The sequence below is a fragment of the Podarcis pityusensis genome (genome assembly GCF_964106645.2).
Source record: "Podarcis pityusensis genome assembly, chromosome: 9".
Classification (NCBI taxonomy): Eukaryota; Metazoa; Chordata; class Lepidosauria; order Squamata; family Lacertidae; genus Podarcis; species Podarcis pityusensis.
The window spans coordinates 75,309,312-75,367,617 of record NC_138034.1 but is presented as its reverse complement, the minus strand read 5'-3'; the positions used below and the strand labels follow the sequence as shown (position 1 = coordinate 75,367,617).

The 58,306-nt window shown below is 46.4% G+C and overlaps 3 protein-coding genes across 9 annotated transcripts in view; all 3 read left to right on the top strand.

Moving 5' to 3' along the window:
* Window positions 1-5,520: 5,520 nt before the first annotated feature.
* Window positions 5,521-17,016, top strand: LOC308485708 (C-type lectin domain family 4 member F-like). 3 transcript variants are annotated; one of them, XM_081021649.1, is made up of 8 exons: window positions 5,521-5,666; window positions 5,763-5,888; window positions 7,129-7,341; window positions 10,271-10,378; window positions 12,490-12,576; window positions 14,103-14,263; window positions 15,606-15,709; window positions 16,710-17,016. In XM_081021649.1, exons 3-8 carry the CDS (start codon window positions 7,131-7,133, stop codon window positions 16,873-16,875), a joined length of 837 nt encoding a protein of 278 aa, XP_080877775.1. In that variant the 5' UTR covers window positions 5,521-5,666; window positions 5,763-5,888; window positions 7,129-7,130; the 3' UTR covers window positions 16,876-17,016. The 3 variants fall into 3 exon arrangements, with proteins under 3 accessions (XP_080877775.1, XP_080877776.1, XP_080877777.1); XM_081021650.1 differs by lacking the exon at window positions 5,763-5,888; XM_081021651.1 differs by lacking the exons at window positions 5,763-5,888; window positions 7,129-7,341.
* A 5,541-nt stretch (window positions 17,017-22,557) lies between these two features.
* Window positions 22,558-44,180, top strand: LOC308485380 (uncharacterized protein). Of its 3 annotated transcripts, none has more exons than XM_081021238.1 (7): window positions 22,558-22,688; window positions 25,119-25,256; window positions 27,425-27,532; window positions 29,586-29,672; window positions 40,162-40,322; window positions 42,810-42,913; window positions 43,641-44,180. In XM_081021238.1, exons 2-7 carry the CDS (start codon window positions 25,121-25,123, stop codon window positions 43,804-43,806), a joined length of 762 nt encoding a protein of 253 aa, XP_080877364.1. In that variant the 5' UTR covers window positions 22,558-22,688; window positions 25,119-25,120; the 3' UTR covers window positions 43,807-44,180. The 3 variants fall into 3 exon arrangements, with proteins under 3 accessions (XP_080877364.1, XP_080877362.1, XP_080877363.1); XM_081021236.1 differs by having other exon boundaries at window positions 40,159-40,322; XM_081021237.1 differs by lacking the exon at window positions 22,558-22,688 and adding an exon at window positions 22,695-22,903 and having other exon boundaries at window positions 40,159-40,322.
* A 12,581-nt stretch (window positions 44,181-56,761) lies between these two features.
* The window catches only part of LOC308485365 (uncharacterized protein), a 14,968-nt gene continuing 13,423 nt past the window's right edge, over window positions 56,762-58,306 (top strand). The window contains exon 1 of one of the 3 annotated variants that reach the window (XM_081021203.1): window positions 56,762-56,950. The gene's annotated coding sequence lies outside the window, so the exon portion shown is untranslated. Of the gene's footprint in view, window positions 57,009-58,306 lie in introns of all 3 variants that reach the window. The other 2 variants (XM_081021202.1, XM_081021201.1) reach the window with 2 other exon arrangements.

Sequence of the window (58,306 nt, the reverse complement as noted above, 5' to 3'; positions counted from 1 at the left end):
TGGCCATTAGGGCTGGGTGATATTGTTGGGAAACAAGCCTCCTCGGGATAAGCTGGCAACTCTCCCGGGCTCCCGGCTTGGTCTCCGGTGACCTCCCTGGCTGCAATCCCCGCAGGATCCAGGCTAGGTCTCAATAGGCGACACCTCCCAGCGTGGGAGATGCACACCCCCTCCCTCCTGCTTCCCTGGCAGGGAAAGGAGAAAGTCAGAAACGTCTATTTACATGCTTTTATTTCTGACTTTGCAGCACTACAGAAAACATGTCCATTCACTTCAAAATCCAGCAAACAAGAGAGAGAGACTTCCTGTACATTACACACTGAGCAAATTCCGGTGAACTGCCCTGTGAACTGACTGTAACCTTGTTTCCCACAGTCAGCCCCATCATGTGATGTAAACAAGCTGGCTGTCTGCAGCTGCGATGATCTCATATTCTGACAGCAGAGATCATCCAAAACTGGTTTGAAGTCCATATTGTGGCATTGGTTTTTGGCCTGGCATTATATCGCGAATCATGACGTGTGTGCCATGCAAAAATCACAACGTGGGAAAAACTGTGAAGCCAGCCAATGTTTCTCTCAGTTCCTGCAGCCCCTGTGAACTCTGCTGGCTCAGCTCTCCCTGCCTTCTGCAGCAGGGCAGCAAATCCCTAGAACTGACACAGGCAAAAATCACAATGCAGGAAAAACTGTGAAGCCAGGCAATGCCTCTACATTGCTCTATCCTTACTCCAGAAGCTGTGATATATCGGTATACTGCAATGCTTAGCTGGTGATATACCACGATGATGAAAACCAGATATTGCCCAGTCTGGCTTTGTCTGCCAGGAATAATAAAACGCAAGTTTCTTCATTCTTTCATCCAGCACTCGTACCAGACTCCTTATGTCTGCACAGTATATAAATACCAAACTTCAGCAGAACGCACAATAAAAATAATTTCTGGGGCCCACCTCAAGACAATGTGCTGGCAGCGTCCATTGCGAAGTGACCATTTTAAACCTGTACAAAGTCACCTCCTAGGAAGTGACCCCGAGATTCCTAATAATTTGTCCCCAGAGAGGAGCACTTTGGAACGGCAGAGGGTTCTATTTCATTCTATTTCTGCAGCTAGTTCCACAGGATTGCTTCCCTTTCCAATGCTTTGCTGAGCTAATCAGTGTACAGGATCCAGCATGAAATTCAATTGCCTACCAGGAAATGGCACGAATAGATGTGCTCAAAGTATTGATCTGAGGGACACCTGGTCAAGTAGACTTCTGGCTCCCCAAGAATACTTATCCCTTCTGTATCTATCATGGATGCTTTAGCAGAGATTCCCACATTGTACAGGATTGGACCAGAGGACCCTTGGGGTTCCAACTCTACAATTCTATGATTCTATATGGCTTATAGCAAAAGTACATTCTCAACTCCCTTTTATTTCACCAGCTTAATTGCTTTTGCTGCTCACATTACAGTTCTAACATTTTCCGCATGCCACTCTAATCTCAGAGCAGTGGAAGATCCCAGGGGTTCTAGGCTCTCATCCAGGGTCCAGATTCCTTAGAATGAGCAACAGCTGAGACTTCAGTGTCTTTATGTAACGTGGTTTATTTACACATATACACAGTCTGAGCCTAGGATGGAGGGGCTCACAGCATCAGCACCCCAAAAGATCTTGCTGTTGGGATATTCCGTTCCACCTTAAGGATGTATGGAATTGTTGTATGTCACATGTCTGTTTACACTCCAGCACAGCTTGCTGGGAACTTCCGTTTGTGTATAGCTTTTGCTTTTTGCTGCTTCCTTTGGACACGAAGGAGATCGGACATGTTTCCTTTTGTCCTGATGTATGCTGAATCAAAGGGAGGCGGGTGGCGCTGTGGGTTAAACCAGAGAGCCTAGGACTTGCCGATCAGAAGTTCGGCGGTTCGAATCCCTGTGACAGGGTGAGCTCCTGTTGCTCGGTCCCTGCTCCTGCCCACCTAGCAGTTCGAAAGCACACCAGTGCAAGTAGATAAATAGGTACCGCTCCGGCGGGAAGGTAAACGGCATTTCCGTGCGCTGCTCTGGTTCACCAGAACTGGCTTAGTCCTGCTGGCCACATGATCTGGAAGCTGTATGCCGGATCCCTTGGCCAATAAAGCGAGATGAGTGCCACAACCCCAGAATCGGCCACGACTGGACCTAATGGTCAGGGGTCCCTTTACCTTACCTATGCTGAATAAACTGCTTGTAAATATGCTCACACAGCCTCTCCAGCCACTTCTGTTGTGTAGCGTTTACTCTGCTGAGTAGCGTGCCCTTGCTTCTGAAGTTCAGGTCGCTGATGCTGCACCATGGACTGGAGATCGCCCGGCACACCGGCCGATGGGCTGGAGCCAGCTGGGGGCTTGCCAATTGCCCCCGTTTCCTTGGATGCATGCCAACTTGCTTCCCCCCTAGTCACAGCCTTGGAATCCCACAGAAAGCAAGCATGGCTCTCACACCCTGGCTTCTGCCTGCAGCCTTCTTCCAGCTCTCTCACAACCCCTGCACTCACTGTTGCCCTTCTCACTACTTGCCAGGGGAGGGAGGGGGCTCACCCATTTGTCCTCTGGCACAGAGCAACTTCCTTTGTTATACTAATGACGGCACTTAGGGCCATAATCTCAACGAGAAACCTGCCCGGCTCGTTCAACAGTGGGATCCTCTATTAGGTTTTAACCCTTGCTGGATCCAGGACCCCGGGGACTGGGAGGAACTCAGGCACCATACAGGACACCCCTCCCCAACTCACAACAATATTAATATGCTGTTGTCGTTATGGTGGCAATTTTAGGCAAAATTCCATGATTCCTATTGGGGCAGAACTGTAGCTGACCACTTGCAACTTCTGGATTTAGACCATGGGAAGTTCCACAAAGACTGCAAGGTAGCAATCCATTCTAGAAGTTACCAGTTCCAGGTTCATTATATTTATTTATTTATTTATTGTTTGTTTGTTTCATAAATATACCACAAAGTTTTACAGTGAAGCAAAATATACAAGAAGTTAGCCACAACAAGTGCAGTGACTCTCCAGTCACCTTTGAAGGTGTGCTCTTCTGTTGTCCCCCAAGACAGATGGGATGCCAGCAGTAAAATACTTAAAAAGTTCAAGCTACCATGGCCAAGCTATCTTGGTCCATAAGTTCCCTAGGAACTGAAGCTGGAAGAAGGCACTCCCAGCTACTGATAGTTGGTTAGAATATGGTGTTGACAAAGCCAAGGTTGCAGGTTCGATTCTCATAAGGGGCGGCTGCATATTCCTGTTAGATTTCTGTTATGCCACTGTGCAGTTTTTGGAGTCACAAGACTCTATTGACATTCCAGACATTCCAGACTGCTGGAAGTCGCACGGGAGATGGGAGACGGATGTTGATGTTACTGGTTTCCTGTTCATTTGTTCCATTTGTTCACTGTCTCTTACAGCTCACAGAGAGCAGATGTATATTCTTGTCTATCCTCCGTAGTTAGGAATAAACGTAGCAATGGAGCACATTTCTCGGTTCCTTCTGCTGTTTGGATACTCTGCGTAACGGGGGAGCGTGCCTGAGCCTCATCAAAGGCTTAGGTCATTAATCATTGTTGGAGGAGAACCTGGATGGATTCCGAAGATACAATGAGGAGGAGAGCCATTACAGCTCGGTCGTATGGAACCTCTGACAATTCCTGCATTGGGCTAGATGATTCTCAGGGCCCCGTCCTACTCTACAATTCTATGATTCATTGTCCCTCAAGTGACAGAGATGTTAGTTTCTGTTATCACTGTGCAGCTGCGTGGAGTCACAGGACTCTGTTTACATTCCAGAGACCTTGCAGTCTCACGAAAGGGAGACGGGATGTGACGTTAGTGGTTTCCTGTTTCCTTTGTTCCTTTGTTCCTTTGCTCTCTGCTTTCATAGAGAGAGGATGTCTTTTTTGTTCTGCGTAGTTTAGAAATAAAACTCTTTACAATGTAGCCCAAACCTCTCGTCTCTTCCACATGCTGCTGGGAACTCTGCTGATTGAAGAATGTGCCTTGGAGCCTTGTCAAAGACTCGGCTCGGAGGAAGGTGAGGCCTTATCAGCTTGTTTGAACGGAGATTCCAACAAGGGATGGATCTAGAAGTATCTGCAGACTACATGCTTCTCTCTTCTGAAGCAGTTCAACCCTGCCCAAAAAAGGTTACTAACCTATCTCTGCGGGATGCAGCCAAGGAATCGGGGGCAATTGGTGGGCCCCCAGCAGGCCCCAGCCCACCGGCCGGTGTGCCGAGCGATCTCCAGTCCTTGGATCAGCATGAAACTGTGGCGTGAGCTTCAGAAGCCTCCAGAAGCTGGGCACGCACACTCAGCAGAGTAAATAACGCTGCGCAACAGAAGTGGCAGGAGTTGGCTGTGTGAGCATATTTGCAAGCAGTTTATTCAGCGTACAGCAGGACAAAAGGAAACATGTCTTCTCTCCTTCGTGTCCAAAAGCAAGCAGCATAAGCAAAAGCTCTACACAAATGGAAGTTCCCAGCAAGCTGTGCTGGAGTGTAAACAAGCATGTGACACACAACAGTCATGCCTGTACTTAGGGTGGAACGGAATATCCTAACAATCTCCAGGATACAGGAGCCATTCACCCACAGAGCCAGGATTTAAAACCAGTTTGTTGAATATGAATATGTAAGGAAAGAAAAATAGATTATGGATGCAATTGTAAAGAGAAAAGATGTTGTAAGATCTGTAAAGTTTTTAAATGGCAATAAAAATTGTTATGTAGTGTAGTTTCACCCTGGGCCAACAGGGGGATACTGTATATAGTTTTCACTCAGGTCTGTAGATAGTTTTCACTCAGGTCCGCGGCAGTTATTTTAGGCGGGAACTCTGGGCTGTTGTGGTTACAATGTTGACAGCCGGCTGCCTATAAATACAGGCCGGCTGAGCTGTTCGCAGTGAGTTCTATTCCAGCTTACCATAATAAAGAGCTACTTGAAGAAATCGCTGTGCCGGCTGCTATGTCAACCCACCACCTAACAAAAATCATTTTAAAAAATTAAAACCAGTTGATTGACCTCCATCCGGTCCACCACTGCACTCAGGTATCAATGCAGAACCAACCAACTTCACTTCCACATCCAATTCAGATGGCACAAAGAAAGAGCAGTGTGTCATCAGCGTACAGATGAAACTTTGCTTCAGATCCCCCAATGACTGTTCCCCAACTGTCTCATACAGCCCAAAACCTGATTTCAGCTCAAAATATTTCCGGGGACTAGGAAGATGGGAGACGGCTAGTCTCACCAAGCAGGTGAGGAGCTTGTTGATACCATTGCCCATGATGGGTGGGGATGGTCTTGCTCCACTTTCTTTGACATGGGATGCCAGAGACTGCTGCCTCACCCTGCCTCCCCACCCCCAAATGCCATCACAATTCACCTTACCTTTCAGATACAGGTGAGATTGTGAATGGTGGGAGGGGAGAGCAGGCAGCCAATCAGCAAGCAGCTGGAATCCCGGGGCTGTTGCATGCACCACATTGAGAAAACAAAGGAAGTTAGTAAGGTAGGAGGAGGGAGTGGTGATGGGCAATGCGGATGAGAAGTATTGCAGGAATCAATTGCATCAAACTCGGAGGAAGAGCAAGTGATAGCCTTTAATGGTAACCTGGCAGGGAATCCTAAAATAAAGGAGAAGGTACAGTATGTGGCCCCCCAATGCTGTAATCCCAGAGTATTTCACTTCAGCCTCCAGTTACTAGAGTTGAGACGGTTTCTTTCTGGCCCTTTGCAGAGAGAACAATTTCATCGGATAACTTTTTAAATTGCTAAAAGCAGCTGCTCTTTTTCCAGCCTTCTGCAACTTGAAGATGTTTTCCTCCTAAGATCTGCCTCCCGTGAACCACCCTGAGACCCCCAGGTATAGGGCGGTATATAAATTAAATTAATAATAATAATAATCACCTTTGCATGTGCAACCGGCCGCTGCTTAGTGACCACCCAATGTTGACAGTTCCCACTGCTGACTGGGTGTTGTGCACAGTGCCAATTTCCCCGTTGTTACAGAGCAGTGTCTTTTCCCCGATCCCGTGTTAGCCATGCTGTCAGTGGAAAACCATATCAATCCAAATGTTAAGCGTAAAGAGTTGATCTTCTTTCTTATGACAGCAGCAAGACAAATAGTTGCTTCCAACTGGGGGAGAAAAGCACCACAGACACGTGGACCCAATGTAATGTGGAATATAGCACTTACAGAACGCTGAACTGACCGTCGGAGGGCGATAACAAGAAAAACAAAGAAAGATGGCTTTGTCTTCCTAGGGTCTTGATTTATATCGTTTCGTAACAATGATACAGTAATCTCTCTTCTGTCTGATGGCTCATTCAAACTTCTGTTTCCCCTGCAACTTCTGTTTCCCCTGGGCAAACTGTGGTTTACCTCTGAATCAGAACCAGCAGCAACCAGGTTCCCCAAAGGGTGCCGTTTGTTCCGATTCAGTGTTAAATCGGAAAGCAGCAGGGCAAAGGGAAAACCACTCAGACCTGTATCTAGAAATCAGAGAACAAGCGGAAGCGTGTGCCATGACTTGTAGAAGCCAACTGGCCTAGAAAATGTTAGCCTTGGGCCCACTGTTGGTTGTTGATACCACACCATCCTTTGACCAGTGCGATCAGCAGAGTATGCACTGCTCCAGAACACCAAAGTCTGTAGTCGTCCTTTTACAGAGTTCCTGGTTAAGAAAACTCCTTTCCAACTCAGTCCAGTTTAGAGTATGAAATGAAGTCTCTGGCCTTCTATCTGTCAGCCTTCCTAACAAGGCTAGAGAGGCTAGCAAATAGAAGGCTGGAAAGCCTCTTTCTGTTCTTCCCTTGAGAGATATGCATTTGGGCTGATTTGCCCATTTTTCCAAACTATTGATTTTATACCGCTTAGACCTCACTGTACAGTCTGATGATTACAAGGTTTAACATCGGTACATGCGTTTGTCGCAGAAGGCAACACTTTACATTTGCTATGGGTTTTTTTTTAATTCAAAAAAAGTTTGTAAATAAGTGAATAAACCCCAGATGGGCAAAAGTGAACCTGATGGTAAATCTTTCCCTCGATGAGTCATCTTCACACTCAGTTTTTTTGGTTTAATTTCTTCTTGTCATTCAAGCTATGGCACCTAAACCGAAAGCAAAACCAAAAGCAAAAGCCCCTCCAAAGAAAAAAGCACCCACACCAGGATCGCCATCGCCACCGCCACCGCCACCACCACGAAAACCTATCGTTCTTCTCATGAATGAAACCCGTGTGAAAGTCGTGTGGACTGTCATCACTATCGCTATAATAACCTTAATCGCCGTGGCAATCGGGATGGGTGTTTCCTGTAAGTTCAGCTCCCCCTGATCATGCACCCCCCTGAACAATCCTGAATAAATTGTCCTACTTGGGTTTTCCTGCTGAAGGGGGACTAGATTCTCATTGCAGGGTTTGGGGTTCGATGACCCTTTCATAGCTGTCAACGTTTCCCTTTTTTAAAGGGAAATTCCCTTATTCTGAATAGGATTCCTCGCAAGAAAAGGGAAAAGTTGACAGCTATGGACCCTTTGGGTCCTTTTCAACTCTACAGTCACTATGATTATATAGGCCAGACTGCTACCTAGGGCTGGGCGATGTCTGGTTTCCAACATTGTGATACTGTATATCACTAGCTAAGCATTTCGATATACCAATATATCACAATGTCTGAAATAAAGATGGAGCATTGGCTGGCTTCATGGTTTCCCTGACATTGTGATTTTTGCATAGCACACACGTCATGGTTCGCGATATATGTTAGGACCGTCTTACCCTCGTGTAGAACCCTGGCAGAGACTGGCATGCCTGACTGGCATGTTCTCTCCCTCCTGGTCGATTGTTCGGGAGCTTCAAAAGCTTTCTTCAGCCTGAACATCACAGCGACTGATACCAAGAAGAATCAGCACACTTAGGGATCCGCAGAGAATTCGCAGTTTGCGTAACAGACCTCAGTAGCATAGCATTTTGGCTAATCTACATTTATTTACATATAATACACTCGGAGCATTCTGACTTAGTTCCTTCCTCTTTCTCATCAGACAGCAAAGAGAGGAAGGACAAAGGACAATAGTCCCACTTCACGGAACACAGTAACATTAACATCCTGTCTCCGTCACTTCCCACACTGTGGAATGAAAACATACACCATCATGGGATATATTACAATCCCATGACTGCAAACATGGAGCAAGAATCCTAACAAGGTCAAAAATTATGAAACCGATATCACGATATGGACTTCAAACTGGTTTTGGACAGTATATCAATATATCTCCCAGCCCTAGTGAGCAAGGGAGCGCAGGGTTGGGCCTGAAGGCCACCCCACATCTAGAATGCATCTGTTGGCTGTCCCTTAGTGAATATGAGAAGGGACGGTTGGCAGGGTCCCTGGTCATGTGGCCAGAAGAGCTGGGTGTTCTTCATGCACAAGGGATGAGGCTTTCCCAAGTGGCCCCCTCAAGCCCTTTGCACTTTGAGGGGTTCAAACCCAAGTCCCCACTGCTGGCCTCTACAGCTGATGTTGCATGGAGAGAGTTGCCATATGTCTGGAAGTGAGAGCTGGACCATAAAGAAGGCTGATCGCCGAAGAATTGATGCTTTTGAATTCTGGTGCTGGAGGAGACTCTTGAGAGTCCCATGGGCTGCAAGAAGGTCAAACCTATCCATTCTTCAGGAAATCAGCCCTGAGTGCTCACTGGAAGGACAGATCCTGAAGCTGAGGCTCCAAGACTTTGGCCACCTCCTGAGAAGAGAAGACTCCCTGGAAAAGACCCTGATGCTGGGAAAGATGGAGGGTACAAGGAGAAGGGGACGACAGAGGACAAGATGGTTGGATAGTGTCTTCGAAGCTATCAGCATGAGTTTGACCAAACTGTGGGAGACAGTGGAAGACAGAAGTGCCTGGTGTGCTCTGGTCCATGGGTTCACGAAGAGTCGGACACGACTAAACGACTAAACAACAACAACATGTCTGGAATTTCCTGGACATAGCCAGCAAAACTAAAGGTGATTTGAGATTTTGCAAACAAAACACACCAACCTTTTGTATCCAGATTTCCACTTTTTGAAATATGGCAACCTTATGCATGGATCAACGGCAGATGAGAGCTATGGAGCCATCGCTTTGCAGACTTCAGTGCTAAACAGGTGGACATGGGGAGGGGACAGGGGCAGTGAGTCACAACCGCTGGAGGGGGTGAGTGGCAGACAATGTTTTCCTTCAAGCTGTAGAACTCCTTCACACATGCAACGCACCAAGAGAACTTCATTTAAGACCTCGTGCTGGGTTTAAAACCCAATCAGTAATACAAATATTCTTTGTTGGGTCTAGCGATGGGGGAGAAACTCAGTCCGGGTAACATTTGACACTGAATCTATCTGCACCAACATACAGCCTACCTCAGAAATTAGCACGTCTCTGAATTTTTCGATGCCAGCGTTTATGAAAATGTATAGAACACAGGAAATGTGCATAAAAATGAATGTCGCATTTAAAAGTCAGTACAGTGGTGTCTCGCAAGATGAAATTAATCCGTTTCGCGAGTTTCTTCGTCTTGTGGTTTTTTCGTCTTGCGAAGCACGGCTATTAGTGGCTTAGCGGCTTAGCGGCTATTAGCGGCTTAGTGGCTATTAACGGCTTAGCGGCTTTAAGAAAAAGGAAACAAACTCGCAAGAACTCGCAAGACGTTTCGTCTTGTGAAGCAAGCCCATAGGGAAATTCGTCTTGCGGAACGACTCAAAAAACGGAAAACTCTTTCGTCTAGCGAGTTTTTCGTCTTGCGGGGCACCACTGTACAGGAGAAATTTGTAAGATATTAGGAGAAAAAAATGTGTGTGCATTACTCAAAACAGCATACACAAATGTGCTTATTAGGAGCAATTCACAGGAGAAAGCTGAAGAATTTTCATGAGTCTTTAATAATAATAATAATAATAATTGCAAAATGCTTCAGAGAGATGGAGCGTTGCATTTAAGATTAGAAAAGTGGAGAGTATTGAAATGAAGATGATGTAAATAATAATAATAATAATAATAATAATAATAATAATAATACTCCCATCTGACTGGGTTGCCCCAGCCACTTTGGGCAGGGCAACAGGTCCTCGGCAGGTTATTCTCCTTTGCCTCCTGGAAGTGAAAAGTCCTTTATAGACTCCTAGGTATCAAATGAAGCAGATTGGGGCAGAAATTGGGCACCTGCAAATCTTAGCACTCATCCTTGTCTTTATAACTTTAGATCGCAAGCTGAAAAGAGCACCTAAAGATCCTCGCACAGATCCATTGATCACGCTAAGGAGCACAATGGCTGCCTCACTAAACCGTCCTAAGATCAATTCCGAAAATGGTAAGTTGAAGAGCAAGGATGGTTTGCTCCTGACTGGGTTTTAAAAGGGGATGGGGGCTGCTTCCATTCCACTGAAGCAAATATGAAGGAGCGCCTTGAAGGCATCGCAGATAAGACACAGATATAGACTTTTGGTCAGGCTTTAAGGGAAATGTCACTTCTTCTGTTTACCCCAGGTATGCAAGTAACTTGCAACTTACATGCATTTAACTTGCAAGATTTCAAATTTATGTGCTGGGCAGCCAGTCAGTTGAAATTACATGAATTGAATGCATGTAAGGCATAGCGTTTAAAAACTCTTTTTGCACTGAGTTTTCCTGGCGCAAGAATAGCTTTTAACCTCTCTACTTTGCTTACTGGGCTCTGGGCATCTTCTCCCATGTGCTCTAGAGTCTCTTTTGAGATCTCTCATGGCCCTGTGAGATCTCATGAGAGCCTCCAGAGACAGCAGGAGAGGCTTCTAGAGCCTGATAAGCAAAGTGAAGAGCCTAAGAGTTATCTACCTTGTGTGTGTTCGCAGGGAGTAAGGTCCACAATGTGGGAATGTTCAGGGATGCAGGAGAGGATATATTGTTTGATTATAGCCTTTCCAACTTGTGTAAACAAGTTCACAATTTAGCAGAGTAACATTCCCCTTTTTAAACTTGCAGCGGATGCGTTTGCTCAGGCTCGCTAAAGCCTCTATAATAACTGTTCTGGTATTTCCCCCTTATTCCCTCATAAAAGATAAGACACAACACAGTCTTCTATAAAAGTATAAAAAGAGTTTACTCACATTCTGTTCACAATGGGATCCCAGAAGGCAGACTTAGCTTGGAAAAGTAAGCTAAACTATCTCATAAGGAGACAGTCCCTTTGTCCTCTTTTGGCTGGAGGCCAAGAGAGCATCTTTGGCTAAGCAGATGTTGCTTCTTCAATGCATGTGGTGAAAGAGAGAGATGGCTGCCCTGACGTGTGCTTTTGTCGTTATCTGCGCAGGTGAGGCCACGCCCACCTCTAGTCACATGCAGAGGAAGGCTGGGCTGGGTGGGTTCTGTTATCTATATCTATATCTATATCTATATCTATATCTATATCTATATCTATATCTATATCATCTATATCTATATCTATATCTATATCTATATCTATATCTATATCTATATCTATCTATCTATCATCATCTATCTTTTTAAAAATATATATATTTATTAATTTTTAAACATATAAGTTCCAACAATCATTTAACATAACTTCTTATACAATGTTTTAGACTTCCGTCAACAACCTCTGATGATTTTCTGTTCTTTATCACTTATTCTCCATTTCTTAATTTCTCTTTTACTTTTAATTGTCCTTAACTAATAATTCTTTTCAAAGCCTTCCTTGCAATATTTCACAAAGTCCTCCTTGCAGAACTTCTTGCAGTCCTACTAGCGTAATCTGTTTATCACAATTGCTTTTCAAATAATTCAAATATTTGCTCCAGTCCTCTAAGAATCTCTGATCCCACAGGTTTCGAATCCTTCCTGTTAATTTATCTAATTCTGCATAGCCCATTAATTTCATTTGCCATTCTTCTTTCGTCGGTAATTCTTCTTGCTTCCATTTTTCTGACAATAATATTCTATCATCTATCTATCTATCATCTATCTATCTATCTATCTATCTATCTATATCTATCTATCTATCATCTATCTATCTATCATCTATCTATCTATCTATCTATCTATCTATCTATCTATCATCTATCTATCTATCTATCATCTATCTATCTATCTATCTATCTATCTATCTATCTATCTATCATATCTCTCTCTCTCTCTCTCTCTCTCTCTCTCTCTCTCTCTCTCTCTCATCTATCTATCTCTATCATCTATCTATCTATCTATCTATCTATATCTATCTATCTATCTATCTATCTATCTATCTATCTATCTATCTATCTCTATCATCTATCTATCTATCTATCTATCTATCTATCTATCTATCTATCTATCTATCTAGTTTTGTTCTCACACCAGACTTCCCTGGTTGTAAGGCTAAGATATAAATACTTAACTATAACAAGCAAATGTGTCTGTGGTGGTGAAGGTGAAGAAGAAACCTTCTAACTGTGGGAATGCTTATAGCCATGCAGGTAGCAGAAGAAGTGAAGACATTGCCAGACCATTTAGAAGAGGCTGAAAAGGCCTACAAGAAACGGAAACTGAAGTACCGTAAGTAGCTGCATGCCTGAACTCAGCACTTTTTGAGAATGCAAGGGTGATCAAATGGCAAGAGGCGCATGCTTAAATTGCAGAAAGGACACCCCCCCCCCCGGCTGGCAGGCACAAAGATTAGAGGCCACTTTGGTTGAACGCCAGATGTGGCACAGAGAGGAAGCTATGAAACACATCTGTTGGCTCTTGCGCAAACAGATTGCGCAAACAGGCAGAAGCGCCTGCGTTTGAATATTTGATGGCATTTTATTGAAAGAGAGAAAACTATATACAAAACAGAATCCTTTTCTTTGTCGCTTTTCTCTCTGTTGCATCCACCAACACTACTGTTCACCTCGAACTGCCTGCCATGCAGGAGCGCCATCTTGGCCCCACAAGTGTGGGTGCCCAGGGCCATGGGTGCCATGCACCGAAATTTGTGAGTGCCCAGCCCCTTTGTGGGGAATTTTGTGGGTGCCCGGGCCCCCAGGGCCCCCAGGAGTTGGCACCTTTGCTGCCGCTTACTGTACCAAGGCCAAACTGTATTGACAGCTTCTGAGCTCCAGTGTCCTTGAGCTTAGTCAACAGACCAGGTGCATGGCCCTGACCCGGGCATTTCAATTAACTGTTGCAGAGTGCATAAATTACTGACAATATCAGCATCCATATCTCTGGGCAGATGTATGCAAAACCCTCTCTCTCTCACGCTCAGACCTCTCTCAGCTTCTGCCCTCCGGGGATGGAAGCATGTGTCAGTTTTGGTTTGTCTCAGCTTCTCATTTTTCTGGTCTTCTCAAGATTTCCACATCCACTGGCGATTTGTTTTTTGTTTTGTTTTTTAAAGAAAAGGTTCTCACAAAAACAAACCAGCATTTTGGAGCAAGCTTCTTCCTCATATGCACATAGTCATATGAAATTGTGCTATATATATATATATATATATATATATATATATACTTTGGCAAAATGATTTCAGCTCACAAGATGCATTCTTGTGTGCTACCTCCGCAAGACATAAGCATTTAACACAAACTTCACTTTAGTATATGCATTTTTGCGAAATTCCTTGGTTGGAGAACTGGAATTCAAAATTCAGAAAATTCGGGGAATGGTTGTGTTTCAGGTCATGCATTATTTCAGAAAGTGCTGGCTGGGAGGGTCATGGTTCTGTTGCAAGAGGACCTTGGCTCCACCTCACTGTGGAGCAGAGCTCTAGATTTTAAGCATGTGTTGAAGTGATGGGTTGGTGTTCCTGGGCTCACAGAAAATGGGGAAATCTGAATTCAGTTCTAATGGGACCCAGAAGTGGGTTCTGCAGCAATTCCCAATATTTCTTATATTTGGGGTCCCTCCCTTCCCATAAGGAGCTCAGAGCAGCGTGGATTGGATTATCCAATTTATCGGCACAAGAACCCTTGTAGGTAGGCTAAGCTGCAAGAATTAGCCCACGTCACCCATTGTTCCTCAGGGATGAGCAGGGGTTGAATTCAACTATGTACAGAAGAGAATACATTATCCTCTTCTTCCTACTTATTTCTTCTTAGAATCCTTCTTCCTTAAAGGTGGGAAGTCTTCTGGTAGGTGGGATGCTTTTGGGAGGAATCTCTACTACATTTCAAAAGGAAAAAAGAGCTGGTATGATGCTGAGAATTTCTGCGAGTCCAGAGATGCCCACTTGGCCTCCATCCTGACTGATGAAGAACAGGTTATTTACATCTGCTTCTCTCCTTTCTGTTCTCGCATGCAAATATTGTACGATTTCTTGCCTGCTTCCTATCCACACATCCCAGCTGGATAGCTCGGTTGGTTAGAGTGTGGTGCTAATAACGCCAAGGTTGCAGGTTTGATCCCCGTAAGGGACAGCTGCTTATTCCTGCATTGCAGGGGCTTAGGCTAGAAAATCCGCAGGGTACCTTCCAACTCGATGATTTTGCTACTATTCTGCCTTTGTAGCATCAATGCAATGGCTTGAAAATTCTGTCCCAAATAGTCCCGGGGCTCCATGAAAGCTTACAAGAGGCTCCTCAATTAAATTAGAAATGACAGGCAGGCTTCACTGAAAGGCATTTGTCCCTCCACGTCTGACCTTTCTGGAACAGGAGAACATGGTTCTTTGGCACAATCCCATTGCACATGCAGCGATGGTGAAGCCCAGTAGGCAATGGTAGAATCTCAATGTAAAGTCATTATAGAACACAGCCCAGAATATTTTGCAACCTGCAGAGGCTCCATTACAGTTGTGTAAGCAGTTTCTTGGCTCAGAACCTGGGGCAGAGAATTTTTTAAAATGAAAATTGTTTATGTGGGTTACACTGAACCTGTTGCAGATATTAATGCTGTGCAGTTTGAAGCAACTGGAAGCATAAGAACTGAGGCCTTTGGCAATGAAGCCTTGTCCAGGCCCATAAAAATATTATTCAAAGTTTTACTGGCAGAACTCTTCAAAAACAGAACACAAGCATCAAAGATACAATCAAAATATCTATACATTGTCTTGTGCTGTCCAGCACAGGCTCAACATCTTAGAAAAGGTGAAATGATCCAAGCAGACCGAGAAGCAGAGGTCTGTTTCTCCCCACAGCCTGCATTCCAGCCTCCATTGGCTTTAGGCTGCTTACTCTCCCTTCAGGAGAACTTCATTTGTAGCCTCATTCCATAGAGTTTAGGAGACAAAGGAAGCTTTCAAGATGGCGAATTTGCAACCCAACACCTCTCACATGATCTAAGGTTACAACACTCACATGTTAGCTACCAGAGAACAACGATCAGTTAATTCTCAACTCAGCAAGAGCTCAGAGTGCTCTTGTTGGCTTTAATACAGCCCCATGTTAAACATTTCAGCAATATACCTTTAGCCATTCTTCATCTCTGCGACAATTAAACCAATTATACTGCACAGAACCTAACTTTTCTTACCACACATTTAGGGCTACGTTGGCAAATCTGTGAAGGCTTACCGACATGTGCAACCCTAGGCAGGCTGTTGTCTCTTTCTTGCCTCAATGACCTGACACAATGTCGAGTGAGGTTGTTCCTTCTTTCTACAGAACTTTGTCACTTCCCTGCTCAGTGACCCCACTTGGATTGGCCTTACAGATGAAACGGAGGAAGGCAAATGGGAATGGACAGATGGCTCCCGATTTAAAAAAGAGTAAGTCTGAAATAGGTGGTGTCGAGGAATTGTTCCCAAACACTAGAGGAAAAGTCAAGTCATCTTGCAGAAATTGCCGCAGCATTTCACACAGGAGTGTTTCCTGTGTCAGGGACATTCATGGACCAGGGTGTGTGTATATGTGAAGGCGGGAGGTGCATAATGGAGTAAACCCCTGAACACCTTCTTTCCATGTTCTAAGATATGCACTGTATTATGGTGTTCAGATGGTTCTTTCCCAGGTATAGACGAGCACACTTACTTGCCTGTCAAATGTCCCACACTATTCAGAATCTTAAAAGGTAAAGGTAAAGGGACCCCTGACCATTAGGTCCAATTGTGACTGACTCAGGGGTTGCGGTGCTCATCTCGCTTTACTGGCCGAGGGAGCCGGCGTACAGCTTCCGGGTCATGTGGCCAGCATGACTAAGCCGCTTCTGGCAAACCAGAGCAGTGCACGGAAATGCCGTTTACCTTCCCGCCGGAGTGGTACCTATTTGTCTACTTGCACTTGGGTGTGCTTTCGAACTGCTAAGTTGGCAGGAGCTGGGACTGAGCAACGGGAGCTCACCCCATCACGGGGATTCAAACCGCTGACCTTCTGATCGGCAAGCCCTAGGCTCTGTGGTTTAACCCACAGCGCCACCCACGTCCCTATTCAGAATCTTGCAAGGGTCCAAATACAGTCTGATATAGCCTCTCCTCTTCCTGGGAAAAGGAGACACCCATCCCATAGTTATTTTGAGGTGTGGTTAAGTTTCTGTGTTACGCTTCCCAACTTGCAGGGATTTCTTTTTTAAAATAATAATAATAATAATAATAATAATAATAATAATAATAATGTTGGGGAGCGTCTAAAAATGTGGCCCTCCTGCCTCCCACAATCCAAGGGGGCTGCATCCCATTCTCACCCCACAGGTCTCAGCATGCCTTGCTTCCTCCTCATTGGTAGACCCAGCCTGTCTCTATCTTTCCTGTTTAATGGGAAGTCTTTCCGCAGGTACTGGTCTCACAATGAGCCTCCCCACAGACAGCAAAACAGAGAAATAGAGGAGGACTGTGTCTCCATTGTGCCTGCAAGTAACAACTATAACTGGAACGATGCCTACTGTCATGAACAGCGCAGATGGGTTTGTAAGGAAAACCTGGATATCGAAGAACTGTAAAGTTGGGGGAACCAACGCTTGTGTGAAGACAGAATGCTTTGCATTTCACCATCCAACCCCATGGAAAGCCTTCAGAGCTACAGAATAAACATAAACGTCCGATTCCATCCAGGCACTGTTCCTTTAGCTGCCTGAAACCAAGAGAGATTAGAGTGTGCTTTGTTATTATCTGTTGGCTGTGGGGATCTGTTTCTCAGGTGATGGGTACCTGGAAACTGGCACCTACTGGACCTTGCAGGGCTGCTAGCAAGTCACAGAGCATGACCAGTTGTTCTGGTGCTCTTCTCAGATACAATGGACACTTAACATACCCCTCCAACATTTCTCTGATAAAAATAGAGACAACCCCTCAATATATCTCTGATGAAAATAGGGATGCCCTAAGGAAAAGTGGGACGTTCTGGGGTCAAATCAGAAACTGGGACAGCTTCTGTAAATCCGGGACTGTCTTTGGAAAACAGGGGCACTTGGAGGGTCTCCGTTTAAGCACTGCAGTTGCACTAATACCTAACTAAATTAAGAAATATCTTAGTTTTGTTGGGAAGGGATCCCTGCTGTCACAGTTGCTTCCTTGCTGCTTCTACGGGACCGCCTCTCCTGGTCTGCCCCACAGAGGACCTTAAGGTCCATGAATAACCATAGTTTAGAGGTCCCAGGCCCTAAGGAAGTCAGACTATCCTCCACCAGGGCCAGGGCCTTTTCAGTGATTTCTGACCTGGTGGAATGCTCTGTCCCATGAGACCAGGGCCCTACAGGATTTAACTTCCTTCCACAGGGCCTGTAAGACAGAGCTATTCTGCCTGGCTTTCAATTTGAACTTAGCCTGATCTTTTATTCTCCTTCTTTCCTTCCCTCTCCCCTTTTATGAAGATTACCGTATTTTTCGCCCTATAGGACGCACCGTCCCATAAGGCGCACCTAGTTTTTTTGGGGGGAAATAAAGGGAAAAAAAATTATTTCCCCCCCAGGCACGGAGCTGGGGCGGGGGAAAGCCGAGCTTCCCCCGACCCTAGCCCCCAGAACACGCAACACTCCGCAAGCCGTGGGAGCTGGCGCCGGGCTCCCGCGCCTTGCAGAGAGCTGCGTGAAGTCTGGGCGCGCTAAGCTCAGCGCGCCCAGCCTTTGGCATGCAGGCAACTCTCTGCAAGCCGCGGGAGCCCAGCGCACCGATCCCTCTCGCTCTCCAGGCTTCAGCGAATGCTTGCATTTGCCCCATAGGATGCACACACATTTCCCCTTCATTTTTGGAGGGGGAAAAGTGCGTCCTACGGGGCGAAAAATACGGTACCTGCTCTGAGACCCCACAGCTAATTCTCCCCTGGCCTACTCGCTGCCCCAAGTAGGATCAGTTCAGCTAGCTAGCCCTGGGGATTATCTACAGTGGTGCCTCGCGAGATGAAATTAATCCGTTCTGCGAGTCTCTTCGTCTTGCGGTTTTTTCGTCTTGCGAAGCACGGCTATTAGCGGCTTAGCGGCTATTAGCAGCTTAGCGGCTATTAGCGGCTTAGCGGCTATTAGCGGCTTAGCAGCTATTAACGGCTTAGCGGCTTAGCGGCTATTAACAGCTTAGCGGCTTAGCGGCTTTAAGAAAAAGGAAACAAACTCGCAAGAACTCGCAAGACGTTTCGTCTTGTGAAGCAAGCCATAGGGAAATTCGTCTTGCGGAACGACTCAAAAAACGGAAAACTCTTTCGTCTTGCACGTTTTTCGTCTTGCGAGGCATTCGTCTTGCGAGGTACCACTGTAATTGATTTTTTATTTTGATTGTTATTCATGTTTCTATACTGTATTTTATGCTGCTTTTATAATTAAGTGTTTTAAAGTGTTTTAAATTTGTTGTTAGCCGCCCTGAGCCCAGTTTTTGAACCGGAAAGGGTGGGGTATAAATAAAAAAATTATTATTATTAATATTATTATCCTTTCCCAAAGCTTAGTTAGTGCTTTGCCAGCTTTGGGAAGGAGGTAGGAGGACTCTAGGACCCTACCAGAGACTCGAATCTCCTTCTGAAAGTTGGGCACCTCACTTACGTGGCTTTGGGAAGGCAGCACGAGGGCTGGGTGGGCATTATAGGGTTGCCACTTTCCTCCCAGGTCATGGCTGGCAGGGGCTACTCTGTTGAAGATAGCATGGCATGGCAATATTCAGGCTACCTGCAGTGTTTGCTGCCCGCTCCACGCCTCAACTGCTAGGAAGTGATGGGAGAAGCTACATACATAGAAACATACATAAATAATTTTCCTTGTATGCTTTCCATAGTTCAACCCATGCTCAGAGTGGCTTACAATGTGAAAAAAAAAGTCCACATAATTACAAACACAACAAAATTAGTCATAAACAATAAAAAATACATTACCAGAACACAACCAAATCAAGCAATTTCCACAGAAAAAATAATAAGGTCTAAAATGAAGATACAAAAATTAAATGCCGGCATCCGCCTGTCTCAGGAGACAATGGAGGAGTGTGCCTTTGGGGGGTGAAGTCAAACCGTTGGAGCGTTACAGCTGTGGCCATAGAGACCGATATAGGAGAGACATGTTTTGTTGCAGCTGGGGCAGATGAAGGCCTCCGGTTGTGCTGCTGCAGATGTACCATGGTGTTTCTTCTCTCTGTGCTCCTCCCAGCAGCCATTTGTCCTCTGGTCACTGCACAGCTGACCAGTGAGACACAATGATCTCTCCTACTGGTGGAGGCAAACCATGCTGCTAATATCTTATGCCAATCAGGTTGAGCTTATAACTCGTAACCGCTGCCTTCCGTGTTGTTTTTGCTGTGTTTGCAGCACCCAAGTGACCTCTCTGGGGCCCAAGCCTGGGCAGTTTGTCTGGAGGTCCTGGGCGGCCGAGACGACAAGGCCCCCCTCTCGGCCTCGCTGATGGGGTCCAAAGGAAAGCAGAGCAATTAATCTGGCTCCAGCTTGGCTGCAGGAATTGCTGGAAGGAGGCGTTCAAAGCGCTGTCCAATTGCTGTAGAGACTCCACTCCAGATCTGTGTTGGGTTTACTCCTTAGTCTTTTCTTCTCATGATTATGTCCTGCAAGGCACATATTAATATTGGTATTAATATCAATAATACCAACAGCTCCCTCCACCCAACAGAACCTGCTAAATGGTTCCCTGACCCAAGAGGTGCATTTGACAGAGCTTTATAAAGAATGTGTGGCTCTCCAGCTGTTGCTGAACTGCAGTTTCCATCAACCCTGGTTTTTGGCCATGATGGCTGGGGGTGGTGGGATTGATAGCCCTCCAATATCTGGAAAGGCACAGCCCCCCATCCGTGTCCATAAGGAAGGAAACTGGCCTGATGAGGTAACTGTTAGGTGGGTTTGTAGCTGGTTGACTGACCGAACCAAAAGAGTACTCATTAATGGTTCCTTGTCATCCTGGGAAAAAGTGACAAATCCGCTCCACTTCCCTGTGGGGAGGAGTTGCAGTGGACCGCATGACCACCCACTCCCCTCTGGGGGCGGGGGACTTAGTCCCCCGTTGCCCGGGGGATCCCGGCCACGTCAGAGCCTGGCCAGCCAATCCACTGGCCAGGGGTGTGTGGCCGGGACCATTTAACCAGAGGCGTGAATTGGAGTGCTTCCTCTTTGACTCGCTTCCTCAATCACCCTCCCTCCCTCCCTATTTTGAAGGTTTTAGGCACTGGCCTTGCTATGGACCTCGGTTGGTCCCCGTTAAGGGGCCTGGTGGGAATTTTTCCACTTGGCAAATTGGCACTGGCCATTTGGTTTTCACCTACCTTGTAGCAATTGTCACAACTTTGTTAGGGTTGTGGTTAGGCATTGTTCGACCTTGTGATGGGGGAGGGGAGCTGTGGCCTTCACCTGCCCCTCCAAGCTTAAGGGTATTCCATTAAAGGAATCCGGGTGTGTAGATCTTGTCCGAAGCCCAGTCGGGGGCTAGGGCCATGACATGACCCCAGCAGGAACACCAGGGGGAGCTCGAGTTGGTCTGCATCAACGGGGCTCCCCCTTTTGGTGGTTTACCCTTACTGGACTTCCTGCACATCGGGCAGGAGTCAGATATAGTCGGGTCCATTCAATGCCTAAGCAATACCGCTCACATTCTGTCATCAATAAAGTTGTGGCCAAATTTGCCCAATAACATTAACCTAACATCCGTGTCCTTGTGTGTGTTATTTCTCAACAAGAGGGTGGCTTTGGGGTCTCGACACGCAAGTGGGGTGCCGCAGGGTTTTGTCCTGGGCCCATTGTTCTTCAACGTCTTTATAAATGACTTGGATGAAGGAATTGAGGGGATGCTCATCAGATTGGCAGATGACACCAAACTGGGAGGGACAGCTAATGCCACAGAAGATAGAATCAGAATTCAAGATGACCTTAACAGATTGGAGAACTGGATTCAAGCTAACAAAATAAATTTCAGTAGGGATAGATGTAAGGTTCTGCACTTAGGCAGGACGAACCTGCTTCACAAATCTAAGATGGCAGACACCTGACTTGCCAGTAGTACGTGTGAAAATGATCTAGGTGTCTTAGTAGACTATAAACTTAACTATAAAGTCAACAGTGTGATGCTGCGGCAAAAAAGGAGCCAGTGCTGTTCTAGGCAGCATCAACAGAAGTCTAGTATCCCAATCAAGGGAAGTAATTATTATTGAGGAGAAGTGCGTGGAACAGATCTCGGTGTTTCGATTTCTGGGAATGGAGTTGAGAGATGACCTAACCTGGGGAGAAAACAGCCAAGACCTGATGAAGAGAGCACAGCAGAGGTTATATTTTCTGAGAATCCTCTGGAAAAACAATCTCTCAAAGGACCTGTTGATGGCATTTTAGCATTGTACTGTGGAGAGTGTATTGACTTACGGTCTGTGTGTGTGGTTTGGGAGCTGCACGGCCAGGGAAAAAGCAGGGTTGTAAAGTGGGGTGTAAAGACTGCAGAGAGAATAATTGGGTGCACTCTTCCCACCTTGGATCAAATCTATGCTTCCAGGTGCCATAAGAAAGCTGCATAGATAGCGCAGGATAGTGCGCACCCTGGAAATGATCTCTTTCAGCTTCTGCCTTCTGGAAGAAGGTACAGGGTTATAAAGACTAGGACTAGCTGCCTGAGAAACAGTTTCTATTCAAATGCGATTTTGGTTTTAAATGCAGTGTAAGGAGTCTCTATGGGAGTATATTGTATTTAAAAATGGGGCATCATAGTATTTTTTTAGGGGGCTAACCAGGTTGGGATAGCTGGGATAGCAGGCTTGTTGGTTTTGAATGTCTTATTTGGATATTTTCGATTTCATTGTTTTGTATGGGACAATGACAATAAAGATTATCATATCGTATCGTATCGTATCGTATCGTATCGTATCGTATCGTATCGTATCGTATCGTATCATATTGTATCGTAATAGTCCCACTCTATTTTGCCTTGGTCAGACCACACTTGGAATACTGTGTCCAGTTCTGGGTGCCACAATTTTAGAAGGACGTTGGCAAGCTGGAACATGTGCAGAGGAGGGCAACCAAAATGACAAAGGGTCTGGAAACCAAGCCTGGTGAGGAACAGTTGAAGGAGCTGGGTATGTTTAGGCTGGAAGAGACTGAGAAGAGAAACTTGCTGGTATCTACACCCACAATGGGTGAGGATCCTCTTGCCCTGCTTTGTTTGACACGGGATGCCAAGGTCTGCAGCCTCACCCCCCTCAGTGACATCACAATGCATTTTACCTTTCAGCTACAGGTGTGCTTGTGATTGTGTATGGTGGAAGAGGAGAGCAGGCAGCCAATCAGCAAGCAGCTGGACTCACACAGCTGCTGCTTGCACTATGTTGGGAAGATAGGAAAGTGAGAAAGGTAGGTGGAGAAAGGAGAAATAGGCCTCGCCAAAGACTCCTGAGTAAGCTTAGAAGTCATGGAATGAGAGGAGAGGTCCTCTTGTGGACCAGGAATTGGTTAAGTAGCATAAAGTAGAGAGGAGGAAGAAATGGCCAGCTCCCCGAAGGGAGGAATGGAGAAGGTGAAGGCCCCAAAGGATCAGTGTTGGGATCTATGCTTTCAAACGATCTAGAGTAAGCAGAGAGGTGTATGAAGTATGTTGATGTCAACCAATTGTTCAGGGCCAGTAAAACAAAGAGAAATTGTGACGTGCTCCAAACGGACCTCTCCCAATCGAGTGAATGGGTGGTAAAATTGCAAATGTAATTCAGTGAAAACAAGTTGATAGACACTGGGGTCAAAACCCCTTAGTTTCACAAACAGTGGTACCTTGGGTTACATACGCTTCAGGTTACATACACTTCAGGTTACAGACTCCACTAACCCAGAAATAGTACCTCGGGTTAAGAACTTTGCTTCAGGATGAGAACAGAAATTGTGATCCGGTGGTGCAGCAGAAGCAGGAGGCCCCATTAGCCAAAGTGGTGCTTCAGGTTAAGAACGGACCTCCGGAACGAATTAAGTACTTAACCTGAGGTACCACTGTATGTGCTCATGGGATCTGAACGGGCAGTGGCTGACCGAGAATGAAACCTTGGGGTTGTAGTAGATAGACGGATAAAGATGTCAACTCACTGTGCGGTAGCTGTGTAAAAGACAAATTCCATGCTAGGGATCGTTAGGAAAGGAACTGAAAACAAAACTGCCAGGACTCAGGAGGATCATAATGTCATTATACAAATCCATGGTGCGAAAGGACTTAGAGTACTGGGCACAATTCTGGCCGCCACACCTCAAAAAAGGTGTTGTGGGGTTGGAAAAGGCTCAGAAAAGGGCAACCCAAAATGATCACTGAGTGAAGGTTGCAGCATTTGGGACTTTCTAATTTAGAGAAAAGGTGATTGAGTTGTGACATGATAGAAGTTCATAAAATTTTGCACGGCATGGAGAAAGTGGATAGAAAAAAGTTTTTCCCCTCCCTCTCTCATAATGCTAAAAGTCGTGGGCATTTTATTTTTTTAAAATTTTGTACTGCCCTTCATTGAAGGATCTCAGAGTGGTTCATGGAATAAAATACAAGATAAAACACAATGAAGAATTAAAGCAAATCAACACAACAATCGCCCCTTCTCACAGATACATTTAAAAGGCTGCAGGATATTATTATTATTTTATTTGCATTTCTGATACATTACGATGCAAAAACAAAACAAAACCTGAAAATAATTACATATTACATATTCTATTACATTAAAAAAAATAATACAGTCATTGTTAGACTTCCCTTCCTCTCAATACATGGTTCCTTTTAACTTCCACTTCCTCTCACGTCTTCTTAGTTTCCCCAGTCTTTCTCTGCTCTTCCCATTATCTCTAGTTCTAACTTACACTGCTGAAAATATTACCATCCTGCTAGGCTAATTGTCTGCTTATAATATTTCTTCATATAATCAGTAGATAGTGTCCAGAACTTGTGGGCATTCAATGAAGCTAAATGTTTAAAGATTAAAAGGAAGTTCTTCTTCACATAGTGCATGGTTAAACTATGGAACTCCCTGCCACAGCAGGCAGTGATGGCCACCAATTTGGATGACTTTAAAAGAGGATCAGAGAAATTCATGGAAGAGAGGGCTATTGATGGCCAGGGGCGTCACAAGGGGGGTGCAGGGCATGAGACCAGCCCCGGGTGTCATGCTGGGATGTGTGTGTTAGTTTCTGTTTCTCACTGTGCAGCTACTTGCAGTCACAGGACTGTGTTTACATTCCAGGGATTCCAGACTGTTGGAGTGTCACGGGAAAGGGAGACGGGATGTGACATTACTGGTTTCCTGTTTCCTTTGTTCTTTTGTTTCCTTTGTACAGTTGCTCTCTGCTCTCATAGAGAGAAGATGTATATTCCTTTGCTCTCTGCATAGCGTAGTAATAAAGCATAGCATGTAGCCCATATCTATCTCATCCTTCCGTTGTGTTGTTTTAATGCTCTGCTGGGAGGGCTTGGAGGAAGATGAGCCTTATCAGTTCGGACGAACGGAGCTGAAATCCCAATAGTGTGTGTGACAAAATCCCCTGGGCGGATTGGCGTGGTGGTGCTCACACCCCCAGCGGGTGGATTTTCGCGATTGTCATGAAAATCTGCCCACTGATTGCGCAAATACGCCTGGCGTGCGGTGCTGGCTGCCAGAGATGCACCTCCCGGAGGCCGCGTGCATGCCCTGGGATGTAGAACTTTGCGGGTGCCTGGGCGCCCATGGCCCTGCATAGATGGCGCCTATGTGTTTGAGGCTTGATGGTGAGCTTGTCTCTTGAGCTAGTCTCTTCGTGGGTGTTTCCTTCTGCTTGTCTCTCTAGCCATGGCCCCAAAGAAACCTGCAGCGCCGGAAAAGCCAGAGGAGCCACCAAAACCACCTCCCGGGAAGCTCAAATGGACATTCTATTCCACCTTTGGAACCATCTGCGTTATCAGCTTCTTCACTATGCTTGTTCTCTGTAAGTCCAGCTCGAGCTGCTGTTGTGCAACCTCTGTTGAATAAGCTGCGCTGCCTGCTTTCTCTTGCCACGCACTAGAATCGCCGCAGGAGGATTAAACAAACCAACCTGCGTTTGGCACGCACAAAAACCGTGGACCAGTTTGCCTGTGGCATTGCTTCACTCTGTACGTGCCAACACCAGTTTACTCCCATCTTCGGAATTTGCACGTTTCCAAATGCCACACGGTGCCCCTTCTGCACTTGTAAGAAGCCACTCGTTTAGCGTGGTGGCACCTGAACTTTGGAACTCCTCGCCTATTAATATTAGGCAGGTACCATCTTCTTTGAGGGATGCGGGTGGCGCTGTGGGTTAAATCACAGAGCCTAGGGCTTGCCAATCAGAAGGTCGGTGGTTCGAATCCCCGCGACGGGGTGAGCTCCCGTTGCTCGGTCCCAGCTCCTGCCAACCTAGCAGTTCGAAAGCATGTCAAAGTGCAAGTAGATAAATAGGTACCACTCCGGCAAGAAGGTAAATGGCGTTTCCGTGCGCTGCTCTGGTTCACCAGAAGCGGCTTAGTCATGCTGGCCATGACCCGGAAGCTGTACGCCGGCTCCCTTGGCCAATAAAGCGAGATGAGCGCCACAACCCCAGAGTCGTCCGCGACTGGACCTAATGGTCAGGGGTCCCTTTACCTTTACCATCTTCTTTGAGACACCTGGCAAAAACACAGTGGCGTAGTGTGGGGTGGAGAGAGGTGACATGGCCCCGGGCGCAGAATTCTGAGGGGGTGCAACCTGGCTCCCTCACCAAGGCTGTGTGACTGTTGCCTTCTGGAGCCATGGGGAGGTGAGCTGCACCTAGGCCAGGTCTTTGGGGCTGTGAAGGTGCCTCCTTCTCCTCATGGCTGGTGAATGGACACCTGTCCCTGGGTGGAACTTCCACTGGCCGGAGCCCAGACTTTCCCCAGCTTGTGCCAGTCTTTCCGTAGGGCCTCCATCTCAGCATGTGTCCTTGGGGAGGCAAGTACCTTGCAGTGGGAGCATAGTGGTGAGGGAACTGTGTGTATATTGCTTTTGATCGTTGCTTTATTCATCAAACCTTTTATTGGCATCACATACAACATCCAAAACAAATCAGTACAGAATTACCACTTCCCCAGTGGCACAAAACATTTGCTAAAAGAAAGGAGGCAGAGCAGTCTATCGTCACATCTCTTGGTCTCCAGGGAGATCAGATGTCTGCAGCGTATTTCGACCACAAAAAACCAAATAGAGATATTTAGCCACTAACTTGGTGAGCTCCTGATCATTCCCCAGTAATAGAAAATGTATGACCTCCGACTCTGGTTTCCATTTGGGGATACAGAGTTGATCTAGAAATTGCTGGCGGAGATCAGCACATAGTTTACAACTGAGAACCATATTTGTAAGGGTTTCCACCAGGTGGTCTTCACCTGGGCAAGTTCTTTCTCCTTCCACCCTGCCTGAGAACCTTTCCCAAAGGAGGTTTGATGGATTTGAATTAAACCTGGCCAGCGAAAATGCCCTTCTTTCTTGAGGGTTAAGCAGAAATTCAAGGTAATTGTGGTTAGTTTCATGTGCCCAAGAAAGTTGGAAATAAAGAGGGGGAACATGTTTTCTCTGCTGCTACTGTTAGTTCTTGGCGTTCAATATCCCACAACCTAGTTTTTATTATAGCCTTGGCAGATGGTAGGGACATCGATCACAAAAGTTCCACTGACAACCCAAGTTGCTGTACCTCCTTGTTAAACTGTTGTAGCCCTGGGGAAAGAAAGGGGTCTGACAAGACTTTGCTGAGGAGAGGATCTTTATCTGATGTAAGGCAGATGTTTAACCAGCATAGAAGAAATCTCAACCAGGCGACAGTCTCTACCTTGTGTTGACCTCCCTCCAGACACAAGGCTGCATAGGGTACACAGCGTGAGACAGTAAAAATCTTGAAAAGGGAAGCTGCCTGCACTTGTTCTACCAACTGGGTAAACCCTGGCAGCCAGACTGGAATACCATGGAGCTTTATTGAGATTGCTTCATTCTTATTTTTTATAAGCCAGCCTGAACATTTTGTCATGGGAATTTTGTCATAATAATGTACAGACATTATTAATAAGTAAGCAGATATTAGGCAGCTGGAAATCTAAGCACCCTCCCTTGTTTCAACAACTTTAGATATCAAGTTGATCACAGATTCCGAAAACCCGCTTCTATTACCAATGAAAAAACTGAGGATCAATATGGCAGATGGGCTCAGGAATCCGAAGATCGCTCACACGTCTCGTAAGTGGAACAGAAAGACTGGTTCATTTCTCATTGGTTTAAAAATAGCTGCCCACTTTTAAAATCTCAGAAGAAAGAAAGTAAAATGGAAGAATCTTCTGAAGGTGGAGAGGATATAATCTTAAAGGCACAATCCTCCACATGTGCTGAGACTGTCTGCTGCTTAAAGGTTTCAGGATCCAGTTTTTTTCATTGTCATCCTTAAGGGGCAACATCTTGTACCCGATCCCATGTTAGCCCTGCTTTCAAAAGAAAACAATATCAATGCAAGTGTCAAACATAAAGAGTTAGTCTTCTTTCTTATGACAGCAGTGAGACAAGTAGTTGCTTCCAGCTGAGGGGAAAAGCACCCTCTCCCACCACAGAAACTTGCAACCAGTATGTGTGAAATAGAACAGTTATGGAATGCCAAACTCACCATCAGAGGGTGATAAAAGGAATAACATAGAAGGATAGGTTTGGCTCCCTATGGTCTCAGTTTATATCGTTTAGTAACAATAATACAGTACTTTCCCATCTCAGTCACAGAAGCCACTAGGGAGAAATTATCCTAGCGCTTAAAATTGAAGTGCATGATGTGGATTTAATAGAATAGAATAGGATAGAATAGAATTTATTATTTATACCCTGCCCATCTGGCTGGGTTTCCCCAGCCACTCTGGGCGGCTTCCAACAAAGTATTAAAATATTAAAATACAGTGGTCTAAAAAATGTGTGTGTGTGTATATATATATATATATATATATATATATACACACAGTGGTCTGTTACACATTAAAAGCTTCCCTAAACAGGGCTGCCTTCAGATGTCTTCTAAAAGTCTGGTAGTTGTTCTTCTCTTTGACATCTGGTGGGTGGGCTTTCCACAGGGCAGGCGCCACCACCGAGAAGGCCCTCTGCCTGGTTCCCTGTAACTTGGCTTCTCGCAATGAGGGAGCCGCCAGAAGGCCCTCGGCGCTGGACCTCAGTGTCTGGGCAGAACGATGGGGGTGGAGACGCTCCTTCAGGTATACCGTATTTTTCGCCCTATAGGACGCACCAGCCCATAGGACGCATCTAGGTTTTTTTTGGGGGGGGGAAATAAAGAAAAAAAATTATTCCCCCCCCCCCGCGCTCTGGCCAGCAGGCTGCTATCCGCAGCCTAGGGAGCCCTGCGGGAACTCCCTCGGGCTCCCCAGGCTTGCTGATAGCTTCCTGAAGCCTGGAGAGCGAGAGGGGTCGGTGTGCACCGACCCCTCTTGCTCTCCAAGCTTCAGCGAAAGCCTGCGTTCGCCCCATAGGACGCACACAGATTTCCCCTTCATTTTTGGAGGGGGAAACGTGCGTCCTATAGGGCGAAAAATACTGTAATCAGTAATATAAAAGATTTCCCATGGTGACATGTGGGTCAAGGCTTAACACTTGCATTCATCCTGGAAGGCAGCACTTTATGCTTGGTAATTGTTTAAATATTGTTTATAAAACATTCTATAAAGTTTGTAATTTAAAGAAGAAAAGAACAACTTGCTTGCTCCCCTTATCTAATATTCATTCTGGCTTCTTTGATAATTTTCTTGCTGTTTTCTTGCTGTTGCAGACATTGCTTTCAGCACTTAATGGTTCAGGTAGGTAGCCATGTTGGTCTGACGCAGTTGAAATAAATATTTTTATTAAAAAAATTCTCCAGTAGCACCTTAGAGACCAACTAAGTTTGTTCTGGATATAAGCTTTCGTGTGCATGCACTGAAGTGTATCTGAAGAAGTGTGCATGCACACGAAAGCTTATACCCAGAACAAACTTAGTTTGTCTCTAAGGTGCTACTGGACAATTTTTTAATTTTAGCACTTAATGGTTTTAGTTTTATGGGGGGGGGGGGGAAGGTTGTGCATTGCTGTTGTTTTTCCGGGGGGGGGGGGATATGGTGTTTTGTTTTATACCTGACTTGTTGACTCCCTTGGGCACCCTACATTGTGAGATAGGAAGACAGGTTATTTAAATAAACTAGCAAATGCATCTGTGTATATAGGTTGGTGATAGCAAAAAATAAACTCCTAACTCTAAGAATGTTTTTAGCCATAGCTTTAGCAGAAGAAGTGGCAAAGTTGCCAGCAAAAATAGAACAATCGGAAAAAACCTTCCAAGCACGGAAAGGAAAGTACAGTAAGTATCTAAATGTCTAAATACGAATGAATTGAAAAAGATGTTTAAGATAACTTTTATTAAGAACCCAGAGGCCTTGCTTTTGGGAATTATGGGACTAGTGTTACCTAAATAATATAAAAATGTATTTATGTATGCAACCACGGCCGCTTGAATGATATTTGCCCAAAGATAGAAAGAAGAAAATGTTCTGACTAAAGAGGAATGGAAACAGAAACTACTGGACTATGCAGAAATGGAAAAACTTACTGGAAGAATAAGAAACCAAGATGACAAAGTTTTTTAAAATAAAAAATGGAAATAGTTTATTGAATATATTATAAGATTATTGTAAACAGATCAAGACATTAAAGGATTAATGTAAAAATGTGCAGTGATATAAAACGTACATTGGATACACTGGATAAATAATAAATAGGTTTAATTTGGAAATGCAGTAAAAATATCATAAACATAAGGAACCGCAGAAAGAGGGGGAGGGGTGTCGAAATAGGACACATGTAATAAGTTGCTTTTTAAGGGATTTCGCTTTTGTTTGTTGTAAAATGAAAATTATAATTTAACAAATAAATGTCTAAATCTGACCCATCTTGAAAATACAAGGGCGAGCAAATATATGTGAGTTGAAGTTTGTCTGTCACATGCTCTGATTACAGCATGGGAAATTGGCAGCCCATTAACTGTCACCAAAATCAAAGAATACCTTAAATGAAAGTTAAATGCTGATAATCAGAGTTTACGGTGGGCTCGGGAACCAAACTTGTTATGTAGTGTAGTTTCACCCTGGGCCAACAGGGGGATACTGTATATAGTTTTCACTCAGGTCTGTAGATAGTTTTCACTCAGGTCCGCGGCAGTTATTTTAGGCGGGAACTCTGGGCTGTTGTGGTTACAATGTTGACAGCCGGCTGCCTATAAATACAGGCCGGCTGAGCTGTTCGCAGTGAGTTCTATTCCAGCTTACCATAATAAAGAGCTACTTGAAGAAATCGCTGTGCCGGCTGCTATGTCAACCCACCACCTAACACTGGCGACGAAGGTGGGATTGATGGACATCAGAGCACAGCCAGATGCGGCCAGCCTCTGAACTGAGCTGAATCACTGAGCTGAATCACAGAGCGAAATCACTGAGCGAAATCACTGGGCAGAACCAATTCAGAGCTGACTGTTCTGGCTAGAGCACTGTGTTCCATCCATCGCCCTTCACGCCGGCATCGGAATCATGGCTTCACTTGTGCCTCTACCGCCGTTTGCGCCAGCCTCTGAATCATGGGACTCCTACCTCGCTCGGTTCGACTGCTACCTCCAAGCCAACGAGCTGACAGAAGTATCACAGGAGCGGAAGCGGGGCCTATTCCTCAGCCTCTGTGGGCCTGAGGTGTTTGAGACGGCCCGAGCGTTGGTTGCGCCTGAAGCAGTCCAGGCAACACCATGGGACACGATCCAAGAGAAGCTCCGCAACCACTACGCACCAAAGCCGTCCAAGATTGCTGCCCGCCATGCGTTCTACCACCGGAACCAGGCAGAGGGGGAGTCAATCAACAACTACACCACCGCCCTGCGACAGGCTGCAATGCACTGTGAGTTCCGAGACTTAGACGATGCCCTGATGGATCGAATCGTCTGCGGGGTCCGGGACATCCATCTGCAACGGCGCCTCCTAGCCAAGCCAGACCTCACGCTACAGGAAGCCATTGAGGAGGCTGTGGCCTCAGAAGCTGCTGAACGCTCCGCCCAGGAGATCCGCAAGTCCAGCAGCCCGCGTCTTGCACAGTGGCTGAGCCTCTTCACCGACTCCTTAGCACTAAGACGCCTTGGGCCTGGGGTCATCGGGAGACGGCGGCCTTCAACGCGGTCAAGGCTCTCCTTTCTTCAGACAGTGTGCTGGTACAGTACAGTGAATCCAGGCCGCTGGTCCTTGCCTGCGACGCCTCACCTTTTGGCATCGGTGCTGTCCTTAGTCACCGTTTTCCAGATGGAAGAGAAGCACCGCTCGCCTACTTTTCCAGGACACTATCTCCGACGGAACGGAATTACAGCCAGCTCGACAAGGAGGCATTGGCACTTGTGGCTGGAGTGAAGAGGTTCCATGAATACCTCTATGGCAGGACTTTTGACCTCATCACTGACCACAAGCCACTCCTGGGCCTCCTCGCCGGTGATCGTCCAACTCCACCGGTCCTCTCACCACGCATGCTGCGATGGACTGTTTTCCTGGCTGCCTACCACTACCGGCTCATCCATCGCCCGGGGAAATCGATGGGCCATGCTGACGCCCTCAGCCGTTGCCCTCTTCCAGCATTTGTGGAAGACCCGGCTCCAGCTTCATCGCTCCTTCTGATTGAGGATCTTCCGGCAGCGCCTGTATCGGCTGCCACTGTGGCCTCCGCATCTGCCCAGGATCGCACCATCAGCCGGGTGCTCAACTGGGTGTGGAGGGGGTGGCCACAAGGGCCTTTTGCATCGGAGTTCCAGCCCTTCGCAACCAGACAACATGAACTCTCAGCTCATCGTGGCTGCCTGCTGTGGGGAGACCGCGTCGTGATTCCCCAGGGACTCCGTCAGCGCGTCCTGGAGGCTCTGCACGTTGGCCACCCGGGAATTGTCAAAATGAAGGCGTTGGCTCGGTGTTACGTCTGGTGGCCTAATATGGACGATGCCATCACTGCCTGGGTGTCCGCCTGTCAAGCGTGCCAGGAGTCGAGGCCTGCACCACCGGCAGCTAAGGGACACACCTGGGAGACACCAAAGACACCCTGGTCGAGGGTGCACATCGATCTGGCTGGCCCCTTTCACGGCCGGACCTTTATGGTAGTGGTGGACGCCTATTCCAAATGGCTGGAGGTCGCCCTGATGCCCTCCACCACTACCGAAGCTGTCATCCGGGTGCTGCGAGGCCTGTTTGCAACGCATGGGTGTCCTGATGTCCTTGTCTCTGACAACGGACCGCAGTTCACGTCAGGCACGTTTGAGCGGTATCTTTTGGGACTGGGCATCCGCCATGCCCTAACGGCACCTTTTCATCCATCCAGCAACGGGCAAGCGGAAAGAATGGTGCGCTCGACAAAAGAGGCACTGGCGCGCCTGGACCGGGGAGACTGGCATGAGCGGGTCGCCGAATACTTGTTCGTGCAACACATCACCCCTCATGCGGCCACAGGGAGGAGTCCTGCTGAACTGCTTATGGGCCGCCGCCTCAGGTCACCGCTCGACCGGCTACACCCAGACTTTGCCGTGGCTGAACCCCCAGGCTGTGCCAACGCACCACGGTCATTTGTCCCAGGAAATCAGGTCTTTGCCCGGAACTATGTGGGGGACATCCCTTGGGTGCCAGCCACAGTAGTGGGAGTCACTGGACCTCGCTCGTACCAGGTGGCACTCGAAGGCGGACGCTTGTGGCGACGGCACATAGACCAGCTTAGGCGCAGGGTTGGGGACTTGGACACTACCGAGGTGCCCCCAACTGCGCTTGCGGCTCCAGAAGAGACACGTACAGATGGCGAGGCCCCACCTACACCTCCCTCACAAACTGCCAGCGTGGAGCCGAACCAAGCCGTTTCAGAACAGACTCAGACCACTCCACTTGCGGAGGCTCCACCCACAGCAGCGGATCCAGGGGAGTTGGTTCCAACGCCACCTAGGGTCGCACCACAGCCTCAGCGAGAACTGTGTGGCCCTCCGGACTTGGCTACCAGTCCCCGGCGGTCTGGCAGAGTTTCCAAGCGCCCAACTTATTTAAAGGACTATGTTGTTGGACAGGTATCACTGTTGGTCTAAGTATGGGAAATGTAACCGATATGCTTTTGTGCTTAATTGAACCATTACGCGTAGTGCTGTATATAAGGAAACCATTACGATTGTAACTAACGCCTTATCTCGGTGGGGAGGGGTGTTATGTAGTGTAGTTTCACCCTGGGCCAACAGGGGGATACTGTATATAGTTTTCACTCAGGTCTGTAGATAGTTTTCACTCAGGTCCGCGGCAGTTATTTTAGGCGGGAACTCTGGGCTGTTGTGGTTACAATGTTGACAGCCGGCTGCCTATAAATACAGGCCGGCTGAGCTGTTCGCAGTGAGTTCTATTCCAGCTTACCATAATAAAGAGCTACTTGAAGAAATCGCTGTGCCGGCTGCTATGTCAACCCACCACCTAACAAAACTCTATTGGGGATTAATAACTAGAAGATTTGAAACAGCCCTGTATAGTCTTCAGTCCAGTTCACAGTGATATTTTCTCCCCCATGGGCCTTCTAAGATGCTCAGGAAAGGAACTGTTCCAAGGTCTCATCTGTTTATTTTTTGTTGCAGGGGTTTGTTTGTTTGCTTTGTGTGTGTGTCAGTCTGAATTATGCCAAGTCTCTTCTGATACTTGGGGTGTTGCAGCCAGTGAGGTTAGAATATGACAAGAGGAGTTTGTTGAACGGGTCAGACATTGGCCTTACCTGGCCACATAGGTGTCCTTATCAGCATCCCAAAAGAATGGGCTATGCTGCCAGAGCTACAACTAAGTGATAGTGCCCCCCATTAATGGGTGGGTTTCCCCCTCCCCAATTGTCAGGTGGAGAGAACAACAGGAGCGCAGTGTGTGTGACTGAGGAAAAAGCAGACTAGAAGCTAGAGATGCAGAAGAGGCAAGAGATTTTGCACTAGAATAATAGAACTGTAGAGCTGGAAGGGACCATCAGGGTCATCTAGTCAATGTAGGAATCTTTTGCCCAACGTGGGGCTCAAACCCACAACCCTGAGAGTAAGAGTCTCATGCTCTACAGGCTGAGCCGTCTTAGTACTAATGCTGCGAGCCTCTCAGCCTCATGCTCAGGGGACTCCTGTCTTCCACTGCCTCCCGCAGTTTGGTCAAACTCATGCTGGTAGCTTCAAGAACACTGTCCATCCATCTCGTCCTCTGCCATCCCCTTCTCCTTGTGCCCTCCATCTTTCCCAACATCAGGGTCTTTTCCAGGGAGTCTTCTCTTCTCATGAGGTGGCCAAAGTTTTGGAGCCTCAGCTTCAGGATCTGTCCTTCCAGTGAGCACTCAGGGCTGATTTCCTTCAGAATGGAGAGGTTGGATCTTCTTGCAGTCCATGGGACTCTCAAGAGTCTCCTCCAGCACCAGAATTCAAAAGCATCAATTCTTCGGTGATCAGCCTTCTTTATGGTCCAGCTTTCACTTCCATACATCAGTACTGGGAAAACCATAGCTTTAACTACGGTACATGGACCTTTGTTTTTTGTTTAAAATAATATTTATTAAGAGTTTAAAAGTTACAAAAAAAAAAAGAAAAAGAGTTAAACAAAGCAAAGAAGCAAAAAGAAACAAAAAACAAAAAACAACACAATACAATGCAAGACAAATAAAACAAAACATTTTAACAAAACCATTTTAAACAATTTCAATGTCATATCTTTCATTCGCTTATTTCCACGACTTCCTCACACCTCCCTTTTTGTATTCCACATCAATTAATTATTTCAGCAATTCCTTTCCATCTTCCTCTGTTTTCTATCCTATAATTATCTTAACACATTCTAACCTTATTTTATTCCCTTTAATGCTCAACTAATCTATTTATACTTAATTCCTTATAACATTTCTGCTAAAGCCATATAACTTCATTCCCACTTTGTTCTAACATTCATTAATTTTGCAATATTTCTATAAATAGTCTTTAAACTCCCAGTCTTCTTCCACCAGCTCTTCTCCCTGGTCTCGGATTCTGCCGATTCTCTCAGCCAGCAAAAAGCAGATGATTCACAACAAAATTTAGAGGTCTGGCAGGGCAAGTCCACCTCCTTCTTTAGCATCCGTTAATATCTTAAATTTTACTCGAGGCTTCCTGCCCTGCCATACAGATCTAGAGACATCCCTCTGCCACCTCCTGAAACAATCCCTCCCATCCAAAACTTGCAATGTTTGAAACAAAAGCAACATCCTCGACCTCACCGCAACCCTTGTCCCCACCACAGCAACTCGGTCCAACAATAGCAACTTCCAATTTAGCCCTATTTCCAAATCCCCCTTGTCTTCAAGCCAACGTCTTCACAGTTGCCCTTGAATAAATTCACATTTCTGGCGGTCATACTAACCCCCCAATACCTCTCTTTCTCAACCAGTGTTAGTCCTATCTCCTCCTGAAACTCTATCAAGGTTTCCTTTTCCTCGGGTAGGGCTCTGATCCTCAATTTCATCTGTTTCTCTTTAAGTTCAGTCATATCAGGTATCAGCTCGTATTCATCAAATCGTCCTTGTATGGATGGGACTCTCTCTCTCTCCAGTTGAATTACTTTAACTTCAGCAGCGAGGGTTTTCTCCTTAACTTCATCCGCAGTTTGCCGTATCAGGAGAGATTCCTGTATCAATTTCTGGGTGGTTTCTGTATTGATATTCACCTTTTGTCCCAGGTTATTTAAACTTTCTACCATTAAATCATTTTTAATATTTGCAGCATCCACTTTCATATTTATCACATCCATTTTCTTGTGAAGCTGTTCCAGCGAATCATTTATTTTCACTAGTACAATCACTAAGGCCTCTTCTGGCGACATTCCATCTTCCGCATCTGCCATAACACTCAACAGATTCAAGGTCAACTCACAGTCTCACGGTTTTTATCTTACAACTGGAAATTTCCCAGCCCAGATCTTATGTAGCCGCCAGTTTCAATAACTTCCACTAGAGGGAAACAGTTTCTATTTGTATTGATAAGTAATATCCTCTTAAAGCACAGTTCAAACGACCGCAAACTAATTTCAATTTTCAGTTACTTTCACTGCTGGAAACAGTAGAAACAATGTATCTTCTCTTATGCTAGCTGTCAACACGATCCAAGCACTGTCAATAAATGTCTCACCAAAACGTCGGACCTTCTAGCAGCCCGTTCCCAGGGTCCGAGCGGCGGTGTTTTACCTCTCTTGGTCTCTTCTGCAGGCAAACTCAGTTGACAACTTCCCTCTCCCCTCTTCTCCTGCCTCCAAGGGGGGGATTATATTCTCTACTTATGGAAATTTAGTCTTTTACAAAAGGCTTTCCAAGACTTCAGCTTGCAGCCTCCATTGCTTCAGTCTATTTACAAAAGGGGAAGGCGGACTTCCTGTATTGAACCTTCCCCGTTTCGATGCCAAATTAGACTTTTTTTAAAAAAAATCCAATTTTCCCAATTAAGCTCTACTCACGGGTAGTTACTTTAGAGTCAAATTGTCCACAGGAAAAAATCAGCACTCTCCGACAACAGCTATGCGGCTTCACTCTGTGGAAGAAGCAGATGATTCGAAGCACCGCACCGCTCACCCCACGTCGCTCCGGATCCCCGAAACCGGGTTTCCCCGTGAGTGGGGGAGGCGCAAAGGGTGCCCGCCAAATCCCACGCTCACAGGCTTCTCCCGCCTGTGATTTTTAATGGGTCTCCGCCTTCGCCGTGGTGGCCAGACCCAGATTTCCACGGAGCTGATTCCTCCCGATCAGAGGAATCCAGCCATTGCCGGAGGCGCCTCCCCGGAAGTCCCGGTACATGGACCTTTGTTGTATATATGTGTAAATAAAACTATATGCCATAAAGATAGAGCAGTCTCCCCTAACCTTCGTTCCAGGAGATCCAAACCCTGGGTAACCTCTCCTACTCTTTCACCCTTAAATGGCACCTTACTCCCATCCACCCCATACTGCCCGTTTGTTTCATTCTTCCTTCCTGGTCCTTTCACTTTGTCCTGTAGCAACTTCCCTCTCTTAGCTCATTTATCTCTATCTCCCGTGGTACCTTGGTTTACAAACAGTCTGGTTTGCATACGTTTTGGATTACAAACATGTCAAACCCAGAAGTGCGTGTTAGTTTCTGTGTGTTGCCACTGTGCAGTGCTCTTGGAGTCACAAGACTCTGTTTTGCATTCCAAAGATTCCAGGCTGTTGGAATTCTCACGGAAGACAGGAGACAGATGTGATGTTGCTGGTTTCCTGTTCCTTTGTTGTTCGGTTGCTCTCTGCTCTCACAGAGAGAGGATGTATTTTATTTTCTGTTTGCGTAGTTAGGAATAAAACGCTCTTTAGCCATGTAGCTTATGCTATCTTGGCTCCTTCCCTGTGCTGGATACTCTGCATAAAGGGGAAACATGCTTGAAGCCTCATCAAAGGCTCAAGTCGTTAATCACGTCGAAGGAGCTCGGGTGAACGCAAGTCCGACAGTGCGTGTCCCAGTTTGCAAACTTTTTTTTTAATTACAACCCATTTTTTTTTTTTTTTTGGATTATGAACAAATTTTTTTGGGAGGCCCCATTAGCGAAAGCGTGCCTTGGGTTACAACCTGTTTTGGTTTACAAAAGGACCTCTGGAAAGGATTATGGTTGTAAACCAAGGTACCACTGTATTAATACCACCAGCGCCTACTTTCAGCTCACTTTCTAATTTCCTTCAACACTTCCTCTGGCCTTTTCCCCTCCGATGAGGTAGACCTTCTTTCCATCCTTGAACGTCTCTGTCTCCCAGCCACCTTCACAGCGAGATAGGGAGCTGTTGGTGCTGGCTTGGTCCAGACAATGAGTGGAGCAGGTGAGTGATGAGGCACTGGGCAGACTTTGGCAGAGAGGTCCACCTAAGAGTGGTCCAAGTTCTACTGGTGGGCCCCAGCCCACAGTTTGAGAAGCCTTGTCCTAAGAGCACCAGGGAGACATTCTTCACCAATCTCAGAATAGAATGGAAGAATAGAATTTATTATTTATACCCTGCCCATCTGGCTGGGTTTCCCCAGCCACTCTGGGCGGCTTCCAACAAAGTGTTAAAATACAGTGGTCTGTTAAACATTAAAAGCTTCCCTAAAGAGGGCTGCCTTCAGATGTCTTCTAAAAGTCTGGTAGTTGTTCTTTTCTTTGACATCTGGTGGGAGGGTGTTCCACAGGGCGGGTGCCACCATCGAGAAGGCCCTCTGCCTGGTTCCCTGTAATTTGGCTTCTCGCAGTGAGGGAACCGCCAGAAGGCCCTCGGCGCTGGACCTCAGTGTCCGGTCTGAACGATGGGGGTGGAGATGCTCCTTCAGGTATACTGGGCCTTTGAGGCCATTTAGGGCTTTCAAGGTCAGCACCAACACTTTGAATTGTACTTGGAAATGTACTGGGAGCCAGTGTAATAATAATAATAATAATAATAATAATAATAATAATAATAATAATAATTTTTTATTTATACCCCGCCCTCCCCAGCCAAGGCCGGGCTCAGAGTAGCTCAGAATGTAGGTTTTTCAAGTCCGGTGTTATGTGGTCTCGGCAGCCGCTCCCAGTCACCAGTCTAACTGCCACATTCTGGATTAGTTGTAGTTTCTGGGTCACCTTCAAAGGTAGCCCCACGGAGAGCGCATGGCAGTAGTCCAAGCAGGAGATAACTAGAGCATGCACCACTCTGGTGAGACAGTCTGCGGGCAGGGAGGGTCTCATCCTGCGTGCCAGGTGAAGCTGGGAGACAGCTGCCTTGGACACAGAATTGACTTGCGCCTCCATGGACAGCTGTGAGTCCAGAATGACTCCCAGGCTGCACACCTGGTCCTTCAGGGGCACAGTTACCCCATTCAGGACCAGGGAGTCCTCCACACCTGCCCACCTCCTGTCCCCCAAAAACAGTACTTCTGTCTTGTCAGGATTCAACCTCAATCTCAGGATTCAACTTCAACCTCAGCACCTTCCTGGCCTACAGAACCTCTTCCAATGCAGAGGGTTCCATTAGCCACCCTAACCTCAAATATGGTGATGATAAACAGCCCTGAAGTGCTTATCAAAAACTACTCACTTGATCCTTTGCAATGGAAACACTATTGATATAATGTTTATTCTCACTGGGGTTCTTTCCTTCCTCCAAGAAGCTCGGAACAGCATGCATTAGATCCCCCATTTTGTCCCTGCAACAATCCCATGAAGTACAGAAAGGAATATGAGAATAACCTCAGGTAACCCAGAATGCCTAAGGCCTGAGCAGGGATGTCAACCCCTTGCTCAAATCTTTTTTATTTGTTTTTAAACCCAAACAAAAATACAATAACCACGAAACACTTATCTAGTAGCCTATCTCATTGTGTCTGTTTTATCCATGGACTGAGAGGAGATATGATAGACACCTTCAAATATCTGAAGGTCTGTCACATGGAAGAGGGAGCATGCTCTGGAGGGTAGGACTTGAACCCAGGGCTTCAAGGTACAAGAAAGGAGATTCTGACTAAACATGAGGAAGAACATTCTGACAGGAAGAGCTGTTAGAAAGTGGAACAGTCTCCCTCAGGAGGTTATGGACTCTCCTTCCTTGGAGGTTTTAAAGCAGAGGTTGACTGGCCATCGGTCATGGATTATTTAGCTGAGATTCCTGCATCGCAGGGGGTTGGACTAGATGACCCTCGGGTCCCTTCCAATTCTACAATTCTATGATTCTATGAATGAATAAACCAAGATTTCAAAAGCCCTTCCAGCATATACTCAATTCAATGCCTGCTATTTCAAAAGCCTTTCTTTTCCTCCCAGAAGACCTCTTCAAGAAAGGTAAACCAAAGACTGCTGGTGGCTGGGATTTTTTTGGGAAGAGTTTCTACTACATTTCTAATGAGGAAAAGACCTGGCATGATGCCGAGAGCTTCTGCCTGACTAGAGACTCCCACTTGGCCTCCATCCTAAGTGACGAAGAACAGGTCTTATATGTTTCTTTTCCCCCTCCTCACCCCTTGATATTTGGGAGTCAAAGTGTATTGTTCTGTCCACCCCTGTTCTTCTTACTTTCACATGCAAATATTTCATGACCCACAAAGTGCAACTCCTTGCATTATCTGTGCTTTATTTATGATGCTTGAATGCTAACGCATAACGTAAAGCTTACTTTATATTCCAGTTATTTTTTGCTTGATGGAAGACATGGAACTAGTGCTTTTTCCCCCTTAAAAAATGTTAGGGTTATTCTCATTTTCCTACTCGTATTGAATACTGCCCCTCAATGAGGCCAAACTTTGATTCACAAAATGTTTAGGGCTATGCGCACCCCAACAGAAAAAAAGTACTGCACGAAACTATTAAAAAAAGAAATGTATCTACAGTGGTACCTTGGGTTAAGTACTTAATTCGTTCTGGAGGTCCATTCTTAACCTGAAACTGTTCTTAACCTGAAGCACCAATTTAGCTAATGGGGCCTCCTGCTGCTGCCGCACCGCCGGAACACAATTTCTGTTCTCATCCTGAAGCAAAGTTCTTAACCTGAAGCACTATTTTTGGTTTAGCGGAGTCTGTAACCTGAAGCATATGTAACCTGAAGCGTATGTAACCCGAGGTACCACTGTATATAAATACAATACACCACACACACTCCAGAAGTTCAGAAACAAAACAGAACACCCCCAGAGGTTAAAAAATAGAGGCCCAGACTCAGCGGTGTCGTGTGCCTGGTTGGCACCTGGTTGGCACCTTGGGGGAGCAGGCACAGGGGCGTAGGAATTGGGGGCGGTTGGGGCAGGCCGCCCCAGGTGTCATCCCTGAGGGGGGTTGACAAAATCCCCCTGGGCAGATCGCCACAGCACTGATCGCACCCCCCAGCGGATCGCCCACCTCCTGGGTGCATGGCATGTGTGCTACTCCGGGTGCCCAAGCGGCTAGCTCTGTCGCTGGGCAGGCACACACCCCAGGGCAATACCTTGACCTTCCTGTTCTGGGTGCATGTATGTTACATCTTCCTCACACAGCCCTAGAACATCGCAAAGAGGCAACAAGCATGCTGCCCTGCCAGGCCCGTGCCGCTTTGCGATGCTCTAGGGCTGTGTGAGGAAGGTGTAGCACCCAGAACAGGAAGGTCAAGGTATTTCACATCTGGCAAAACCAAGGAGCCCCTTTGGTTACGGATAGTAGAGGAGTAGATGAGTCTTAAAAGGCTAAAATGTGTATACAGTGGTACCTCTGGTTGCAAATGGGATCTGTTCCGGAGGCCCGTTTGCAACATGAGCAGAACGCAACCCATGTCTGCACGTCTGCGGGTGCGCGGGTCATGATTCGCCGCTTTTGCGCATGAGCGTGACGTCATTTTGCACGTCTGTGCATGTGCGAGCGGCAAAACCCGGAAGTAACCCTTTCTGTTACTTCCGGGTTGCCGCAGGATGCAACCCTAAAACGCGCAACCTGAAGCAAATGTAACATGAGGTATGACTGTACTCGATTTTGACCAAACTCAGTCTCCCAGAGCAAAACACACATCAGGAGGCTTACTTTGGTCCAAATCGTTTTTACACTTCCAGAGTTAACGCTAAATACATTGCTTCTGGTAGATGGGTCCCCCAAGCCACCATTTCTCCAGTGAAAATAGGGACGTCCCGTTCCATAAAGAAAATTTTCCTATTCATACCCCTCCCATCTGACTGAGTTGCCCCAGCCACTCTGGGCAGCTTCCAACATATATAAGGTAAAGGTACCCCTGACCATTAGGTCCAGTTGCCGACGACTCTGGGGTTGCGGTTCTTGGAGAACTGCAAATGGGTGATAGTGAGGTAGCAGATGGTGATGGTGACAGAATTAATGCAGTATCTGTGCAGTGGCTTTCAGATTGTGTCCTCGAGAACCTAAGTTCCATGGCAGCTTAAGACGGGACCTTCAGTTGGAAGATGAAAAAGAGGCTTTTGTGAAATTCACTTCTCCACCGCTACTGAAATTTCTTGTAGTGAGTCACCACAAGAAAATGTCAGGCAAATTCTCCAGCATGTTCCCACTTAACGTAGGGTGAAATTAAACAGGTTCCTGGCAAGAAAGGTTGAGGTGATTCCTGAAATGTGTTATTTATGCAATTCAGATTGCTTTGCCAGTATGCACAATACTGTATTGGCCCAAAAATAAACCTCAAGCAAAAATAACCCGCACATTTAAAATTCGTGGAGGGGAAAAAAAAGACAGTACCCAAATATTAGCAGCTCCTTTAAAATTCACTCACACCTGTTCCGTTTTACTGCATGTCTGTTTCAGCAGCGATATCGTAAAAGCCAATTTTAGTAAGGTCGCAAATTTAAGCCGTACTTTAACTTTTCACGGTCAGAATTTTTTTTTGGGGGGGGAGGAAGTGTGACTTATATTTGGGCCCATACGGTACTTATGCTTCAGTAGCTGAGTTTGGGCATTTTGTCATGTGAGGTTGTTCCTTCCTCCGGCAGAACTACCTCACCTCTCAGCTCAGTGATCCTACCTGGATTGGCCTTACAGATGAAAACGAGGAAGGCAACTGGAAATGGACAGATGGCTCCAGAACTAAAGCACAGTGAGTCTTCAAAAGTTTGCTCAAGTTCAAAAGTGGTGCAGGACCTTCATTCTTCTGCTTTGGTAGACCTAGCTTCTCTCTGTCTCTCCAGTTTAATGGCCTAGGACCCTCGTACCTACGGGACCGCCTCTCCTGGTATGCCCCACGGAGGACCTTAAGGTCCATAAATAGCAACACCCTAGAGGTCCCGGGCCCTAAGGAAGTCAGATTAGCCTGAACCAGAGCCAGGGCCTTCTCAACACTGGCCCCAGCCTGGTGGAACACTCTGCCTCATGAGACCAGGGCCCTGCGGGATCTGATTTCTTTCTGCAGGGCCTGCAAGACAGAGTTGTTCCGCCTGGCCTTTGGCTTGGAATCCACTTGATCCCCTCCCCCTCTTTCATTTTTCCTTTCTCCTTCTGTGATGGAACTCCTATTAGGGGAATTCCCTGGCTTTTTTCTGACCCACGTAGGACCAGCCTTGGTGAAGACTTGACGTTTTCATCCCCAAAAAGTTTTTGATTTGAGTTTCTATCGAAATGAGGCTGCATTTTAAAGTTGTATTTTAATCTTGTTTTTAAGTTGTATCTTAATCAATTGTTTTATATCTGGTGTTAGCCGCCCTGAGCCTGGTCTTGGCTGGGGAGGCCGGGGTATAAATAATGATGATGATGATGATGATAATAATAATAATAATAATAATAATAATAATAATAATAATAGAAGTCTTTCCACCTTTTGTCCCCAGATATTGGTCTCTCGGCAACCCCAGCTACTCAGAGCATGATGGAGCGCTGGAGAAAGACTGCACATCCATCGTGCCGTCATCTGGCGGATATAACTGGAATGACGACTACTGCCACAAACTACATAAATGGGTGTGTAAGGAGAACATAGACATTGAAGAACCATAAAGTTGGGGAAAACTGGGCCAATACCTTACTGAAGGCAGAATGGTTTTCATTCCATTTTTCAACTCCAGGAGAAGTCTGCTTAGCCACAGAACGAACAGAAACATCCAATTCCACCCAAGCCTTGTTCTTTGTGCTCCGTGAAACAAAGAGAGTTTGAGAGGTTGTTTGCTATTATCAATTGGTTAGAGAGATTTGTGTCCCAGGTGATGGGTGCCTAGGAAGAGTTGCCATTTTCCTTCAGGGCAGAGTTGATAACGGCTGTTGTCTTATCAAGGCAGATCCTTGGGATGGGAATAGCTGCCCTTGGCGGAGCTCTTAAAGGAAGGAAACTCATGTCCTGAATTAAAGATGGCAGCTCTGTTGTGGTTAGCAAACAGGCCTTTTCATTTCTTTCATCGCGCCCGCCAGTTATCTCTTCCAAGAGAGGGGAGGACGTGAAATAGCCAAATTACAGCCTTCTGACAACTGCAGGATAGCCTGCACCCAGAACCCATTCACCGTACCTCCTGCCACTGTTCTTGAAGAGGCATCAACGGGTTTAGAAAGGAAAGTGCAAGGGGGAGAGTCTGTTCTGATTGTGACTTCCCTGATGCATGCATTAAAAGGAAGAAAGAAAAAAGATTTAAGACACTCAAAAAAGTGCCCCATTAATAAAACAGCAGATAGCAGGCTTGTCTTAAGAATGGTGTTCCTTTATTTTTAACCATTGCATGCAGGTTGGCACGCCTATTTTAAGATAGGCTTGCTGTGACACACATGTGTAATAAATAGTGGAAATCAGACATTTTTTTCTGGGGGTACTCAAGGGTTCGCAGCACCAGCAACCCCCCCCCCCTTAAAAGTGTGGCCTTACTGTAACAACTAAACGCTGAGTGCAGGCAGCTTCCCCCCCCCTTTTCTTTTTAAACTAAATGTTATTAGAGTTTATAAAGAGAAATACAAAACTTAATCTCAAATATCTTTTTTGTCCAACATTAATCTGAGAAAGATAAAAACATGGCAAAAAAGGAAAAAAGGAAGAGAGAGAAGAAAAATGAGATTGAAAAGTGTTTTTAAGAGGCAATAGAAAAAATACAGTTCAGAGATGAAAGAACTTCCAATCCTTCATCTGTCTGCTATAAATAAATAATAATCACTTCATCCACTCCGACATAACACCTAACAAAACCACTTTCTATAAACATTATCTTCAATCCCCAGATCCAAATGTCATTATTTCATATTCTTTTTCACAAAAATAGTCTATGGGAGGTTTCCAGTATTTAGTCAATGTTAACAATGACCTTTTCCTGTCAATATTGTCATCTCAGCTAAGTCCGTTAATTTTAGCAACCATTTTTCCGTTGTTGGTGTCAGGGAACTGCCATCAGCTCAGAGGCGAGAGGTGGAAGGGCAGTTGGGTTACAGGGAGCCTCCGAAGATCATGAGAAGCAGCTCTTCCTCCGGGGAGGAAGGAAGCCCCACTGTTAAGTTGTGGGTGAACATATCAGACGACATAGCGATTCTTCAAACAGCTCTTGTTTATTCACAGGCCAGGACAGAACTGAACTGAAGGGTTCAGTCAGCCTGCTTATATAGAGCTGCAGTGCAACGTAACTGTAACAATTTTCTAAAACTGTCCAATCACTGAACGTCACTTTCGATCCCTTATTTGCATAACTATCTACAGTATCCCCCTGCTGGCCCAGGGTGAGAACTTCAGTACATAACACCCGCCTCCAGTGGGGAAAGGATGCAGGGCTTGGAAGACGCTAGAGAGAGCCGCAACACCGAGCCTGAGCATAGCGCGGGGGGGGGGGGAGGCAGGTCCCCCTTTGCCCACGCCCTCTCTGTGCAGTCGGTTTACACGCAGAGAGGGTAGGCGTAGTACTCAAGAGACTGCTCTGCTGGGGAAAGTTTAAGGACCGCCCACTCCCAGATTCTGCTAGTGACTGAGCAGACATGGAATTGAGTCGTTCTGCACTGTGAATGTTTTTGCACCAATAATAAAGCCTTCAAAAGACCGGTGGGGGTCTTGCCTGTTTGCTCTCGAGCAACCACACCGGCATACACCTAACAGTTGGTAATGAGGAAGCTTTCTATCTTTGTTCATATAATCGTCTCGGTCAAAGGAATGCTCTGGTAGAAATATTATTCTTGCTTTAGGAATAGCTCCACTCCCTCAATATGTAAATATGGGAAAATCAAATTAATCTACAAAACCTCTGAATATGTATGTATGCATGTATGTATATATATTCCATATAACCCAAATAACAAAACAGAGCTTCACATAACTAAGACATAAAAACTAAACCAAAAGGAAGGCTGACGAGATGTTACTTTCACAAGAAGAAATGCTAAATGCTGATTGTCTGGATATTTGCCATGAGATACAAGACAGGTAAGTGGAGAGTACCGCTGAAATATACTCGGAGTCAAGTGTGGATTTCATGCTCTTTATTCAGCTCATAGTAGTGAGGAATGGAAGTTCCCCCAGAATATCTGCTATATATACATTATTTACACAATGGGCCCCACGTGATTGGCTAATTCCGGGATTCTCCTGTAGGCCAATCAGGTTGCGGATTCACTTCCACCTGGAGCTGGATTGGGTGGCTCCTGCAGACCAATCATACTGCTGCATTGTTCTAGGACCAATCAGACTGCTGCATTCTGAATCCTATTGTTCTAGGACCAATCAGACTGCTGCATTTTGGATCCTATTCAACTCAGTACATAACAACCGCCATAAGAATTGAAGAGAACACAAGGTGTGGCACACATGACTTAAAAGATATACAGAAACTGTTACCAGAAAATAAGGGTCTGCTTTTCGATGGCCCAACTCCCCAAGTTCGCTACCAGTCAGAGATTAATGAGCTGAGGCAGAAATCCAGTGAAAGCAAGGCTGATTTTTATTATCTGTTGCAACAGAGTCCCCCTCGCCCCCACCGCCATTGGCAGGAGGTGAAGAAGGACCTACAGCCAAGGAAAAAAACAACACTCTTTTAAAAGGTTTGCCTTTCCCTCTGGAGAAGGACATCCCCTTTTGCAAACATCAGAAATGTGTCACACATAAGGTGGGGTTATAGTGGCTCAGGCAGGTCAAGGTGTGATATTCCTGAGGATTTGCAGGACAAGGCATCGGACTTCCCATACACCAACCCATATAAATAAGAGGCCAGTCAGACTGGGTTGTGGGTAAAAACAGGACACAACCTTATTGAATACAGATGAAAGAAGTTTGAGAAGATATTGAATTATTTGGGTAGGTTTGAACAATTTGGGGCAATTAAAATGTTAAAAGTTAAATAAACCTTGTGGATGGAGGAGTGCTAACGTACATAAAATTGTACATATGGTTGATTTGAATATGTTATTATTGATTATGTATACCCAATGTATCAGCCGCCTGGGGGGTTTCACTGTTTGTGTTTGGGTGTTGGTAAAAAATTAAAATTTAAATAATAATAATAATAATAAAAACAGATGAAAGAGGTTTGGCTTGGGCATGGGGCAATCGAAATACTTCCGGCCCCGGAAGTGACGTGTGGTCAATCAAACGGGGGTTCCTAAAACTTACATCAAATAGGGTGACCCCCACAGGGACCACTGTCGGGGGAGTGCCTTCAGCCTTGGCCCCTCTGGGTACCCGGACAGGCCACTCCCCCTGGATCCCTTTAACGGGATACCCCAGAATTTGGAGGGGCAGGCAGGGACTACAACCTCCCCTCCGTCCAAAACAAGAGATTGCCCCAGTGCTCAACCAGTTGTGACAAATTGCTATGAGGTAGGCAAAACCACGGGTCAGTGCCAGTTAGCCTGGTGGGCAAATTCCTACCCGGCCCAGTAAGAATGGCGACCACCATAGCCACAGCAAAGTCATTGCCTATCAGCGTAAACCGTGGGTGGGTGGGATGGGGAGAAAACCCGGCGCAGGAACAGACAGGTCATGCCCCAGGTGCGGGCTGCTTAAATGGGCAGGGGCGGATCCGAGGGAAGCCCACCATTGGCTCCATTGGCTCCGCCCACATCCCAGCCTACATGCCCCTTCACCAATGCAGGGTGGAGGCTAAGATCCAGCTCCCGACAGGCGATGGGGGCATATACCCCTCCGCGTATCAGGAAGGGCACTGCCGTTTGAATTCCAGCGTCGGGCCCCAGTGAAACCTCTTCCATCCAGCAACGCCACCGCACCAAGAGAGGTGAGCAGACTTAGCAAGTTTCACGTGGCTCCAGGACAGTTTTACACAAAGCATTTGCATTTGATGAAGACAATCGGGATGCCCATCTGAGCAAACAATGGCAGATTCAGGAACTTCCGCTGATGGCTACCTGCCTACATGATCTCAGGCTAGGGGAATCATAGAGGCTTTCCCACAATGCAAAGAGGCAAGAATACAATGTTCCACGGGGAAACTCAGGTCTTCCTTGTTTTCACAGGCTAGAGTGAAAGTATCTGACATAAGTATACAGTGGTACCAAACTTAATCTGTTCCGGAAGTCTGTTCCAAAATCAAAGCGTTCCAAAACCAAAGCGCGCTTTCCCATAGAAAGTAATGCAAAACAGATTAATCCATTCCAGACTTTTAAAAACAACCCCTAAAACAGCAATTTAACATGAATTTTACTATCTAACAAGACCATTGATCCATAAAATGAAAGCAATAATCAATGTACTGGACTATAAAATAAATGAGACAGTATTGTAGATGATAAAAATTAAAATTATTATTATTTTCTTACCTGCACTGATGATAGTCATTGTTTGGATGGGGGGCTTTTATCCATTTCCACAGTCACACAATCAATCAATCAATCAATCAATCAATTAGCTGAACTGGGATCCACACAGTCACAAAAACAAATTAACTGAAAAAGCCTCAAAACAAAAAACGCAAAATAGGTAAATAGGTAGCAAAAACAAAAGAACCAAATATAAGCTCCAAATATCACCTCAGAACACTGCAATTGGAAATGGAAGGCTTGAATTACAATGGGGGGATGCAAATGAGCAGCGCAACAGGAAACAAGGGGGGTGCAAATGAGCATATACTTCTGGGAATGAGACCCCTTCCACCCACCCACCCACCCACCCACTCGTCTCCAGCCAGGATGGGACCATGTGATGAGCAAATGGGTATCTGAGTCTCTGTGTCCCCTCGTCTCTTCTGCCCTGCAGCTGTCCCTTTGGCACCTGTGCTTCTGCCCCCCTCCCCGAGTTCTCAGTCCACCTTCTAACTGATCCTCCTCTCCCCCCCCCCCATTTTTGGTCCCTCTCCCTCAGAGCATTTCCTATCTGAAGAAGGGTGAGTTCTACCACCACCACACCAAAGGGACACAGCACAGTGCCCTCCACTGTCCTGAGAAACCCTTAATTCTGATTTTATTTTATTCTTTGGTAGATTTACAAAAAGAAAAACACAGACCAATAAATACATAGGGGCAAGACTGGACACTGAATTTTATTTTAATTTTTTTTTAAAAAAATAAAGACTCCTTGCACTCTGTCCTTTTCCCCTGCCCCCCCCCTACAATATAGGCTCTTAGTCGCCTTTTCTGCTCAGAAATTCTGTCTCCCTTCTGCTCTTCAGAAATACGCTATCCATGAGTTGCAGACGCAAGGTGTGCGCTTATCTCTGCATATTTTCTGCCTAGCCTTTCCTAACAACACCCTTAGCAAGAAGCAGAGATGTCATGCAGACCTTCATAACAGCCAACTTAGATAACACTTATTTATTTTGCCAATTAAAAGACTGACTGGAATCAGCTTGAGGGTGATGACATCTGGGTAAGATAGGTGAGTTCCAAGGTAAAAAAACAGTTCCATAGTTGGAACATCCAACTGAAAGTTAACTCGAAGGGCCCATAGGCTGTTCATAAGTTCAGATAACCAATCATATTATTAGGAAGGTCTGTGCACAAGGTCATCATTTATAGAGAATGTTATGAAGGTGCCTTGAATGTTGTCTTCTAAGCCCAGCTTTTGGAGAAATCCTCTGGACTACTGAATAAAGTTTAATTATTTCCATGTGCTGTCTGTCTTCTTTTGGCTCGAAGAACTGGTGAAACCAAGACGCTTCTTTGTAGGGTAACAGTGTTCCACTCCTCCTTTCTCCCCACCGGGGTCGTGTTAGTATATAGTTCCGTTCCACCTTAAAAGGAGCAGGCATGACTGTTGTGTGTCACATGCCTGTTTACTTCCAGCACAGTTCTCCTGGGAACTTCCGTTTTGTATATTGCTTTTGCATTGCTGCTTTGCTAGACACGAAGGGAAGCAGACATGTTTTTTCCTTTGTTCCTGAACTATGCTGAATAAATGCTGTAAATATGCTTACACATGACTCTGTTAGGATATTTCCGTTCCACCTTAAAAGGGAGCAGGCTTTGTGAGTAACAGAGTCTGCGCATGTCCTGTTCACAGGATGTTTATGCTTGCTGTTTCCTTTCGATTTCAGTCAGGCAGAGACGCTGACTAAGAACGGTCATGTTTTTCTTTGTTCTGTTCAACGCTAAATAAAGTCTGTAAATATGCTCTTCTGCTCTTCTGCGGTGCAAGCTTTCTGGCTGTGTTTCTGCTGATAAAGGATGTGCACGAGCCTGGAATCTGGCAGTCTATTTCCAAGGCTTCGTGTCGCTAATTGTTGGATCTGCGTGGCTACAGAGATCGATGGACGTCCGACAGCCGGCTTGGGGCTCAGATGGACGCTATCTCCCTGGCAGTATCCCAACAACAAGGTTTCGGGCCCAGATTCACAGCACCTACAGGAGAGTAAAGCTGCAACAGACTGCGTCTGAGAGGTATGTCAAAAGAGAAAGAGAGGTTTTTCTCTGTTTACCTCGGAAGGAGCCTTTGGAACTCCGGCAGATTAATGGCTCTGGGAGCCAAGCCAGAGAGTTCGTGATTAATGAGCTGCCAAGATAAGGAGTCTTTGAAGGCATAAGAGACTCCCGGCTCAAAGGAAAAGCTGAAATGGAGTTTTTCCAAGCTTCTCAGGCTGAGGAGTGCCCAAAGTTAAATCGGCACAATTATGAAACCTGGGCAAAATGGTGTGAATCTTTGCTGCGTCAGTTTGGGGTGTGGCATACTGTTTCTGAGCCCCCCCCCCAGTTCCTCTGACAGAGAAATGGGAGGCCGAAAATTTGAGGGCGATAGACGTAATCGTCTTGTCCGTCTCTCTGGAGGAGATAAAGACGCTAGCTGGCAATCTGACTGCACGTGGCATGTGGAATGCTTTGATGAAAGCTCACAAGCCAGTCATCCCAGCCCAGAATTTGACTGCATCGGAGGTCCTAGCTGTTTCCCAGAATGCGAGTGAATGCAGGGATGCTGAGGGCACCGGTTGCAAGCTGCAGGGGGAGCTGACCGTCACGTCATCCCAGGCAGCATTCCAGCCTCCAGGGGGAGCCAAGGAGTCGGCAGCTGAGAGCTCTGTTTCTCGTGGGAACCAAGGTCATCGTCTTTGCAGAGGCCGGAAGGCCAGAGGTAAACAAAGACAGATGCCTGCAGATTGCCAGAAGCAGAGGGAGGGTGAAGAGCCCGCGCCAGGGAAAAACAAAGCATTGTTTGCTGGCACAGCTTCACCAAAGGCTAAAGGCACGTCTGCTGACCAGAAGCAGGGGGGCAAGCTGCAAAAGCCCATGCCCGTGGAAAACAAGGCTATGTTTGCTGGCACAGCTTCACCAAAGGCTAAAGGCACGTCTGCTGACCAGAAGCAGGGGGGCAAGCTGCAAAAGCCCACGCCAGTGGAAAACAAGGCTATGTTTGCTGGCAAAGCTTCACCAAAGGCTAAAGGCACGTCTGGTGGCCAGGAGCAGCAGGGGGGCAAGCTGAAAAGGCCCACGCCGAAGGAAAACAAGGGTTTGCTTGCTGAAAAGACTGCTCCAACAGCCAAAGGCAGATTTATTATCGATTCAGGTGCGAGCCGCCACGTTTCGAAGGATCGCCACCTGTTTATCTCCTTCAAGCCTCAGGAAGGTGAGATCCACCTGGCTGACGGAAGGACGTTGCAAATCGCAGGAGAAGGGACTGTGAAACTTGCAAGTCTGCACACTACCATCAGTGGTGTACTTTATGTTCCAGGCGCTGCAAGCAATTTGCTAAGTGTCCCACAGCTTACTGGGCGTGGTTTTCAGATTTCCTTCAAGAGGAGCGTCTGTGTCATCAGTAAAGGCAAAGAGGACTATTTGCATGCAAAGTTTATGGATGGTTTGTTCCATATAACTTATGATGACACTGCTGTTGTATCTAATGCTGATTCTTGTTGTGTTGCACAAACTAACCAAGTTCTTCATGCAGGATGCATTCATGATGCACATCGAAAGTTTGGTCATCTCTCTTGGAAGGCACTGGCCAAGATGCCAGAGGTGGTTGAGGGTTTGAACATCAAACCCTGTAAATTTCACATGAAATGTGTATCTTGTGCAGAGAACAAGGTGAAGGTTGCTCCAAAAGGCAAGGAATCTAGCAGGCAGGCTTCCAAGCCCTACCAGCTAGTGCATGCGGACCTGGTTGGTCCACTTACACCCTCTTTAGGAGGAGCAAGGTACTTCATGGTTCTAATTGATTCTTTTTCCAGGTACATTCATGTGTTTTTGCTCGAACAGAAATCGCAAGCATTTCCGAAGTTTAAGGCATTCTGTGCTTGGTTGGAGAATGCCCACGGTAAACGTATCGCCTGTTTGTTTACCGATTGAGGCGGGGAGTTCACTTCTCAGCAGTTTGAAGCTTTCCTGACTGAGAAGGGAATCCAGCATGACATGTCAACGCCCAGATCGCCATGGATGAATGGGCTTGCGGAGCGAGCAAATCAGACATTGCTGCAAGGAATGAAAACCTTGTTGCATGATGCCAATCTCCCTGATAAGTTTTGGGGGGAAGCTTTGGGGAATTTGGTTTACTCCTTTAATCGCAGATTGTCATCACCCATTGGCTGTACCCCCTATGAGAAGATGTTTGGCAAGAAGCCCAACATCAAACACATGAAAATCATTGGTTCTGACATGTGGGTACGCACCCCACAAACCAACAAGCTTGGGAAGCGTGGGGCACATGGTTTGTTCATGGGGTACGAAAAAGGTGCATACAGGGTGTGGATGACTAACTCTAAGTCCATTAAGTTCACAAGGAGTGTTGAGTACAATCCTAAGTGGGGGGAAAATGTGGGAATTTTCCAGAGTTACCCAGAGGAGGATGAAGGTGATGTCAAGCAAGCAGCTAAAGCTGAGGAAGCTGCTGAGGATGAGGATGATGATGATGAGGATGAGGATGATGATCAGAGTTCGGATTCCAGTTCAGTGGGCGGTGCTGCTGCTGGTGTCAGTGACAGTGATGACACAGCAGACTACCAGAGCGCAAAGGCCTCAGTCAGACCATCTGATGCGTCTGACAATGAACTGGAAGAACCACTGTTCACCATTGGTCAATTTTCTCCTAAGAAGGAGGAGATGAGTCCAGAAGACTTGCGTCTAGTACGTAGGTCTGAAAGGGCGACCAAAGGCAGACCTCCAAAGAGGTATGCTGATGAGTTTGCTAAGACAGCAACTGCTGTTCTTAGTAGCTCAGAGAAGGTGTGGGAACCTTCAAGCTTCAAAGAGGTTCAGGAGTTAACCTCTAAAGATGCTGAGCCTTGGCTTAATGCCATGAAGGCTGAAGTTGATTCCTTGAACAGGAACCAAACTTGGGAACTGGTACCGGTAGTCCCAGGAATGAGACTGGTTGGCAGCAAATGGGTCTTCAAGGCCAAGACAGACCAAAATGGCAAGGTAGTCAGACACAAAGCCAGATTGGTTGCCAGAGGTTTTTCACAGGTACCAGGACAGGATTACCACGAGACCTACTCTCCCACCGTCAAATATGAGAGCATTCGGCTGATGCTCAAGATCGCTGCGGAGGAGAAACTGCATGTTTCCCACCATGACATTAATACAGCTTTTTTGTACGGGATTTTGGGGGAGGAGCTGTTCATGCTTCCACCTGATGGGATGGAGATACAGAAGGGAATGGTCTGTAAACTGCGGAAATCCTTATATGGTCTCAAGCAGAGTGCCAGGTGTTGGAACACAAAACTCACTGAGACGTTGCTTTCTCTAGGTTTTCACCAGGGCAAAGCTGATCCATGTGTGTTTGTCAAGGAGGAGGGGCAAAACAAACTGTATTGTTTATGTTTTGTTGATGATCTTCTGATGTTTTGGAAGAATCAGGCTTTTTACCAAAGCACCCTAGCTCAGCTGAAGGAGCACTTTGACATGAAGGATCTTGGTGAGGTATCCAACTATCTTTCTCTGCAGGTGGAGAAGGACCAAACAGGTAATTTTCTGGTACACCAAACACAGAAAATTGCTGATGTGTTAACCAGGTTGAATTTGGTTGATGCAAACCCAGCAGACACACCGATGGTGACAGGTTACCAGGTAGACAGTACTGCTGAAGCGTTTTCTGACACAACGCTGTACAGATGCATTCTAGGCAAGCTGAATTTCATTGCCAGATGTTCAAGACCTGACATTGCTGTAAGCTGTAATCTGCTTAGCAGACACGCCAACAATCCTACAGTTCAGGATTGGAAAGCTCTGAAGCGCATAGCCCGCTATTTGAAAGGGACTATGCACTACAGGCTGAGGTTCACCAGTCAGAAGACTGGAGGTCTTGAAATCTTTGCTGATGCAAGTTTTGGAAGTGACACCACGGATGGTACAAGCACTTCTGGAGTATGCTACATGTACAACCACTGCCTGTTTGACTGGTTGTGCAAGAAGCAGACGACAGTGAGCCTAAGTTCCTGTGAAGCAGAACTCAATGCCCTGTCATTTTCACTCATGGATTGTGAATGGTTGATGCAACTGTTTAAGGACATCGGGGTTTCTGTGAAATGTCCTGTACAAGTGTATCAAGACAATAGATCTTGTTTGGCTTTGCTGAACTCCGAGAGTTGCAAGCAAAGAACCAAGTACTTGCAGATTAAGCTACATCGTGCAAGGGAGTGTATTCAGAAGGGACTGATTCAGGTGTCCTACATGCCAGGAAATGAAATTCCTGCTGATCTGTTGTCTAAGGTTGTTAACAGAGAACAACTTAAGGTTTATGTACAAAAGTTGCAATTGGGTTGAACCACAGGTACTACAGGTTACACGGAAAGGGGGAGGATGTTAGGATATTTCCGTTCCACCTTAAAAGGGAGCAGGCTTTGTGAGTAACAGAGTCTGCACATGTCCTGTTCACAGGATGTTTATGCTTGCTGTTTCCTTTCAATTTCAGTCGGGCAGAGACGCTGACTAAGAACGGTCATGTTTTTCTTTGTTCTGTTCAACGCTAAATAAAGTCTGTAAATATGCTCTTCTGCTCTTCTGCGGTGCAAGCTTTCTGGCTGTGTTTCTGCTGATAAAGGATGTGCACGAGCCTGGAATCTGGCAGTCTATTTCCAAGGCTTCGTGTCGCTAATTGTTGGATCTGCGTGGCTACAGAGATCGATGGACGTCCGGCAGCCGGCTTGGGGCTCAGATGGACGCTATCTCCCTGGCAGTATCCCAACAGACTCTGTCTTCCACTTCCGTTATGGAGATTTATTCACTCTGCTAATTAGCGTGCTCGGTAGCTTCAGAAGGCTACTGAGGCTCGAGTCACTGATTGATTGATGCTGCTCCGTGACCTGGAGATCACCCGGCGGCCGGCCGGTGGCTGGAGCCAGCTGGGGGCCTGCCTGATGCCCCCGTCTCCCTGGCAGCATCCCAACAGGGTGGCCCGGCCCTCTGCCTGCCCTTCAGAACCAGCATGTCATGCGGTGCTGGGCCTCATTGGTGGCAGCCCCTCTCCTTCCCTGCCTGCTCTTCAGCCGCCGCTATGAGCTGCCCAAAGAGGAGGCTGGCAGCGGCAGCCATGGAGAGGTCATGGAGGAGCAATGGCCTGTTGCCTCGCCTCCACCACTTGGGACAAGTGCTGGCTCATCGTCTTCTCTGAGCTCAGTGGCGGCAGTACTAGCAGGGAAAATAGGGACATTCCAGGATCAAACCAGATGCCAGGATGGCTTTTGTAATTCCAGGACTGTCCCTGGAAAATTGGGACACATGGAGGGTATGAAATCTGAATCACTTTGTAGGTTACAAAGCTCTAGTACTGCAGAGCTTAAATACCAGATGAGAAATGATGTAGCCCATGGCTTCTTGGGCCTTGGTTTCTGCCCTTGTATGTCTTAGTCCTCACCCAAAGTGTAGAAGGTGGTTCTTCAGTGGTAAGAGAAACAGGCCATGTCAATATTAATCTCAGTAGTGGCCTTCTTGGTAGTGGCACCCGCCCTGTGGAAAACTCTCCTATCATATGTCAAGGAAATAAGCAACTATCTGACTTTTAGAAGACACCTGAAGGCAGCCCTGTTTAAGGAAGTTTTTAATGTTTGATGCTTTATTGTATTTTTAATATTTTGTTGGGAGCCGCTCAGAGTGGCTGGAGAAACCCAGCCGGATGGGCGGGGTATAAATAATAACTTGGCTCAGAGCTGTCCAGCAAAAGCCAGCTGCAGACAGGACAGATTGGATAGTGCCCCTGTAGTCACCAAGAAGCCTTCCCATTATTCCTAAAAGTTTTGAAAGTATTCCTCTTTCAACACACACACACACACACACACACACACACACACACGTACGTACATAGCTTAATGTATGAAAATAAAACCACACAGTGGCTGATAGTAATAGTGGCATTCTAGGAATAGTGCTTCAAATTTCATCTGAGTCGCAAACTCCCTCTAGGAGATTCTGAAGGTGGGAGACAGCTAGGCTCACAGAGCCAGTGAAGGACCTTTCTTTAGCCACAAGGGTCTTGCCCCACTTGGTTTGACGTGGGATGCCAAAGACTGCTGCCTCACAGGCCCAGCGCCATCACAATCTGCCTTACCTTTCAGCTACAGGTGTGCTTGTGATGGTGAATGGTGGCAGGGCAGGGCAGGCAGCCAATCAGCAAGCGGCTTGTGTCACAGGGCTGCTGCTTGCACCATCCTGGGAGGACAAAGGAAGCGAGTATAAGGCCGTGGGAGGGAGGCGTAAGAATCCATGGGAAATATAGGGCAGAAATAGCGTAGGGTTCAAGAGAATCAGACTCGGAAGAAGAGCAAGGGAAATCCTTGAAGATAATCTGGAAGGGAATCCTAAAGTGAACCACAAGCAGAAGGTACAGTAGTTGCCTCGACACTACAGCAGATTATCCAATGTTGGGAAGATCTACTTAGGTAATCCTTGAATTTTTAACCTCAACCTCCCATTAATGGAGCTTAAACTGTTCCCTTTTCACAGTGAATGTTTTTATTTGAGAATTTAAAAGATAGTTTAAAACTGTTAGGCGACTGCTCCTTCTTTCCCACCTCCTCCAGATATTTCTGAGTTTCCTCCTAGCCTTTGCCTCCTTTGCATAACGACAGACTTGCCTGACTTTGATGCAGCTCCAGCCACGAATCGCAGGTGCAACTGCCTGTTGCTTGGTGGCCACCAAATGCTGGTGGTTCCCGCTGCTTATTGGGTCTAAGTTGGTGGCCATTGCTGCCTCCTGTGGCAGGGAGTTCCACAGTCCTGCATGAAGAAGGACTTCCTTTCGTTTCTCCCGAATCTTCCAACACTCAGCTTCATTGAATGCCCGTTGGTTCTAGTGTTAGGGGAGAGGAAGAACTTTTCTCTGCCTACTATCTACATGCCGTGTGTAATTTTTTACAAACTTCTGAGTTTCCTCCTAAGATTCCACCCCACCTCTTTGAATCTCCCTCTTTGCTGCCCGAATCCCCAGAATTAGACGCTGCCTCAGCCACGAATAACAGTGCAATGGGCTGATGCTTAGCTATCAGTGTTCTAGTGCTTCCTGCTACCTGTTGGGTCTTTGGTACCATGACAAAATTGGCAAATGGGGAGATGTTAGAGGCCTCAGAACGAGTCTGCCCCAGTGGCTTGATGGAGGTAGAAACTGTCTCTCATGCCTTGTTACTGCCGTTTCTACGGAGATATACACTCGGTATTTATTACCCCTGCTATGCAAAAATCTCCAGATGAATCCGAACTTCAGTGTCTAAAATCCCGGGTAGAGGACAAGGATCCTGAGATCACGTTAAAAGGTAAAGGGACCCCTGACCATTAGGTCCAGTTGTGACCAACTCCGGGGTTGCGGTGCTCATCTCGCTTTATTGGCTGAGGGAGCCAGCATACAGCTTCCGGGTCATGTGGCCAGCATGACTAAGCCGCTTCTGGCAAACCAGAGCAGCACACGGAAACGCCGTTTACCTTCCCGCCGGTGCGGTACCTATTTATCTACTTGCACTTTGACGTGCTTTCGAACTGCTAGGTTGGCAGGAGCTGGGACCGAACAATGGGAGCTCACCCCGTCGCGGGGATTCAAACTGCCAACCTTCTGATCGGCAAGTCCTAGACTCTGTGGTTTAACCCGCAGCGCCACCCGCGTCATCACGTTAAGATCACGTTAAGGGTAGTCAAATTCTGTGCGTTTGCCATAAAACTTAGGGAACAAGCCGTGCTATCATAATGA

Bases quoted from the DNA above. Each gene is read 5' to 3' on its own strand.
- LOC308485380 (XM_081021236.1), top strand. From the start codon at position 25,121: ATGGCCCCAAAGAAACCTGCAGCGCCGGAAAAGCCAGAGGAGCCACCA. The intron at 27,533-29,585 runs GTAAGTGGAACA...GAATGTTTTTAG, and splicing joins GAAGATCGCTCACACGTCTC to CCATAGCTTTAGCAGAAGAA. The intron at 42,914-43,640 runs GTGAGTCTTCAA...TTTTGTCCCCAG, and splicing joins GGCTCCAGAACTAAAGCACA to ATATTGGTCTCTCGGCAACC.
- LOC308485708 (XM_081021650.1), top strand. From the start codon at position 7,131: ATGGCACCTAAACCGAAAGCAAAACCAAAAGCAAAAGCCCCTCCAAAG. The intron at 7,342-10,270 runs GTAAGTTCAGCT...TTATAACTTTAG, and splicing joins AATCGGGATGGGTGTTTCCT to ATCGCAAGCTGAAAAGAGCA. The intron at 14,264-15,605 runs GTTATTTACATC...TTCTTTCTACAG, and splicing joins TCCTGACTGATGAAGAACAG to AACTTTGTCACTTCCCTGCT.